The sequence below is a fragment of the Strongylocentrotus purpuratus genome, unplaced genomic scaffold (assembly GCF_000002235.5).
Source record: "Strongylocentrotus purpuratus isolate Spur 01 unplaced genomic scaffold, Spur_5.0 spur5_scaffold_7, whole genome shotgun sequence".
NCBI classification, from domain to species: Eukaryota; Metazoa; Echinodermata; class Echinoidea; order Camarodonta; family Strongylocentrotidae; genus Strongylocentrotus; species Strongylocentrotus purpuratus.
The window spans coordinates 18,342,466-18,403,705 of NW_022145613.1; the positions used below are offsets into that span (position 1 = coordinate 18,342,466).

The 61,240-nt window shown below is 37.7% G+C and overlaps 1 protein-coding gene across 1 annotated transcript; it reads right to left on the bottom strand.

The window, feature by feature from the left end:
* Positions 1-727: 727 nt before the first annotated feature.
* LOC579673 lies at positions 728-31,870 on the bottom strand. The gene is made up of 24 exons (XM_030974448.1): positions 31,792-31,870; positions 31,129-31,161; positions 29,238-29,266; positions 24,145-24,491; positions 23,363-23,430; positions 22,712-22,860; positions 21,772-21,894; positions 21,104-21,168; positions 20,435-20,631; positions 19,948-20,008; positions 19,468-19,540; positions 18,927-19,056; positions 18,107-18,280; positions 17,278-17,651; positions 15,296-16,929; positions 11,041-13,664; positions 10,405-10,583; positions 9,613-9,844; positions 7,444-7,763; positions 6,625-6,783; positions 5,607-5,743; positions 4,315-4,371; positions 2,091-2,371; positions 728-1,461 (listed from the first exon to the last, which is right to left on the bottom strand). The coding sequence occupies exons 1-24, from the start codon at positions 31,868-31,870 to the stop codon at positions 728-730; spliced, it is 8,259 nt and encodes a 2,752-aa protein (XP_030830308.1).
* Positions 31,871-61,240: the final 29,370 nt, after the last annotated feature.

Genomic DNA, 61,240 nt, shown 5'->3' on the forward strand with positions numbered 1-61,240 from the left:
GAGAGAGAGAGCAGGAGAGAAATAGAGAGAGAGAGAGAGAGTAGGAGAGAGAGAGAAAAGGAGAGAGAAAGGGAGAGAGAAAGAAAGAGAGAGAGAGAGAGAGAGAGAAACAGACAGAGATTCACAAGAGAGAGACAGAGAGACATCAATATTACATGCAGTTTCTGTGATCCAAAAGTGAATGCTGCCCCCTTTAGTTGCCAGCAAGATAATCACAGACATACAGCTAAGAGAATGCAGAATGGTAATCATGATTTCATGGACGTAGAAGGCAGTATTCTCCATCAGCTGTTCAAGGTTTAATTAATCAGTCGAAAGTAAAAATTGTAATCGGTCAGGCATTAGTAAAAAAAAAGATAACCTATTTCACCTAAAAATATACATAATTGATTTGGAATGAAAACATCAAAGACAAGACATGATCAATGTTTTTGACCAATACTTTCATGCTACAAACAATAAATTCTTGTCGCTTAGAATCAATAAAAAATTATCACTTTGCTTTTCCCTGATTGCTCTAATGCATGTACATCTTTAAATGTATTGATTACATTTATATGTCACTATATATGCAATTAAAATATAATTTAAAGCAATTACATGAAAAAGGAAACAATGGATCAACAAATATTTCATAATGTTTAGCTTTGAAAGAATCGACTCAGCATTGTGGAAAAGCATTTTTCAATTGCATTTTACAAAGAAAAAGTAGGAATGGAACATTGACTTACTTGCCAAGTGAAGACCTTTGTCTCTTGTTGTCATATATGGTCCTGTATCCTGCCCCACCGTTAGGTAGAGAGTCATCAGCAGGACCCTTAGCAGCCTTACGGTGTCTATCACTGAACGTCGGGTACTGCACCGGTGGTTTAGGCTGGTTGAGCAGGCGCTCGTTGGGTGTTGGCGATGGCTGCTCGGCGGGCGACACCGGTGCTTGTTCTGGTTGTGATGGTACGTCTTGTTGAACCTGTTGCTGGGTCAGCTGCTGCATTAGTGGTTCTTGTTGCTGCTGCTGCTGCTGTGGCTGAACTTGTGGCTGTTGCTGTTGCGGTTGCTGAGGGGTGTGCGATACGGGTATGCTCTCGGTGTGGGTGATCTCCCGCACCTCAATCCTCTGCTGAGTAATGGTAGATGACGTCTGGCCGGGGCTTGTCATCACTGCCCGCTGCGGAGTGCCCTGGACCGTTCCATAGGACAGCGGCGGTGAGACCTGCTGCACGGTGGAGTAAGACGAGGGTGCTGAGGCACGCGGGACTGTCTCGTAAGACATAGAGGAGGAGGGTGGGCTCTGGACAACACCATGGGAGACTTGAGGGGCAGAGCTGTTCATAACACCAAAACTAGGTGATGGAGGTCTGGCCATGACTGAACCATATGAGGGAGGGGTTGCCACACTCTCTTGGAGTTGTGTTGGTGGAGCCTGGTACTGTTGACTGTTGACTGGTGCCTGGACAGGTGCACCTGTGGATGAGGGGTAAAAAATTAATAGACAGCAGAAAACAATATAAATCCTCCTCCTCAGGGTACTAAGATACCTCATATTATAGACCATGCTGCACCCCATTGAGTATCAAAACAGTCCTATGACTCCATTGACAAATGCTACATGGTCAATTTCCTACAATTCATAACTTCACCTCTTGACCAAACACTATCATCATCATCAATAGTGATCTGTCAGTTTATGACAGCTCCAGTGGCCCAATCAGAATTCTACATCAAGTGTCTCTCCAAGTACCTTTGATTTGAGCCAATCGTTTCAGCATTTCATATGCTGCTGATCCACATTCTGCGATTAACTCATCTAGAAAGCCTTTACGAGGTCTTCCACTCTTCTTCTTTCCATGCCATTTCTTCTGTCTCTCTCTGATCATTTGAAGCAGCACCCGCTTTTCTTGAGCTCGATGCAACATCTCTTCAAACACTGTACCCAACCATTAACCCTAACCTTAAAACCAACCCTAAACCCAACCAAAAATCCAATTGCAACCTGAACCATAACCATAGAACCTTAATCCAGAGCAAATGCTGCTGTAGAAAATGTTGGGTAACTTTTTGAATATAGGGATTCTATCTAAGGTAATTTTTACCTTGCTGTGTGGTGTCTTGGACCGGGTATTGAACCTGCCTGTCAACCATGACCTGAGCCTCGATAGGGACCACCTGGATCGGACCAAGCTCCACGGGGTGGAGCCGCACCACTGTGATAGGGGGCTCCGGAGCCATGGGGCGGGGTGGCTGCTCCTGGTACTGTATCACCCTGGGCTGGGGTGGGGTACTGGCCATCTGGGGTAGGGGTGCCTGCTGGGAGGGTGGGGGAGCAGCATTGACTTCCCGCACATAGCGAGGGGTGAATCTTGCTTCAACAACCCTGGAAGATAATGGGAATAAAATGTTGATGAAAAAATAAGGACATGATTGAACATCAAGGTCTACAGATATTTTAATTTTTTTTTTAATAAGGCACCTCAAATTAAATCTCATTAAATTGAAAGGATGCAGCTGCAATAATTTACTGTCATGTTGAAAAAAATATATTACATAATAAATCTTAGAATTGACAATGAAGGCATAGAAGTTAAACAGATAGATAAATATCAGTTTCATTCCCAATATTGCTCTGGTATCAATGAGTAAAACAGAGTCAACTGAATGTCACAAACTAAATAAGCTTTATAATATCCTTGCGACAGTTGGCAATTTTTGACAATGCTGAAGATTTCTCTCTGGATCAAAAGCTCATCCCACTTCAGATATGATCATCAGTGAAAACATGAAATAAATATCTTCTAATCACTTTTAAAATCTACAGATCAAGAAAATTAGATATCAAATCAACAGTCACATAGCATGTTATTTTCAAAAAGTATAACATGACGATGTTAGGCAAATCATGCGAAAGCAACATTTAACATATTATCACCAAAAACAAAACAAAAATCCTTAGATGGAAATGACTTGTAGATGTACACAACTGCAGTTCCGTGGAAACAAAGTGAACAAACAAACAAAATAAATTATGTGAAAACATATCCTAATAGTTATAAGTTTTCTCTTTCCATCACATTTTCTCTACACCTTCCTCATCTTGTGAAAGATTTTGTTAGCTCAACAGTATAATTTTTTGACATGATTTTAAAACCTAAGACAGGACTATGAAAGATTCAATTTTTGTTGTTGGGTGGAAAAAAAAACACTATTTAACTTTATGAAGTACTCCTGATTGCAATTAAAATGATTATATGGAAATTAAATCAAATTTTTGAGCATTAAACCGTGTGTGAAAACTCTTTGTGATGCCAGGCCAATTGAATTATAGATTAATTGTGGCCTCTGAAAGGAAAATGATGGCATAAATACCTGCATAACCTAGCATAAGACTGCTTTGTATTAGTATTATAAATTGGAGATCTAGAATGTTTAATTTGATATGTATCTTCTGTAATGATCTAGAATGAGTAGATTGTTAACTACAATAACAAAATCACAAACATATTGGCAAAAATGCTTAGTAACACTAAAAGCTCAAAATCACAAACATATTAAAGTTAGTGCTGAGTCTTCAATAAAAACGGATAAATACAAAAATGCAATTTAGCTGTAGAAAGAAAATAAATTAGTAATCCGTTCTTCAGTTAAAATATTAACAATATACATAGATTGACAGAATATTTTAAGTAATAAAAGGATTCAGAGTTTAAAATAAAGAAAAATGTAAAATAAAGATAAAAACATTGTTTTGTTTATGATAGAAACTAGGATATTGTAGTTAATGGGTGGACTAGAATTTTTTTTTAAAATTCTTACAATTGTAAGTACCAAATTCTGAAGATTCTGGAAGAGCTTTGAGTGTGCATCAATACAAAAATAAAGTTGTATTCTTGGATTCTTAAAGACAATTTGTCAATTTCAAACAACAGTTTTATTCATACACACTGCATATAAACATGCAAAACGGACATTGATATTTTTTCTGGGGGAGGGTTAGGCTACAGTATTTCAGTATGATATGTTCTAGTTTATTTAAATAAATTGATTTGATTTGATTTTCATTACTTAGTTAGTGATAACAGTAGAGAGAGGGTAAGCTTCACTGCAAAGCACACAAGAAGTGTGGGGGCGGGGGGGGGGGGGGGGGGGGGAAGGGCAGATTTAAAGAGAGCGAGACATGGTCAATGTCAAATGGTACAAACAAACACAGCTTATGAAAAGGGTTCGAGGGAGGCTGTCGGGGGGAGGGGATTCTTAGCAAGGAATGGGGGGGGGGGGGGTCGGGGTCACACTTGAAATATGAATTTCTATGAGATGACCTACGGAGAGACTGTAGGCGGTTCGATCACATCTTCAACAAGACTTACAGGAGGTTCAAGACTGAGGATATAAATCAAGACATTTAAGCAAATGCAGTTTCTTGATATGTTATAATCAGGGTATTGCTGCATGTAGATGTAGTTTTCTTTCAAAGTAGCATAATGTCATCATGGTAGCTACCTTTTCCTGCCCTTATACCAACTTTCCCTTTTAAAAATTTGTGAGAAAGTGAAGTAACTAAGCACATAAAAAGTGTTTCGACAGTACAAAGGTAATTGTAAGATGCAAAAATTATTTATAAGAAGATAATAAAATTAAACACAGACAACCTCAATGCCCAATTAAGGGGCAACTGTTTGCCTGATTATGGGAATTCATTTTTTTTTAAGGGGCCACTGCAGCCCCAGCTCCCACCCCCTCTTTAACATGGGATCTTGCTGTTTTAAGGTAAGTGATTTCAACACTGAGCCACAGTGACTAATCTCACTCAAAGCAACAGTAAACATGTGCAAAACAATTCTTTTGTGAAGCGTGAATCAATTCAACAGTGAAAGATTGTATGATAATAAACAATTTAACAATGATACAATACATATATGAGTGAATACATTTAAACAGTAATCTTGAAGCGAGTGGCAGCAAATATACATATATTCTTTTATTTTTACTTTTGAAGGCTTGAAAGCACAAATGTAAGCAACAAGAATATAATAAAATGCTGCTTTAGGCATAGCTATAGCTATAAATGGTATGAAGCATAATGATTACTTTATGCATGTCACACAAAAATCACACACCATTTATTTTTCTGTTTACACAGCTATAAATTGCAGAATATTTGATGCTGCACGGCAAAACTCTAGGCCTATATATGAAGTCATGTTTAAAACGTATTTCCAGTTATCATTTTTATTTGAAAAATAATTAAATTCTGACAGAAATAATCATAAAACCAACCACAAGTTTGAACAGTCACATTTAGGTGTTCCTTAAAAGTTAACTTTGATATGTTGTGAAATATTCTTATACTAAATATAAAGGTCTATATAAGGCCCAATATTCCACTGAAATTCATACCAGACAGTGGGTTTAAGCTTGGTCTAAAATTGACGTTAACAAAAGAAGACAGTTGCGAGTCTAAATTTTTATTTTTGTTCGAAACAACTTACACCCAGTTTCAGGTTCAATTGAAAGAGAAGAGAATGTGAATTTCAGTTTCCAGGAATCAGATGTCAATTATGCAACAGGGAGATGACATGAGAGAAGTGGTTTAGAAGGAAAGGGTCATAACTCACTTCCTTGGTTTTCTGGCTTCCACTTCTTCTGCTACATCTCTAGTAATAGGAGTGATCTCTATGGGTTGTTGTTGATGGGTGATCTCCCGTCTCCACTGGGTGGTTGTAACCGTCTGAGGTACACCGTTGCTTACCGTCTGGGTTTAGAAAAGAGAAGTTAAAAATATAATTTAGCTGATTTCATGTGCAATGTGTATGTAATAGAGAAGAAGGTATACATAAATACATATATAATCACAAAAGGAAACATTATTTGCTCAAACAATAACAATGTAGCAGAATCAACATATTTTAGTGGGTATAACTAAAATGTGAAACTGGGCCCTGTTTGCAAGATACAATTAACTGTTATAAGCTACTGAAATTGTAGCATCCGATTGGCTGACAGCTATTTGTCGTAGAATTTTACATTTGTTATTGATAACAAGTTTTATGAAACAGCGCAGAGCCCAAATCTTGTTCAAGATTATTGTGAGGCTGATCAGATGGACCAGGAAAGCGTAGACAGGCTACTGATCTGTGGATCAGAAACATACCTGTTGCTTGTTTTGCTTTGTTTTACCTGACTGCTAAGAAAGCATGTGTGTGCTTGTAAGTATAAGCAAACCAGGGGACCAGCAGCTTAAAGTCCTCTCTGAGGTACATGGTAATGAGGATTAAAATGCCTTACCATAGGGCAATACCGCATCGACTTGGTTTCGAACCAGGGACCTCCCTGTTACAAGACCACTGCTCCACCACTGAGCTATCACACCTCATGTAACTATTGGCAAACTTCAAAACTACGAGATGGAATGAAAATGCTATTACAGTCAAGCCTGCTTTAGTGACCACCTGTCTACAAAGACCACATTTTGTGTTTCCCTTGAAAATGACTTCTCATTGAATCATGTACCAAAGGAACCTGTCTACAAAGACCACCTGCCTACAAAGACCACCTGTCTACAAAGACCACTTTTTTGTGTTTCCCTCGGGTGGTCGCTATAGACAGGTTTGACTGTACTTATGCAAAACTCACATGCATAGGACCGGTAGAAGACATGGTGTTGGTAACGACAGGTGGCGTCCAGGGCGTTACCTCGACTGGTGAGTTGGGACGATGAGGAGGAGAATGCAGGATTGGTTGACGGCCCATCCATGGCTCACTCTCCAGGTACTCCAGTTGCCTGAGTGGCTCCTGACATAACAACACAAAATGGTTAAGTGGAATTTCATCGGCTTTCAGGATGATCATTGGTAGAGTCTTGAATTGTATAAACAGGGGGCTAGAGTCAACAAAACAGGGGAGTGAAGGTAGTTTGGTGCATATTCAAAACAATTGGTCTCTATATACCCTAATACTATTGCTATGAAATGGAGATGAGTACATCATTGATGTCATAATATTGATAAATCATTACTGACATTACTATTATCATCATCATTTTCAGCATCATCCCTGTTTAATTCATAAATTACTTCCCTACGACTGACCGTTATTGTTATAAATGATTTCCTTAACATGCATTTTTTTAGAATGTTCCCTATTCAGATTATCATAACAATTCATCTTGAAATTGCAATGTTGTGGGGGTAAAAATAGCCCCTCCCCCCACATATAGTCCCTCTCTGTTACATAAGCTTTGCGTGCAGAAGCATGGTGATCACTATTCTATGCTTATCTCATTGCATACAACAATGACTGCTTCATTGAAATGTTAACAACATTAATTTGTGAATAGGCCTTATATCAAAAAAGGAAAACAAAACTATGGATAGAATCATAAATGGAGAAGAAACATGACATTATTTGGGGAATTATCATTCAAGAATCAAACTATTTCCTCCATATACTTACATCTCCCAGAGGAGTTTGCCTCGTGGCTGGTGGTGTGTAGTACCTATGCTCTGGACTAGGAGCCACTGGGGTAGGGGTCCACTCCTGGGGCTGTCTGTTAGGCTCCGTCCTGTGCTCCACGGTGATCACCCTCTTCTGCGAGTACATGGGCTGGGGGGTCTCCCTGGCGGGCTCCTGAACGGGGGCAGGAGGGGGTGGAGGGGGTGGGGAGTACACCTCGGCGGTGGGCGTGCGTCGTGGTGCAGACTCGGGCACGGGCGGGATCTCAAAGCTGTCCTGGCGATGCATGGTGCGCTGCAGAGGGAGCGGCTGATCAGGTCCTGTAAGGTGGAGGTAAAGGGAAAATTTAAAATGAAATACTGATGATGGTTTGTAAGTACTTCCTAAGTACTTTGTAAGAGACTTCCTACCCCAAACTAATATTGATATTTTCCCTTTCTTTTGTGTCTTAATAGCAACGAACAATAGTGGCAAATGTCAAAATACAGGTAACTAATAGACTGCAGTTGTTTTGTTTTTATACATTGTAAAGGAAAATTCTGATATGAAATGCCAGTGACAATCATAGACCTACACACTGACCAACCATATTCTTGTGCCTGAAAGTTGAAATCTTATCATCTTACCTCACTTGTAGCATGGTTTTTTCTCTGTAGTAATTAAAAAACTACACATTTAGAAACCATCAAAAATTGTGAAATATTGTAATGTATCTTGGCTATATATACTGTAAAATGAACATGCATGATGCATATAAGTATATATAATATGTACATTATGTATAGTATATGAATTATTATATCATCTGTTTGGACAAAGACGATATGAGGTAATAATAATAATAATATTGGATATTTATATAGCGCACATATCCTCCCTGCAGGGTGCTCAAATCGCTCTAATATTACCCCGGCTCTGCTAGGCTACCGATGTCGGTGCTCACAGCATTCAAGGAATTACTTCCTGCCGGTTTACTTCACCTGGGTGGAATGTGGCAAATGTAGATCAATGTCTTGCCAAAGGACATTATGCACTGGGAATACTGTTGTAATAACTCTACAAAAGAAATTGCTGTGTAAAATATCTGTATAAAGTGTATTTGATTTTGAGAAAATCTTTGATATCCACATTCTAATGTTCTCACCTAAAGCAATGGAATGTATTTTAATCAATTTTGATGAACATATGTTTTTCAGTTAGTAGTTCTTCTAGGCCCCGAAACCCCATTATCAAAGTCTTGTAAATAATTGTTTTTCCCTGTAGGCTGTAATATAAGTTTAACTTCTGATACAGATTTATAAATAGGATTTCCCCCGTTCTATTGATGACCCAATCATTAACCCTTTAAATCCCAAAATCAATCCACATATGATAGACACTTTTCCCCCATCCTTTCAAAACCTCCCAAAACATATGAAGCAAGACATAGCACGTGCAATACCAGTCAGGCTAAGATACAGATGCAGAATACAGCTCACTTCAAACAGGTTAAATAACTGAAAGAATAGAAACCTACATTTTCCAGGTGCAAACATGTAGTAAATTCCAACATAGCTTTCTAGAAACATACTAGATATCTTGTAAGTTTCATCTTTACTTATTTTATGTTTGATGTAGATTTCAGAGCTATTCTTTTCACCCTTAAAAATGTTGTAAATGACTGTCAATCTTAGTCCATTTCTTCCTGCATAACTTCCTGCCAATGTACATTTCTCATCTCTCATTGACATTGCAGGAATTTTAATTAAAAATGTAAATTACAAAAATTAATAACAACAACAATATCTCAAGAGTAATATAGGTCATTGTCCAAGCTACAGATGACCTGTCATGTTAGTTATTAAAATGAGTGGTCTGTACTAATGGTTTAGTATTATAACTGTTTTAGATAAAGTAATTGAGATTATGAAGATGCAACCATCATTACATGCCCACAAAATAAAATAGCAATGTAGCAGACATGCTTTTATTTTTCATTACAATCAAGGCTGTCTCATATCATTAACAAACCCCTCCCACAACCCCCACCACCCTGTTTTATTGTGAAATGAAAGAAAAAACTAAAACAAAAGTAAAATTTGAAGATCCCTTGCCTATGGTCTTTCATTGTTGATCTAACTGAATTTCCCTCACTACATCACTAAATGGAAAGAGTATATATGATTTTACCAGGGTGATAGCCGGCATGCAGTTGGGGCGGCAAGGCCTTTCCTATCTCACCATGCGGTGGCGCTCCAGTATTGACAATGAAGGTCTTGGTCATGTTGGCGTAAGCCCGGGGACCGACAGGGAACTTGGGTGTCTTGGGACCAGAGATGCTCTCGCTGGATGAACTCAGGTCATACTCCTTTGGAGGTTCTTTAGACTTCAGTCCATCCTTCCGGTTCCAATATTCAGTCTCCTGGGAGATTAAGGAAGATGGGGCATATTAAAAGTTCATTGCCACCTTGCATACAAGGAGTCTGTATTAATTAGGCATTACACAATGTATGGTTCTGACAGGAAGGACAGTGACTTTTCCTTACCTAAAATGTTCAATCTGAAGGGTATCAAAAGACCACAAGGCAAGCACAGAAAAAGAACAAGGAGTCAGAGGACTGACAGAGAGAGAGAGAGAGAGAGAGAGAGAGAGAGCGCGAGAGAAAGAGACAAAGAGAGAGAGAGAGAGAGAGAGAGAGAGAGCGAGAGAAAGAGACAAAGAGAGAGAGAGCGAGAGAGAGAGAGAGAGAGAAACAGAGAGAGAGGGAGTGAGTGAAAAATGATAGAAAAAGATACAGGGGGAGAAAAATAAGGACTAAGGCAAAGGGAAAGAGAATAGTTCAGGAATATGGCAGCACGGTAGAGAAAGAGAGAACAACAAAAAGAAAGGAAGAGAGAAAGAGAGAGAAAGAAAGAAAGAAGACAGAAAGTGACAAATAAATAAGAGTAAGAGAGCAATGAAGATAGAGCACACTGACAAACCTTCCTTGGGAGTCCACCGGGGTTTTGAAGCCAGACCTCTGCTCCAGGGTCAATAAAGTTGCGCCTACGAGGGGGGCGGTAGTACTGCTGGATACCAGTATCAGAGTCGTACCCGGACTGATTGTTGGTGCGACGAGGTGGGCGGGTCTGGGCAGCCGGGGGCGACCTGTCCATAAAATCTATCCCAACAGAAAAACAGAGACAAAATTGAAAACACCCATACACAAAAGAAGACATAAAATCCCCAAATCGTCCCAATTTTCATGAAGTGACGGTAGTGAGGAAAATCGCATAAAATTTGCGTGACGATTTACCGTCACTTCGTGAAAATAGCGACGAAATGAAGTGATAACAAATTATTTCCAAAGACACCCATCTATTATATTTAAGATGATAACTTCTTCAAAGCTCAAAAACTGATTTTTCATGAGAGAGAGAGACAGAGAGTCAGAGAGAAAGAGAAAGAGAAAGAGAAAGAGAAAGAGAAAGAGAAAGAGAGAGGGATAGAGAGTATACATTAAAGCAATTATTAAAAAAGTGATATCAACAGAAAAAAAGAGGAAGAGAAAAGAGAAAGAGAGTGAAGAGTGAAAGAAAGGTAAAGAAATAGACAACAGGAAAAATAAAACTACTCACTTGGAGATCTGTCCGCCACCAACCCTTTTGGTATGTTGTCTACCTCTGTTGGTTCATCAATGTGCAGATCCACCTCATCAAAGTTCTTTCTGGGCGTGGATGTAGCCTGAGGTCTGTGATTGGTCAATGTTTGAGATGAGTAATGGTACCCGCCGTTGGATTGGTGGGTTTGAAAGTGAGATGGGTTAATCCTGTCATCAGACTGGTTGTTGTTGTTGAGTTGATGATGAGAAAGGATGGCACTGTTGTCTAGTGAGGCATGCGTGTTATGGTTAGCGTCAATCGATGATGGTGATTTGTAAGGGGCGCTGAGTTTCTGGATTTCATTACTCCAGTGAGAGAGCATCTTGACAGCATCGTCAAGACTACTGAAGGCATCCTCTCCGCTGGAGTTGTTATTGTTAGTCTCAAGTTCATTAAGGCCAGAGTTGCTCACGCTACGGGTGAAGACTCGCTCCTGGGGAGGGGTGCTTCCATGCATGGAGGAAAGAGGGGGATGGGTAGTGTTAAAAGTCACACTTTGAGATGGGTTAGAGGACTCCACATGCAGGGTTTGTTTGTTTAACGTCCGCACTTTGCGCTCCGTTTGAGTCGGCTGCTGATCGGTTTGCTGCTCGTAAGGTTGATAATCTGGCAATCGTGATTCTGGAATATGATAATGACGTCCTACCGGACTCCTTTCGCCATCCATCTTCTGTTGTATAGGACTGGTTGGAACGAAGCTCTGTGATGCAGGAGTCGATCCTGGCAATGTTTGACCAGTCTCTTGCATAGAACTGTTGTCATAGCTATACCCGTAATTATTCCAGCGCTCTATCTCCTCTCTCCTGTTAGGAACATTATTGGAAACCATCTCGCGTAAATTATGGGTCTGGTGCTTTTGGGGCTCTTGTGGAGTCCTACTACGAGTGTTACCCTTAGGGGGTAAGGTTGCCAAATTTTCAAACTGAGGTCTTGCTGGGCGTTGAGGGATTGGCTGGACTACATTCGTCTTACTTTGATTTGTGACATGACCCCTCGGAGCGAGACTGCTGGATATCACCTCATTTCGCAAGTCAAAGTGAACCTTACTGCCAACCTTCTGGCTGCTATCCAACTTGCTTTCCCCAGCCCTGTCACTTGAATGTCCCCTGGAACTCACACCTTTGTTTTGGTTAACATTATTAGTGCCCCTTCTGAGCTCCCTGATCCGGTTCATGACCCAATCATAAGAGGGGAGAGTTGGAGGTACAGAGGAGGCCCTTGGTGGTTGTTCCACCTCAGGTGAAACGACCCTGTGGAAGCTACCTGTGGGCAATCCGGACCCATGCTCTTTGCTTTGGTCATGGAAACTGACTTTTGGTCGCTCACTTTGGATAGGGATGGGGATGGGTCTTGAAAGACTTGGTATACTTGATGGAGAGAGAAGAAAGTCTGCTTTTCGGAATGCTGACTTCAGCAAGTGTTGTGAAGGGGTAAGTTCTGCTTGGTTGGACACTTCCCTTGAGCTTGTATCAGATGCATGGGAGAAGGACTCGATTTCCCTGTCCCTAGACCCTACCTGGGAGGGGTGCATGGAGGAACCCTTTTGCGGGGTAGACTGGTATTGTTGTGAGTTCCAATCCCTAGATCCTACCTGGGAGGGGTGCATAGAGGAACCCTTTTGGGGGGTAGACTGGTATTGTTGTGAGTTCCAATCCCTAGACCCTACCTGGGAGGGGTGCATAGAGGAACCCTTTTGGGGGGTAGACTGGTATTGTTGTGAGTTGTTACTGGAAGACTGTTGTGTGTGGATGTACTGTTGTGATTGGTTACTATGAGGATGATACCCACTACCAGGATGATTACCACTACCAGGGTTACGTTGAGATTGGTGATGAGGATTATGATTGTTTCTATGGTGATGAGAATAGTAAGCGGTTGGTATGGATGAAGTAGAAGAAGAGGAAGAAGAGGAGTGTATGGAGGTATCATAGAGATGCTCTCCCATGGATGTTGAGACAGTGAGAGGTACAAAGGCAGATGTTGGAGAGCGCAAGTTTCCTGAGGATATGGTTGAAGACTGTCCATCGCTTTGCTTCTGAAGGCTTAAGGAAGTTTTTGAACTATCGCCTGGCCTTGGAAGAAAGCTATCAACCTCTTCATAAGGATTGACCTGGATGTTGACTCTAGGTTGATGCTGCGATGACGATGATTGTTCTATCGCTTTGCTACCAGAATCACCCTTCCACTGGGTAACGGGAATAGCGGGATAATGAAATGACCCGTCTTTGTTTTGAACCGCTTCAATTTGGACCGTCTTCTTCCTACGCTCTGTGGTGTTTCTAATCGTGGTCTCTGAGCCATCTTGTCCTATGTACTTTGTCACATCAGAACTAGTTTCCTGTGGCCTCATCCCCGACAGACTCGATGCCAACGTCTGGTACGACGAGGACTTGTACCCAGAATCAACGGAAGGCGTTAAAGAGTTGACATCGGATACCTGCGATGTGACTTTCACCGGTACGCTACTACTGTACAACATATCCGATTTCATTGCGGAACTGGCATGTACGGGAGTTTCTGTAAAAGGTACACTACCAACCCTTGAGGCAAGTTCTGTCCTCGACTGATACCGTCTCTCTTCTTGTGCGCAATTGCTATGGCTATGGTGGTAGTGAAGGTTTGGTAGATGTATGGATATATCGTAGGCAGACACACACCAAGAAAACACCAACAAACAGGAGTAAATATGGAGGAAGGCAGAGATTAAAAGGTAGAGGTTAGTGGATCATACCATGTTAAAAACACCATGTGAACAGACAAGAAATAAATCTGTTAATGAATAATCATGCTACTTGAGACTGTCATTATCATACTAATGAAGATCCCCTCATAGCAGAAATGGACTGATCATTTGTGATCCTATTGCATAAAGTTTGGAAAGATAATATTCTGTGTGATTATATTCATTATTTGCATGTGTCTTTTGCTTTCAGAAATGTAACGTTCCTTTTCCCTGAATTACTCTTTTTCTCAAACTAGAATAATTGTTATTTTTATTGTTGAATTCAATTCATTTATTTTCCATTTTAAAACAATGTGATCACACAAGGACAGAATAACAGCAATAGAGTCAAAATATGAAAGGGTGGCATACCCTTGATAGCAAAGTGCTTGTGGACAGGTTTCCAGTATTTACAAAATGATTTTTAATGTTTTTGAAGTAAGAAGCAGAGTCCCCAGATGTCATAATTTATTCAAAAACATATATCATTGCCTTTTCTTCCAAAACAAATGAGGGTGGAAAGCACTAATTTCTTTGGAATGTCCAGGATCTTCAGAATTTATCCTACCCCCAGGAGATAATGAATAAATACTATAGACACTTTGAGCAATATATAATATAATCCATCAGTCCCAAGTAGCATTATCATTAGAAAATACCTAACCGTCATGCTATGAATGTGTAACCATTATATCATATTTTCATGCAATGAGTTATTACAAACACACCCAATATGTAAATGTAAATACCCCATGATCTTAGTTGAACAGGTCAAAGGATAGAATGTAAAATGATCACCATCAGAGGACACAGAATTGGTATACATATCCTCTACATGGTGGAAAGAACATATATAACAGCTAAATATCTATAATACCAGTAGTTCAATACTTCTAACATAAATATATGATCTTTTTTTATGAGTAACAGATTTCAATGGGTCCAATTGAATGATTTGTCATTTTTTATAAATCAAGGAATGTAAGTCATTTCATTCACATCAAATATTGTCATTGGTGCAAAAATGCAGTGCAAACGCAATCAACAATCAACCCATTACATATGAAGAATGCATCGATCATGATGTTAATATTAATAAAACCATGAACATATTAAACCATGATGACTCTGAGAGAAAAAAAAACCTGTGGCACACATAACAGACATCAGTAATTAAATCTTTTTCCTTCACCAGTAAAACCAGTTAAAACCAAACATTGTGATCAGTATTGTGTTCTTCCATTTACGGAAAATGCAACACATGAAAATGTACCCCATCATGTAAAAAGGATAAAACTCCAATAGCAATTACACCTATAACATTGTCATCAAGAGTACACATTTGTATATGTTGATTTTCATGGTATATCATTAACAAATTGCAAGATTAATGTTTTCTCTTAAAGGGTCACAGATTACTTAGTTTTAAAATCTAGTCAATCAAACTATAGTTCTTTTTGATCATCAAGCTTTTAACTCCATGTCAAGATGGGTTTTGCCTTCACTTACCCATCGTTCCTCAGCTGTGCATTGGTAAGTATTGGAGGAACTGGATCATAAGGCGTTGATGGTGTAGCAGGGACCTTCGGTGACTGATCAACGGCAGGTCTCTGGAATACGGGGTCACGAAACCTGTCGTGGGTCAGATCGGAAAGCTGCCTGTTGAGCTGTCTCTCATGAGGTTCCCATTCATGGCTGGTCGTGGTGGTGATCGATCGCTGGACGTAGGACTGGGCCGGCTTGGCGCTGTTCATCTGCCCCAGCTCGCTGATGGATCGTTCCAAGTCAGTTGAGATAGAAAGAGGGGGTGGTGATATGCCCCTTCGTACAGACACGCCACCGTCCTTGGGTCCAGTCATCAGCAAGTGATCGTGAGCAGGATACATCGCATTCTGCACTGGTGTGGTTTCTGTGGCAACCACCGGAGCCTGGTTTAGTGGGGTGATGTTGTAACCTTGGCGATCTTGAAGCTTCTGCTGTTGCTGGGCAAGCCAAGATGGAGGCTCATCCTTCCTGGTGAACATTGGTGGGGACACTGCAGGTGGCGCCGACTGAAGATCACCCTCAAAGCGGACGCGCAACTTTGGTGATGCGTTGACAGGCATGGCCCTGATGGGTTCTGCAGTTGATGCATTGACGGGCATGGCCCTGATGGGTTCTGCCGGTGCTTCCCTTACGATGGGTCTCCCGTTCTCCCTCTCCCGCTTCTCACGAAGCCTGTCCTGCTGCCTCTTAAGCCAGCCAAGCCCACCATCCTCCTCCTCCCCAGTGGGGCTGACAGGGCTTACCTGGCTGGGGGATGGGGTGGAAGGCTGGTACTGCTGTTGTTGGGGTGCATTGGGGTCTTTCCTCAGGAGTTGGAACCTATCCTCTCTGGCTCTCAATGGGCGTGGCTCATAATTTTGGTGCACAGGCGATGTGGGGCCATTTTCTAATCTATTAAAATTGGGAGTCCTTTCTGTCACCCTACTGGCTGAGTTGGGTATGATAGGGGTCTCCACAGGCCCATTCATCTGTGCTATGTAAGGTTGGGCAGGACTTGGGTTACGAACCATCTGATTATAGGCCACAGGTGTTGGTCCATTCTGAACATTTATATGTCCTGGATTCATGTTCACCTGACCTGGGTTTAGATTCACTTGTCCGTTCTGGGCCACTTGTCCGTTCTGGACCACCTGTCCGTTCTGGGTCACATGACCATTCGGGGTCGCATGACCATTCTGCCTTGTCCCATGCTTTGATCCTTTGGGCGTGATGTCATAGGTCGGATTGTGCTGCTCAACGGATCTTGGCATATTGGTGCCTCCATTCATCATTGGTGGTGCTGAGTGCTCCTGGTTAGTCACTACCACCGGTGTGATCCTCTCCTGGTGTGGACCACTCTGGTTGGTGTTAGGGTTCTGCTGAAGCTTCTGCTGCATGGCATCTGTGATCTCTGCATAGGGGTTCTCAGCCTCACTGGACTCCTTCCTAGATACTGGTTTCTTGGATGGTGAAGAATTCTCCTGACCGGCAGACTCTTCCTTGATATCCTCCTGAAGTGTGGGCGGTGGCTTGGGCTTGGACTGGGAGACGGGAGCGTGGCGGAGATCCTCACTAACGCTTACAATACGTCTTGTGTGAACTGGCTCATGGTGGAGAACCTGAAGATGACAATTCAGAATGAGGAAACTGTATCAATGTAATAAAAATAATAATAATAGGCATTTGTATTGCGCCATCTATCGAGAACTTCAATTCCGAGGTGCACGATGAAAATTAGATAAGAAATAAGGGTCAAAATATGCAAATTGGCATCAAAGAACACAAAATTTCTTTTTGTCTAAAATAATAGCTATTCATATAGTGCTTATATCCATTATGTTGTGATGGTCATAATGTTCTCATGACATAATGTAATGTTTGCTCCAAAGGCTGCATCCCAAAACTATTTCTATCTTAGCCTCAGCTAGAAATTTGCAAAGTGTACTTCATGATGTCACTAAACTGACCGTGTTAATATCAGGTGATGGTGGTGCCTTCCACTGTGTGTTGTTATTGACCACAATGCCTCCGTCTGTGTCCTCTCCAGTGATGCCTTTGAGCAGTTCATCCAGAGCCATTCTCTCCCGGTAGTCCATGTTCCTCTTGCCTCCATCCCTCGAAGTGTTTACCTGAGGGGCTTTGTCTGGGGAAAGGACATATGGCAAGGGGGCCGTGTTGGTGTCTCCATTGGTCAGTCTCGGGATGACTGGTGACTGCTCGGGTGATGGGGACTTCTTGACCTGAGCGTAAAGGCTGCCATCGGGAGCCGAGCTGTGAGGGATGTCCAGGATCATGTTGTTGTTGTTGTTCCCAGATGTTTCATTGAGGTCAGGGCCTCCGTCTAGAGCAGAAAGTAAATAAAACCAACATTTTAATCCCTCCCAAGAAATCCCAGAATGAATTGGCCTATATCATCAATGGTACTGTTAAGTATGACCTCTCTTAAAAAGAGAAATTATAGCCTTTGTTGCAAATGCTAGTATGAAAGGTATCCCTAACAGCTGTTACTCTTAGACACTTAGGTGCATTTTCTACTAAAATTTAAAACCCAATGCAAGGTTTAGGCCTTTATTCAAAATTAGGTTAACAAAGGAAGTTAAATTGAGGTCTAAGTTTTCCTTTTATGAAATGTGAATTTAGACCCAGCTTCGGGTTCAACTGAATTAGGAGAATATGAACCCTTAAATGCTCAAATAAAAATGGACTTGCAACCTCACAAATTAATACCGTATCCTGACGCATATTGCACAACTACAAAAAGACGAGCAGACCAAATGAAAGGGGTGTGGCTTATACCTTCTGGTCCTTCGATGATGTCATTGAAGTGTTCGTAAGAATCCCATCTGATGAGGGGATCATCAATGTGTTCAGACGGGAAGCTGGCTCCTGAGACGTAGTCACTCCCGTGAAGGGCATCGGGGGTGGAAGAGAAGATTAGCTCCACCTTGGTGAATTCTGGGAATCTAGCATCTGTGGGATAAAAAAAACAATGACGATTAAATGCTGACTTTCTACCAGGTCTGAGATTTTTGAGCTAATATTTAATATAGCATTTCAATACAAAGTAAAACAGAGTTCTCTCGTTTTTCAAAAGCTGACTGCATAAAATTAGTGAATTGTGGGAATTCGATGTCCATATAAGTTAACTGGAGTTGAAAATCAGTTATTTAACAGTGATGACAGTGATATCTAAAATGGATAAGATGATGACCACAGGGAAATATTTATATTGTCAATGAATGGGATGTTTAAGATCCTATCATCTTTATCATCATCATCATCATGTAGAGGTGTTGTGGTCTAGTGGATAAGTCACCCGACTGCAGATAACAAGCTACGGGGTTCAAGTCCTGTCGCGTTAATGTACATTTGCCACTCTCCACCCAGGTGTAAATGGGTACCTGATATGTTGAGCGCTGGTTACTTTGGCAGCTCGGCTATAACCAGGGTAGTATGTGTAAAGCGCCATGAGCGTCAGTAGCCTGGCGAATACCGGCGCTATATAAATATCCATATTATTATTAATATTATCATCATCACCATTATCATAGACCATAGAAATCATCCCATACTTGTAATGATGTTGTACAATATATATATATTTTTCTTATCTTACCTGTACAAGCATCATCTAGTTCCTGCTTTTGGAAGACCAATCTATACTCCATGACTGCCGTTGTATGGAACTGACATCTGAACACTGTGTCTCGGGTCGTTGATCTGAACTTCTTATGGTAACACTTCAACTGTAAATTGTATGAGTAGAAGAGTCAAATAAACATGCCTTAATTAACTTAACAAGCTGTGCTTCAACCAAGGTCTCCTCGTCTTTCTTTATTCTACATTGTACTGTTATGATTATACTCTATTATATTTTGTTACATGTGATTTCTGGAGGACAATTAAACTTGATACTTGATGGTGGTAATGAGTCAAATCTGGTGATCCTTAAACACCATTTTGTGATATTTGTTCCTGGCTTAATTTGTCAAAGATGTAATACTAGGGTTAAGGTTGCGATTGGGTTTTAGGTTTGGTGTAGTGTTAGGGTTACATGGTGTTTAGTCCAATTAGCTTGAAGTCAGGGCTTTGGTACGGGAGGTGAATTGGAGGAGTTATCGTTGTAGCCTGTGTCTGTCTTAGCACCTCAAACTTACCAGAATGTCTCCTCGTAGAGGAATAGCACTGCGTGGTGTGATCACAAAGCGACTTGTTCCCTCTGGCACGGTGCTAGAATTAAAACGAGGGACAGACAAATACCATTCATAAATTCCCTCTTCCAAATATATTAATTTCTTCAAATTCATTATGAATTTAGTTTAATATAACTGGATTCACATTTCACTAAACAAAACATGGACAAAGAAAGGTGTATCACTTAGCTTACCGTAATATATGAAAGACGGGATATGGTAATGGTACAAAATTAATGTAATATTGAATAAAATAATTTGTGACATCACACACTTATAAATTAATTAAACATACTTTACAAATTAAACATACTTTAAGTCTGAAAAAAAAAAATATTAAAACTTATATTATTATAAATATTATAATCCTATAGGCCTACATTGTTGAGCACTACGTAGTGACCAGTGTGACCATCTTCATTAAATAATTAGCGGAATACTTACTAGACACCAGATGTGTATACAGGGCTCATGCCTTGGTATATCCTCAGGAAAGGACGGCAACCTGACGGAAAGAACAAGAAAACAGGTTGAATTTATTACCTATCCAGAAGAATATCATCGCAGGTACATCATGCCCACAGCCTAGGGGTGCGATCAAGCGACACTAAACACGTTTAATTTAAAACACTGTTGTGTTCAAGTGATTTCAAGCAATTTTTTCGTCGGTCGTAAAAATAAAGGTGTTTAAAAACGCAAACATGAAACGCTGCAAAAAGATGCGTTTTGTATCGTGATTCTGCAGATTCACGGTCGCTAAAAATCGCTTGAATGAATGGAGATCTCAATCATGATTCTATAACATCATTATCGTGGTCTGCTTCTGGTTGGGTCAACAGTAGATTGTTAACAAGTTGAGAAAGCACGCGACGAAGTTGACCTATACTTCCTCAGATTTTTACAGTAAACTGTGAATTCTTTTTCCCCTTACCTCCGTTAGAATCGTAGTTGGGCACACCATGGATGACGGCATGATGGAGAAAGAGGGGCGAGCTGTTGATCTGGATCGAGTTGGTGAGAAGTCCTGAGAAGTAATCGATGTAGCGCATCTGAGATGGATGCATGCCACTCCAACCCTTGGCATCCAGGAACCTCTTCATGGCGTGACGGTCCATCGTTGAGTCATTCCTGTATGTGTGTGAGAGAGAGAGAGAGAGAAACTTAATAATGATTGGAGTAAATATCATACATAGAGTAAGTATTAAGCATGTGATATTCATCAAAGAAGAAAATTCATAAAAGAAGAAAGAGATCACAAATAGAATAAGTATTATTGGGAGAGACAAAATGGCAAGATATTGAAATCAGGGTAGAGAAGGGAGAGAAAAGGAGAGAGGAGGTGAAAGAGAGAGAAACCAAAAGGAAGTTAAAAGGCAATATGAGGCACTATAGGGATATACTTACTCAAGAATGGAGGAAGGAAAATGTCCAAATAAATATTTAAACTCAGATATATGAGCTGCTACTGCCTATAAACTGATATTTATATGGTACATACTGATACTTTACTCTAGGAAAGCCCTTCAGCTTTGTGTAAACCTTATAGAATGCAACAAAACAATGTACAAGAAGAAAAAAAGGATAAAAAGATATTACTTACGCTGATGTGATGCTCAAATAGTTCATAAAGGCTGATACCACTACCCCTATGGGACCTCGGCCACCCTGAAAATAAGAAGAATGATACCTTGAGAGAATATGACAATGTATCTAAGTAAAACAAAAAATGACAGGTGTAATCATTCTTGAAATAAACATGAAGGGATGAAGCCAAAAGTACTTGAACAAAATGGTCCAAGACCTACACTGTCAATCAATGTAAACAGAATAGGATTGAAGAGAATGTAATGACATAACAGCTCAAGTATCCTTTTCCTTTTGTTCTGCCTACTTCTTATTCATTATTTCATTGAGGGCAAGCTAGAAGGGCTTTAATTCTGTGTTGAAGTCAATGAATTCTCACAGCTCTCATGGTCATCCCCTCCATTGAGTGTGGAAAAATTGTCTCTTCAGTCATAAGTCACTTGAAGAGCCAAACAATTTGTCACTAAACATTCACCTTTCCTATTTCAAGGGGGCGTTTCACAAAACCTGTCATCAGTGACAAACAACAGTCTTTGTTATAAGCTACTGAAATCCTTGCTACTGATTGGTTATCAGCAGATTTGTCACTGATTTGTTTTGTCATTTGTCATTGAAAAAAGGCTTTGTGGAAACGCCCCCACTCCAGCTCTGTAGTGATGTTGTAAATGGGAAAAATTCACTCACCTTACAATGTAGCACTACAACATTGTTGAGATTGCCCTTCATCCAGGTCTCCATCTGTTTGCAGATGCTGCAAAGCCTCTCTAGAGGAGGAGCCAGGACATTGGGCCAGCCCAAGTCACGCACCTGTTGAGGTAGCAAAATGAGGAAGAATTAAGAGATTACACTTCACGATTATTGTTTGATATGAACAGCCTTTTGAATGCTACTTATCACCACCTCTTCTATCACTGGCTTTATACCTAAATACACCATCATCATCAATATCATTATCATAATCATCACTGTCAGTATCATCATCATCATCATCATGACCCCCACCAGCACCATCATCATCATCAGCAGCAGCACCAGCAGCAGAAGCAGCAGTAACTTCACCAACACAATCATTATTATCATCAGTTTCACCATCCTCAATATCATCATCACCATCACCACCATCATTATCATCATCATCATCATCATCATCATCATCATCATCATCATCATCATCATCATCATCATCATCATCATCAGTAACACCAACACTACCACTATCATTATCACCTAGACACCACAATCACCATCACGATTTCCACTATCACCAACACCACCACTGCCATGACCACCATGACCACCACCACCACCACCACCATCATTATCATCATCATAATCAGGAACACCAACACTACCATCACCACCACCATCACAATCACCTTAACACCATCACCTCCACCACCACCTCCACCACCATCATTATCATCATCAGCATTATCATCATCATCACCATCAGGAACACCACCATTACTATTTGTACTACTACTACTACCACTACCACCACCACCACCACCACCACCACCACAACCTCCACCACCATCATTATCATCATCATCATCATCATCAGGAACACCAACACTACCATCACCACCACCATCACCACCACCACCACTACCATTATCCTCACCTCTTGGTTGAGCTTGGATACATCATGTCTCCTCCTTGATAGATTGAAGACCACATAGCTGTTGTTATGTTTGCTCTTCAGCATACGAACTACATCACGCAGGTTGCTACGGTACTGGTTCTCAAGCCCACCAGATGGGAAAGACACGGCTACGGGAAAGAACAAAATCAGATGTGATATCAACTGATGAAATTGTCTTGTAAAATGTTCTTACTGAATTCAAACTACAAACAGGCTTCTAAAAATAACATTAGAAGAATCAGAAGACATGATTATGAAAAGTCGTGAATAAATTGTTGGAATAGTTTAAGTAAGTAAATAAATGAAAAATAATGCAGGAACTAACCTACTATATAACTTTACAAAAATGAATAAATAACAAAATGAAATAATAATTAGATAGATAGATAAATAGGTATATGGAAATATAGATTGATAAATATAATAAGTACCGTAAATGAATAAATACATTTAAAAACAGTGAATTGAAGGGAAACATATCACAATACGTTTTAAAGATATATGTGGCCTTGTACTTAAACTTGATATAAGAGGGTATTCATGTACTTTAATTCTCATGCTAATGATGACCTGCCCACAAATTCATAAGGAAAAGGAAAATAGCAAAAGAAATGTAGTACATGTTCCTACCAATTAATCTCTCTGTAATGTAATCCACCTCTAGATCAAAGGAATATCTGACCAGTCCTTCTCCACTCCTAGAAAACGGACAAAAAAAATATTGTTATTAATTAATATCAAATGTCCACAGAAGGTACATGAAGAATAAAATTATACAGTATTTACTAAACGTGTTTGATTTGTAATACAATACCTGTCCTCAATTTATAAATTGGCCAAACAACATTTCTGTCTAAAACTTTCAAATCTTACAGCAACTTCAGCTGCTCCCTTTGGCTATGAAATGATTTGTTTTCAGCTTTTGTGCCTCTCTGATCGACCAAAGTGGCCTGCCTGATCCTCAAATTGGTGACAAATGAGCTTGAGGCCAGAAATAGCAATGTAAGAAGTGAATTAACCATGATGTTGGTGCACAATATTATAAACCTACAATTACAAGCCTTAACTATATTCAAGCATTATACCATAACTCGCTAAACAGGATTCTTTTTTTCATTCACTGAACTCCATTCCAATTAGGTTTGTGTCAACTTGGTATTTTAATCATTTGGTTCATTCTGAAATTTGGCATGATATTGCATGCATGTATAGAAACAACCTTCACAATGTATAAACCTATTTCAATAATAAGATGAAACAAATAGCCACTTTTAGATGAAAATCATTATAAAAAAAAAAAAAAATTCCTTGTGTGGGATTTGTCCACCATCGCACTGAAGAAGTTCATATAATATAATCTAAGTTAGATGTAAAGTTACTATATACATATCATTTTTTCTATTAATACTCACTTGATATTATTTATAGACTTTGTCTGTATGCTTTGGGGTTGTATTTGATGTTGAATCAGTGGTTGTGGTTGCTGCTGTTGGTGTTGTACTTGTTGCTGACGTTGTTGTTGCTGTGGTGGTGGTGCATGTTGTATCTGGGCTGTGGATTGTTGCATGATTGATGTAACAGGTTGCAGCTTGGGCGATTCATCTGGTTGCTGCATCTTGCGTGCTGTTGCCGGGGTGTGTGCTTGGCGGGGAGTGGATGGGGGTGTGGGCGTGGTGGGCGTCGACGGCGAGGAGGAGGGTTTCTTGCGCCGATTCTCAGACGGGGAGGATCCAAAGATGTACTTGCCTTCAGGAGAAACCTAATGCATTAATTTACATTTATGGAAATTAAACAGAAAACAAAAAAAGGTAAAGTAGACATTCAGGTTATATTTGTATTGATATTAATGGTAATGTTTTTTCTAAATAAATTTTTATTTGATAAAAACAAATTATAGGTACATCTGTGTGACAATCAGATATATAATTATCAATTCTTTCTTGAATAGGATATCCTGAGTACATTTATTTTTATTTGAAATAGTACTTTCAAAAAGGTATAAAATATAAAGATATTTAATGGATATAATGATAACCTGTTATCTTTAGAATGATGTAACATCTTCAAACTTTCAAACAATGTAGTCTACTTTAAGAATCTTTCTTCCTTTCTCTCCAATTCATTTGTTTTGAATTAATTATTAAAAAATGTCAGAATTCCAAGGATTATATAGAATACCCTATAATTATGAGTTAAATTAGAAACCATGATGTAAATGGTTTATTCCATGCTGATACATGTAAACGTTCCAATGTCAGTGTGATATTCACATGCAATTCCATGACATGTATCTATAAATTCATGGGCTGCATGAAGTAAAAAAATTCTTTGGAAACATATCTCCCCATCATACAGTGATCCAAATAAGGTAAAATGGTAATACCCCAGCTCCCCCTTTGTAAAGAAACTCCTCACACGTGCTGTGTGTTATGCTATGCTAATATCATGGACTACCATGTACTTTTCAAATTCTTGCCTCTCCCTTTTTAGACCATCATGGAATCGACTATGCTAATGAGTAAAATACTGTTTTTTTCACACCACGACAGAGATCAGTTTGGAAAAGGGACAATACTATTTAATTTTATCACTGATTTCATTTGTTAGATTTCATCATACATGTAAATTAACCACTTAGGGAACAAAGTTTCAATTTCCAGTACTTAAATATGACTTAAATATCATTTGAAACATGACTTATCCTTTGATTTAAAAATATTCAAGTTTACTCTTTTTCTTTCCTTATTTGTTTTAATTTTTAATCTATAATTAAAATCACAGCATCTGGGAAATCCATAGACCTCCCATATAATGCTTATAAAATTAATCTCCCCAATTTGCTTTCAATTTCTCTTACTCTGCTAATATAATGGAGCTAATATAATGAGGGCATCGCAGGAAACGAAAATTCTGGCTAACGTATCATGGAAATTCAGAAAGGAAAAGAAGGGATTAACATCTTGTGAACAACTTCCTTTCCCGTGATTGGATTAAGATGTTTCTAACCCTATCGCCCCCGTGAGGCGAGATCTTGCTAGACGAATCGTGTATGATGTACAGTAACGCTGAAGATTATTGCAAACTCTGAGTTGCTAATTATCTTCTTCTTTTTTTTGAAAAATGCTATTCAATCTTTTAAGAAATGTTATTTAAACCGGCAGCCTTAAACAATTTGCTGAAAAAAGAAGGCATAAGAAATGGGGAAACTGATTGATGACAACAGTTTTGGGGGTGAAACCTGAGAACAGTAATAAAACTTATGAGTTGGCAACATTGCCATGAGATTGTATGAGCTCGCTACTCACATTTCCCAGGTTGTTTTCTGAACTTTCAATTATTGCAACTTTATTCTTAAAGGGATCCATTTTTCCCAACCCAGTGCCAAATTCACTTATAGGCTGGTCTGTAATATTATCGAATACCAATGTACTTTTTAATAAAATGTCCAACACAAAATAAATGTTTGATGAGGAAATATTTGTAGTTTGTCTCCATTAGACTACAATCTGGATCTGAAATTATGAAACACTCATAAATTTCTTGTGATGTATCCAAATCCCTGAACCTTTCTTTGATCTGTTTCTCCAATTTTGTCTGCATTTAATTAAAACAACCACTTTGGGGACTTGACTCCCCCTCCATATATCTTCATTTGATGAAATAGTACACAGAAACTAAACAGCAAAACTGTATTCATGCTATTTCCACACATGGAGTTAATTGTGAAGATGTTTTCATTCAATGACTGAAATATAGAAGGAGAGACAGTTTCTACAAACAACTGGTAAACAAGTCTATCAAATGGAACAGGGGGGCAAAGTATCACCCATCACGTACCCCTCTACCAAAGTCTCCTGATTAATGGTAGACAGATGACAGAGATGAGCTTATCTTTGCTACAGGCAGGAGGAACATAATTTGACTTAAGTCCACAATGGCTCTATTCCATGCACTTAGGGAGTAGATTTTATCGTTTGGGAATATATTAGAACAATGTGTTTATCCCACCCCAACCCGAGGTGGCTTTCTCACTTTCGATTTCGATAATGTATGGTGACTTCAAACAAAATGTAGAGATGTAAAACGGAAAAGAATGGCATGAAATAAAAAGAAACATATACATGAATAGAGAGTAATAGAAAGAGAAAAAAGAATAGTAGAAAATGAGAAATTGAGGAGACATAGAAACTATAGCATCCCTTTCATTGATTTTCATTTAATAGTTGAGAGATTAGGGAGCTAGAAGGACATTAACCCATATACTTTTTCGTTGAGTTTATTCCTTTCTGAAGTCTGGCCCTCGACAAACAATATCTATTTCAACAAACAACACACAAAGATGAATACTGGCGAGGTTGCTAAAGCATCTCTTCTACATTTAAGCACATCTCTGTACAGATCTCCTTATTGTGCAATGCAGAGATACAAAAGTGGATATTAATGATCGTACCTTCTTCTTAAGATTTATGGATTACTAAAAGAGACAATAACGAGTAAGGAAGACATGCCTACGTGCAAACTCTGCTTACACAGACGTCAATTGGTAACCACAATTTATGGCCAATTTGAGGCGGTAGGTGAAATAACCCAGTAGATAGTGTAAGTGCTTTGGAATTGAAAAAGAGAAGTGCTCTCCGTCAGTTAATTGAGTAGAAATACTGTTGTTGGAAACCGTATCTAAGGATTCATCAGGACTTTGACACATTATTTGCAGGGGTGGACAGGGGACATCACACAGCATGGAATTTATAGGAAGGGGGAGGGGAAAAAGCCTGGGGGCAATGTGGGAGGGGGTGTCTACCCACTCAAAATTTCTTTCAGCATATTTTGATTTTGTTTTTGTTTACCCTTGTCTGCAAAAAAAAAAGTTTTTTTAAAATTTTTGCTTGTTGGAAATTGTTTGCCTAACATATCTGCAAAGTTTGGTCACACACCCCAAACAATTTTTTGGGCTCTAATGATGCCCTTAAGGGTGCCAGGAAGAGTGGTCCTTTTGTTGGGGGGGGGGGGTAGGGTTATCATTAATATTTCCTTTTTCTGGTAGTTTTTTTTCAGGAAAAAAAAGGAAATTGATGAAGGCAAGGGCAGTAAAGATTAGACTGGTTGTGTAAATGTCTGACTCAGTTTGTCAGTGTCATAAATTAATAATGGTTGCTGGCTTCAGAGAGAAGCTTACTATCTTGGCTTTGATAGGTGAAACAAATTTTATGTCAATTATCACAAATTCTGGGAAATTTAAAAGGGAGAGCAGATTTATTAACAACAGGTAACAAATCATTTTCTACTCAAGTACATGGGCAAAGATGAAATTGATATATATTCATGGGTAATAATGAAAATCATCATAATTCTTCCTAAGTGATAAATATGAGACATCTTCCAGTTTCCCCTTACAATAAAATTTCATCACATGCTTTTACACTGTGTGAACACAATACAATGGTATGTGAAGAGATGTCTTGGTGGATGATTTCAATTAAAGATAATTGGTTTGTGAATTGATTTATAGAGGGAAATGAGGATTTAAACAAAAAGTCAAATCTTTGCCAACATTCTTCGTTCTTCGTACAAGGTGTATCAAGCACCAATACCAATATATTGTAAATTATAAATATGATAAAACTTATCTATTCACTGATATCCATAGTAAAACACATTGAAATAAATAAATATGAAATTTTATTTGGAGTAAGCATCCATTTGTATTCTACAAAAATGTAAATGTAAAACAAAAAATGAATTTAAACAGTACGGAAGGAAACAATTTTAAATAATTTTTTTTTTAGAAGACATATATTACCACTCTCAAACTTAACCACAAAATACATCTCAGATTTGAAAAATATGTGGTTAAGATTTATGGGAAATGATTACCAAGAAAGGGAACACGCTGAAATTTCTCTTTCATTTCTATTTTTCTAAGTATCCTTCCAGAAACAACTTATAATTTTTTTGTCAAATGGTTTGAGGTTCACCATGAAGACGCAGACTGGTTGTCTGATATGAACAAGGGCTGCAATAAAGATTAGACAAATGGAATTAACCTGGCTTACAGGCAAAGTCAGATTTCTCATTCTCAATGAAACCATGCTGAACTTGAGCTTTATAGAGTAGACCAACCATACCCAGAGATAGGAGTTAGTCTACTAACATTAATCTTCAGACTCAACTACATGCATTATCATTGAGAAGGGGGAAATTCCTTTGTCTGAGAGGCAGGCTAAATACTGGCATGATGAAAACAATGTAGAAAGCGTGCCAAGTTCCAGTCTTAATAATTAAAAAAAAAGATGTCATTCTGAAATTCATTTTTCTTTATTTTGGTCAACTTTATTTGTTGTTTAAGCAGATGTATCTGTATAATAATACAAAGCAACATAGATGGAGTCATTATCAAATGACACACCATATGTATATATTTGTTATTACAATTAAAATATCTGTCCCCAAAATAAAGAAAATAAAATGTTTTTCAAAAAACCACCCCTTGTTCTAATTTTCTCACAGCAATATGACATGGTTCATTCCAGTAATCTAATGAAAGATGGGAATGAGATTAAGATTAAGATTAAGATAAAGAAGATGGGGCATAACATGATCATGAATGGGGGGAGGGGGGGGGTGCATGATGCAAGAGACCTACCCTGGGGGATCTCGGAGATTTAGGAGACCCGTGTTTAAACTTCTCATTCGTCTGTGGAGATTTTTAAAAGAAACATTTATACACCATATCATCCTTGTTTTCACGAAGTGACGGTAGCGAGGAAAATCATCACGCAAAGTGAATGCAATTTTTTTTCACTACCGTCACTTCGTGAAAACAGCAACGATATGTGTCATTCCCATATTATAGGAACACTGTCAAGGGTAAAACATGTACCGGTACTATGATTTATGGTAGAGAGACGGGGTGGATGGAGCATGAACCTAGATGAATGGAGGGGGAAAGAGAGAGAGAGAGAGAGAGAGAGAGAGAGAGAGAGAGAGAGAGAGAGAGAGAGAGAGAGAGAGAGAGAAATAGAGAGGATCAAGGCAATGATCAGAGAGAGAGAGAGAGAGAGAGAGAGAGAGAGAGAGAGAGAGGGGGGGGGGGATAGGAGAATGCTGAAGACAATTAAGATCCTACTTATATAACCCTTTCAGAAGAAAAAAAATCCTTCTTGTAAAAACAATAACAAATAAAAGCTTCTTGCTTGTCTTTAACCTTCAACAATATATCATTTTCAAAATAATAAAATGTCATAAAAGTCTTTTGGAAGCAAAAGTGATATTGGACAATAGTTTGTTGAAGTACTGTCAGATAGAGTGCCTGCAATATTTGTCCGCTTGACACCTTTGGTAGTAAAAAGAACAAATAAGGCAGCGAGGAGCGGTCAATGACATATCAATCAAGGTATACAAAGAAGCTGCTACAAATATATCAAGAAAATACAAAAAGGCATAAATCATACCCAATGCCTTTAGGAAAGAAAATAGAGACAGGTTAAAAATCCTTTTATTTCAACCTGAAACTATAAATGTCTGCCTGTCTGGCACAAATCAAATGCTTTAGGTTCAAATCTCTATGCTTTGAATATATATTTCTGCTTTCTTTTTCACTTTTAATGAGGATTGAACTTGTTTGTTTGGCAATAAAACTTAGGAATAAGATCAATCATATAAATATAAATAACTAATGCATGTTACCCTTCTTTAAAGATTATATAAAAACCTCTAAAACTAAAGGAAATGATGACAGGATAATTCAAACAAAGACAAATTAAATTTCTGTACTATAACCAAATTTCATTGAGAAGCCAAACAGTAGTTTGGAAATTCCCAAGATGGCATAAAGTTCTACGGAGATCTCCTAACAACTGCCAATCTCAATAAATGGTCCATAACGGGACATCTGTTCTCGGATGGAGACAGATGAAACTATAAAAAAAATGACCACATATAATATTGTCAGTTGAGAGCCAGAAGGGCATTACTTCTGTGCTAAAGCATATGAGTGAATGCCCCTTTGGCTCTAAACAGATGATGACCATGCTACATATTGGGGGTCAATAAGGTATCACTACCACTACCAGCAGATGTTCTAGACAGGGAGGTTGTATTTGTTTGAATACTAATAATATGTGATACTAAATATAGAGATATACTTTTAAGGTCAGGTGGTGCAATGATATGGTTACATTTGAGAGGTATACAGTCATGTAGAGCCTACAAAGACTGATACTTTAATATACATTAACTCTGGCTATAGAAGTAGAAATTACAAATGTTGCAACATAGAAGGATCACAGTAATTCATACATTTTCTTTGTACACATTTTGTGGATTCTAGGGATACAGGTTGAGAAGGGGAAAAATTGTTGAAATTAAAAAAATATATAAATATATAAAAGACTTACCGTGGGAGACTGAGGTAGACATGTTGTCATAACCTGTAAAATTAATAAGAGAAAGAAAAAAAAAAGTTGTTAATTAAGTACAAAACAAGAAAAAACAAGTAAAATAATGAACTTTCTCAAATGTAAGGAATCATTGCAATAAAATACATGTGATGTGTGATAGGTAATAAGTAACCATGCATATCAATTGGTAGTGACACTTCACGATCAATGCTAAATTTGAAGTAAATGCATTCATTAAGTTATCTTCTTTAACGAAAGAGCCAGAAAGTCCAAGCTTTAGCGCACCTTCCCCCTGCAGTACAGTACAAGTTTGATCCACCACAATTTCACTGTCCTCACTGTCAGAATTCTGAGCAGTTCTGCCCCAAACACTCCCAAATGAAGGGGTTTTGTACATGAGACAATTTTATTTCGTATCTGGTTGGATATCAGCCATATAGAAAGTGCATGAATGATGAATAACAAATCATTATGCCGATAGCCATAAATGCTCTCCTATATCCTTTGACATAAAGATAACCAGCTCTCATCCTTCTCTATAATTGAAATGTTCTTGAGCATTCTGCTATAGAATGCTTTTCATCCTCCAGATGGGTCCATCAGGCTCGTAAAATATATTTCATGAAAAAAGGTACACAAAATAAACTGGAAAACTCATACATGTGGGCAGTTGGATGGGCATACAACCAATCTCCGTCCAGCACGACTTTGGAAACAGACTCTCTTGGCTGAAAGGCATCGTTTAACAATGTTAAATCTGAGATGCACGGCCCTACGTGTTATCTGTGATATTGTGATATGGTGTAATATTGAAGCCCTAAAAAAATAATGCTTCAAAATGATCATGAAGTGCCTCAAAAAAAGTAAAAATCATTGAGTGACTGGTTTTACCCTACGCATTTTCCCCAATAGACTGTACTGTCATAAAAATTGTTAGGAAAACAAAATATGAAATTCAATTTCCGATAATTATTATCTTGATAATCAGACGGGCGATCGGCTTGTAAAAGTGATGTGATTCCTGACTGACCTAAAGGTTTATAATTATGATTGCAGCATGAGCTAAATCCAGGATTTTGTTTCAGAATCTGAGGCAATGTTACCAAGTCACTTTAGGTCTCAAAGTTATAACATTGATAATGGAACATTGATTTGATATAATCATAAAAGATAATATCATTTCTCTTGCATATGAAAACAGGAAGAGGAATGTCAGCCCACTTAAAGAGTTTTGCGTCATTAACCACACAACCTGGTCATTGTCATCATAAATAGGACTGGGACTATAGGATGGTCACAGGTCACTTGGAATAGATTTAAAGGGACATGTCAGCAGAAATAAAGAGAGGAATTAACATATATTTGCAGTGTAGATCATTATTCTAAATTCATATATTGCTTTGATTTCGTTGGAAATACTTGATAAAGTATATTGGACTACACCTTGAATTATTAATTTATTATTGGACTAGTGAAATGAATGTCTCCCAAAATATTAAAGTGTTTTAGTTATGAAAGTTTTCAATAATTTCAAACACCAACATTTTGTATGGGTTTTTCCATTAGTGTAAAATGGCATTGGGGCAGTGTCACATTCCCCTGAAGTGTACCATTGACCATACAACATAATTGACCTTCGAGAAGGAAAGTGAAATTCCTATGATGTCCTCATCAGCTGGGAATCCACTGGAATTATAAATAGCCATATTATGAGAAGCAAGAAATGCCTTTGTTATCGAGATACGTTGATGATCTAGCTTTAATTCTCCATGATGAAGAACTTCCTGACAACGTGAAATATTTCCTAATGTTTGTTAGAGGGGCAAAAGTTTGGGCTGTAACATCGAGGAAGTCATTCTAAAGTCCAGATTAGTTTCGGAGGTACCCAACATTTATTGCTTCTCCGTGCTTCCTTGAAGGCATTGTTTAACAGTTTTACAAATCTGAGATGCATGACCCTACGTGTTATCAGTGTCTGTGATATGGTGTAATATTAAAACCCTAAAAAAATTGCGCTTTAAAATAATCATGAAGTGCCTCAAAAAGTAAAATTCTTTGAGTGACCGGTTTTACCATACTCATATCCCCCAGTAGACTGTAGTGTTATAACACCGTTGGGAAAACGGTTTTTGAAATTTCAAATTCCAATCATGAGTCATGGGATTCCTGACTGACCTTAAGGTTTATAATTATGATTGCAGCATGAGCTAAATCCAGGATTTTGTTTAGAATCTGAGGCAAAGATACCCAATCTCTTAGAAGGACTAAATGAGTCGAGGAGGAAGCATGCTAGCCGATAATGAAATTTGTCAAGATTTTAATAAATCTTAAGATGATTTTGTTTGATCTTAAAGACTGGTACATTAATGCTACTACTTTGCTTACCAATTAAGTAACAAAATAAAAAGGAGTTTAGAATATCTTGAAAGACAAATTATGCAGGATTAAGATTAAAATCAAGGAGTATCAATTTGGTCCTTGGGGCAGATTGGTCCTGGGCTAAAGAAGTTGTCAAATTAAGTCCATTAATATTAGGGATGTTTTGAAAATATATATTCTGAAAAAAACTTGAAATACGGAGCCTCAAAGCATTGACTTTACTCGAATGTACACACTAGTAAAGGAAAGAAATATGAAAAATGTAAGCGAAGACAGAAAATATTAAAAGTTTGTGATGATTGATTTAGCGAAGATAAAAGGAGTAATGCTTCAAAAGAATTTAGCCCATTCATAAGAACTACTTATGGTACCAAAGTTGTCAACTTTCACTGCTATCAAAAAGTGTGCACATGCAGTCTGAATGGTGCAAACACAGAAGCATTAATAAATAATTGAAAGTACAATAAATTGGTAAAGTGTATATTATAGGTAGCTATTCTCCATCTCAAATTGTAAGCCATGCCATAAAGAATACCTAGAAGGGGATTTTGACAACTTTTGTTGTTGAAAAATTATTGTTCTGATATCAAACAAGACTGATAAATGCAAACAAGGGTATCTTTGGAAATGTATAGGGGAGAGGGGGCTGGTAAGCCACCCACCCCCACCCCAATGGAAAAGAGGCACCCTCACAAATCTTTGCTCACTCTTCAACGTACTGCTATATGTCAGGGCCAAGAGGATAGTTGTCCTGTCATTTCATATACTTAGAGCCACTCTCGGAGACGACATAAAGATGTCTGTTTGGTCTTGTGATAGATGAAGAAAGGGCACAGATTTGTGAGGGGCCTCTATAACTTGGGGCCTCTAAGCCCCCTCCCCTTCTCTTTTCTCTATCAATTATCATGCCACTCATACAGAGTAGCAGAGTTTACAAACTTTGGATACTTAGTTACTATGTTGGTAATACGCTTTGAATTAATTTATTATTCAAATCAGCTTTGAATTATTTATTATTCAAATCAGCTTCGAATTAATTTATTATTCAAATCAATAATACTGACTTTAAACCTTGAATGTCATCTGTTGTGAAACAAATGTATCTCTCCTGGTGCATAATGCCAATTATTCAAATCAAACATTTTCTGTTTCATGCAATGTGATACGGTATTTCCTGTTCGAAACTCTCCGCCAGAAGGTCGATCGGAAGCACATTAATGAAACCCAGGTTGTCTTTGGTACGTCCTTTTCTGTCATTACATCATGTACTTGCCAAGTGATTAATAAAGGATGATTTGCCAGTAAGGGCGTTGACTGTATATTAAAGGTATAGACCAGTTTTGGAAACGCCCCCCTCTCAAAAAATGAAATGGAAGCTCTTATTACCAATCATATGAAAGAATATGTTTTGACCAATATGTGATGATACAAATTTTGCCGTGAAACCACCTACTAATTGATATATTTGGTAAATTATCATATCGATATGGCCTGGATAGATAGACTTCAACATCGAACATTTGGGCATATATTTCTGCTTTTTTGCAAAGTTAGGTTGAAGTATTGTCTTCTAAACCTCTGAAGGCAATATTTTAACAATATTGAATGGATGTTTTGCACCCAAAACCCTTGAACCTCAATTTTTACAACTACCAGTCTATATATCTTTAAGTATACTAGTGCATTAACACCCTTCTCAATCTCAGCACCACATAAAATAGGCAATAAGTAACAAAAAGTTGGAACAGAGTGGAATTATCAACTGATCTAGTTGCAGTGAAGCATTCATGGAAAAATAAAGCCTTGGAAGGTTACACGTTGTATGAATCATTTTAATTCTTAATGCACATTTATCCAGTATGTACACATATGTGTAGGTAAGCAAAGTGGCGACAGACTGATACAAAGTACACTGACCTAAAAGCCATTTATCGTTTTCCCAAATGACAGTGCTTACATGTGTAGCCTAGAATGGGTTTCCTCCGTCTTTCTCACTGGTACAACTCCCAATTATTTGACATTAGTTTCCTTATTCCATCCTCTTACAATCCTACTCTTTCTCTCTCATATCTTACATAAATTATATTTTTATCTCACTTCAATCTCTATATTCTATATGCCTAGCTTTCTGTTAGTTGATTTTTATCGTTATTTCTCTCTCTCTCTCTCTCTCTCTCTCTCATTTTTTCTTCTTCTGCTTCTCCACCTCTCTCTTGTCTCCCCCTCTCCCTCTCCTTCTCTCTCACTTTTTCTTCTTCTTCATCTTCTTCTTCTGCTTCTCCACCTCTCTCTTGTCTCCCCCTCTCCCTCTCCCCCTCTCCCTCTCCCCCCCTCTCTCTCTCTCTCTATCTCTCTCCCCTTTTGCATGATATTTGCCTCTTCAAGAAGACAGACAATGTTGGCACCAATGAGAAAGGTTACAGAAAGTTGAATGACTTCCAGCACTAAGGCTGGGCACTCTCAACTCCTGCCCGCATTATCTAAGGACCTCGTTGAACTTTCTCTCAAAACACCATCATCCATATGGCATTATATTTAAAGTGCATTGCATAAGACACAGAGTGTACTTCATCTGTCTAGTTTTCAAGTACAAACCTTTGTCAGTGCCAAAACATAAAACGCAAGGTCTGGGGACCATACTAGCTTTAGACAAGCGCTTACATAGGCCCTGTACTGTAATCAGTCAGGGATGAATATCAACTTTGTTTTTTTTAACTGTCTAATTACTGTCCTTAGTGGTTTGTTACTCTTAGTCATGCATGGTCGATCATAGCACATTCACTCCTTCTATTGCGGCAATGTGAAAAATCACTCTTGTTTTAACAGAAATTCTTTGTTGGCAATGCTATGCATGACTAAATCGTTCAATGAAACAGACATCGTGAGCTCATCTATTCATCCTCATCATCTAGCGATGACACCCCTAAAAAGACTTTTTGTTTGATGACATGCCATTTTTGCTAATGGCAATTTGGCAACACACAATATGACAAATATGTAGGCACACCTATCATTAGTCCTAGGGAAATAAACAAAAACAAAAAACCAACATACAATATGCTTGGAGAAACTGGAAAAAACAAAGTAGGTGCCAGCTGGTAATGTAGCAATTAACTCTTTCCAATAACCATGAAGCTGATGTTGCCTTTGATCAAGACAAAGAATGATTTATTTCATGTCAACTCAGAGTCTGAGCTCACAGACTACTACTATTTGTCAACAACAAAAAACAAGAAGAATGTAAGAAACTTCACAGCTTGACAGATAGATCCTACACCAAGAAAATACCATCCTCTCACCTCCTACCCAAAATACATCACTACGACTTACCAAATTAGGCGAGCTCCTCGGCCAAAAATATTTCCTAGAAAAGATATTCATTCTAGCAAAGCCGTCCTATACCGGGCACAGCAGCCGAGTTATGGTTGGGAAATTCCAATAAAATAGTCGGTTTCCACAATTGCTCGCACCATGCTGGGTTTGGGCATGCTAAATATGAAAGCTTGCGGCAGCTCCCGGCGCTAAGCTGTCACAAGTTATTCCAGTGTCAGGGCAAAATATACATTACGGTCTGTTCAGCTTGAGCGCTACATAGCTGGATTGGTGTTTTACCCTTTTCACATGAGAAATTTAAGACACGTCTCTTGAGAAGACTGGCAGGGTCTTATCACTTGGAGGAGCTAATTAGGTCTGCGAGAGGTAGGACGGTGTTATCTTTATCTCAAGGATATGACATTTGATTTTACATTTTAACAATTTGTTATCTGAATTTTAATTTCCTGTCTTATACACAGAACATAGGCCTAAATCATGATTATATGCTATCTAATTCTGATCATTATAAAACTTTCACACATTCGATTTGAAGCCATAAATGATAAACTCATATAACCATAGAGCTTTCATTAAAAGAGAAGGAGTGACACACAATTCAAATGTTGTTTGCAGGTATTTTGTATGTAATATTATGCGATTGCAATTTCAAAACATTAGCCCCTAAAGGTACTAACAAAAAATTGTTGACAGCTGGTCCATACCAGCAGTCCCTGTAAGGAGGTCTCAAGTAGAGGCCACTCAAACTGGTTTGATGCTGTTCAAATTATGATATATATCACCATTCTATTCATAAACAAAAACAACACATGACACAAAAGGAATTCCTACATCACAATCTAATATTTTTTTTGGCGATATAGTTCTTTTAGTGACATCATCATATACTTGGAAAAAATATGAATAAGATTAAGTTAAAATGACAATGTCAGTTTTTTCCTATGAGGCAATATTTATGGCCACAAAAATGAGAGAGAGAGAGAGAGACACAGACAGAGAAATTGGATATGGAAAAAGTCTGAAACAACATTGTTAAATCACTTGTAGTTGTATATTCAAAGCTACAACTTCTAATGTTTCATACCATTACTACATTATGCTAATCCATAGACATCTTTTACAATAAACTTCAAAGCATGTGAGCAACTAGCGCCTTCCATATCAGAAACAAAATCAATATACAATTTCATGGGCGATGAAACACAAATCATCATTCAAAGTGGATTAAAGATTCAATGAAAAGAAACTTAATTCTTAACCCCTTTTATCCCCATTATGCTATTGTTATTTCAGCAAAGCGTGTTGATCTATTGAAATTGCTGTATTCAACAAATGTTTATATTTGGTATCAAACTTGTGATAAAATCTGTGTTTACATTACATTCATGTATATTATGTTCGCCATGATTGAAACTCCCTTTTGAGAAAAATCTCCCTTTTTATAACTTGCAAGATAAAATTTAATAAATGGGCTTCTCTTATAAATTCTAAGGGGCCAGAGAATACTAGCGAGGAAACAAATACAATTTATTTCACTTTTTTGTGGGACTTTGAATGAACATAACCATGACGTTAATTTCAAAGCACATATGATAACATGATTTCATGTTTCTTGTATTTTTTTGTAAATATGACAATATTTGTTTCCTGACTTTTTCCATGTTTTCTTTTTACAATAAAAACTTAATTGAATTGAATTAAAATCCTGCGTCTGGCTCATATTCCCTAATATACAGTCATTGATATTGTAAATACAAAGAGTGGAGCGATGAACCTAAGATGTAACAGTTGCTATTTTACAAAGAACAGATGATTTTATATTACCTGAATCTAAGACTACAAACATATAATTTAAAAATAACCAACAGTCTGCACCCATCCAATCTCACACACATATCTAGGACCCAAAAGGACCATGATTTTTGATAAATATAGGACTACATACCTTGCTTTTTATGACACATTTCAGAGAATGCAACCAGTACTAACAAGAAAACAACTGTTACACTACGCAAATAATAACCACAGTAGCGCTCTCCAGAACTTTAGACCACATCTGTAAAAGCAGCGACCTTTACTTTTCTAATTTGGTCTGACCCAGATTTCAGGGCAGCCCCCCCCCCCCTCTCTCTGCCCTTGGCATTGGTGTTACTTTCGACCCCCTACACAGGCTTCTTGGGGTCACGGGGTCAAATTCTCTGTCAAGAAAGTTTACAAGCCCTTCTTAGCCTGAAATGTGGTCACCATGGCAATACGGTTGCCAAGTTTTGATGGAGTTTTCATTTCAAGTTTCATAACATGGATTTAGTGGGATTACTACCAGCATAACGTGTGTTAACAGCTTGGACGCGTAATAATCGCTATTCTTTTGGATGTAGACCAATGCAAAGAATACATCTGATCATGAAACAGATACAATTCTTTTTAAAAAATTGTATTTGTTTGTCTGCATAATGAAAGTTTTCAAACTCTTATCCTCGTCTTGAACCTCACTTTCATTCTTTGACTCCTCTCTTTCAATCATACTTTTAATGCTTCAACTTAATTTTAGCTACTTAATTTCTAATTCACTGATGAGACTTTCTTTTCGCTCCTTTGTAGTAGTATTCATTAATCTTCTCTTCTTCCGAACATACGAGATAATGAAAATATGACCCATCATTTTCAAGAATGTAGGACAATTTTTCATTTTTTTTATTTTGTCTGTTCAGATGCAAAAGGGAGTTACTGCTATGGTTGAAGTTTATGAGTTAATACCCTTCTGGCTCCAAACAGACAATGTTAAAGGTAAAGACCAGTTATGGTCATGCGATTGCATTGTGAAAGAAACGTTGTGGAATCGATCAGAAAAGGTTGATCATCTAGCATATAAGTATTGGTGTGTACTGCAAGGTTCTGGAATCATCAAAATGATAAGAAATTTGGCAAAGTCTTCGTAAAGTTACAAGCACTGTACACAGAAAGATGTATATGGGACTATACACACACGTGCGCGACACGTGCATTTATCTCTCACAGACCATGTAGATAAACTAATTTACAAAATATATCAATTAGTAGGCGGTTTCCCGGCAAATTTTTTATCATCATGTATTAGTCAAAACATATTCTTTCACATGATTGGTAATAAGAGCTTCCATTTCATTTTTTGAAATTGGGGCGTTTCCAATACTGGTCTTTACCTTTAAGTCTTCATTCAAAAAGTAACTTGCAGGATCACAATTGCTTCTTAAACCAAACTGAATTTATCTCAATTAATACCTCAAACAAGAACACATTTTAAATATTTACCTTTTTATTTTTATAGCAGTTGAGGTACTGGACAAGGTGTTTGGCTTCTTTAGCCATGATAGCAGATTATTTAGTTGCTTTTTCTGAAGGTCCGATGAGGCAAAGACGAACCTCAAATTCATATATGCCTAGCGGTAATTGAAACAATTCGTCCTTGTTTTCACGAAGTGATGGTAGTGAGGAAAATCGTAACGCAAAGTGAATGCAATTTTTTTTCACTACCGTCACTTCGTGAAAACAGCGACGAATTATGTATGAACTACCGATTCTATTTTAAATGTGAGAGAGGGAGGGAGGGAGGGAGGGAGAGAGAGAGAGAGAGAGAGAGGGAGGGCAAATGAAGAAATTCTGTATAGAAAATTGAGAAATGCTGGAATAGAGAAAGAAAAATAGTGATTTGGTAGAGTGTATTAATATGGAGAAAAATAAGGAGAGTTGTGAAGGACAGAAATGGAGGGAGAGATTGGGAGATGGAGAGAGACTGAGATTTTGAGAGGACAGAGAGCAAGAGAATAGAAGAGACAAAAGCACAGAAAGAGAATAATTGATTTGCCTGTGTTTTCTCAGACTACAGTGTGATGTGAAATTGATTGCTGAAGTCATCGGAGAGACGAATTTTAAATGGAGTGAGATCCCTTTTATTCTGAAGAATCAATATCGGTGGTAGATTCAAAGTGCTCTGGTATAGGGCCGACGTCAAATGCAATAGATGGTGCTAAAACAATGTCTCGTCAGAGACAGATAATGCTCTCCAGTGACCACATTCCAATAAAAGAGCAGTTCCTCCATAAAATCATGAAATTCATGCGCAATATTCCGTCTGATAAATCCTCAATGTACATATCCAATGGCTCTATCACTAGTCTGTATGAAAACAGCTGAGGGCAAAATACCCATGCAAGTTCAACTGCAGTTCTTTTGTATTTATTCAAAATTTCACTCCTAAACAAGAGAAGCACCAACAAAATATGAACATCCTTTGCTTCATGCACAGTGGTTAAATTTTTTTTCTTCCTAGATGAAAACTTGATGATCTCAAAACAATGAAAGAGTAGTCACAAGTATCCTTCTACTGTGTAAATCTATACCCCTATCTCATAACTCGGCGGGATTAAATCAAAACAACTTCCCATACGGTTTCCTGTCTTACACAGTCCAATGATATTTGATAATGGCCGAAAACTGTGCCACTGTTTTTGCCTACTTTGTTGTTGTGTTGTGTTCTGGGTGTAACAAAAGAGAGAGAGAGAGAGAGAGAGAGAGAGAGAGAGAGAGAGAGAGAGAATACTGGTAGATGCTTGTAGGGTCGATCGTCCAGGTGCGAAGATTGACCGGGATGTCAATGGACATTGGCTAGATCCTGAACTGTTTTTTCCAAAGATTACTCCTACGTCACTTTTGGAGACAATCCTGCTTGATTAGCAGACAGTGAAGGATTCATGTAGGAGTTTTTATTTTATTTTTATGAACTCCCTTTTGTCACAAATATAAGATGCACCTTTTATTTCAGTTTACCAGTCAAACTCTGATAAGCCTTTCTTTTTAAAAACAAGGCAGAAACTCGGGGGGGGGGGGGGGGGGGGGGGGGGGGGGGGGGGGGGGGGGGGGGGGGGGGGGGGGGGGGGGGGGGGGGGACTCACATATCAAGACAAACGGGGGTTGTGCCGCTCTAATGGGTCACTTTTTCACAAAAAATCCCTAAATATGGGTCCCATTTTTAACAAAATACCCTTAAATATGGGTCTGTTTTATCAAAATGTACAAAATTTACAGTCTCTTGCCATGCATACACCCCAAAATTGGGCATTTATTTTGAGAAAAATCCCCCCAAATAAACCTTAAAAAAGGGTTGGGGTTTCGAGGCTTGAGTTGCACACCCTGTCCAAACCTAATCTGAGAAGCCCCCCCCCCCCCCCCCCCCCCCCCCCCACAGAAACATAACATGTCTGCTTTTTTAAAGCTTACAACTGTAAAAATCTTTCTCCCAAGGTGAATCCACTTGCCAGGTATTATCTCATTGACTGTACCTCGATTCAAGCTTAGTGCACAGAGACAGAAATAAACAAACAAACAATTTGTCGTCAATGCATCCATCACGACATGCATTAGTAGGCATGGGGTTTGTTTGTTCTAGATGATATGAATAGCTAGCTACATGCATGTCTATGATCAATGGCTCTAAGGCTGTCAATCCCATATTCTTCCTGTTTTCACAAATAAACATATTTTAAAAAATATATTTTTGCTTCAAGTTACCTGTCCCACGTTACTTTTTTTGGTATGATTTTAAAAATATTTTATTCTTCTTATTCAGACTTAAATTAATGTCATTCAGGTAAAATGTAAGAAGTTAAAATTATGTGTTTATTTGCCCAGTGTTAAATAACAAGAGTTCTGTTGTCAATTTGGTTGCCATGGTTATATTGCTGTTACAGTAGTTGGTAATTAGACAATATCTAAATATTCTTGATTCTCATTCCCCTCTTTGACTATTCTAATCTTGCCATTTGCAAAAAATAGCCACTAATCTTTGACTTGTAAATAACATGACATTATCTTCATAAATGTCTTTTGGTAAGTTTTCAATTTTTTTCTAATTCTCTGTATGTATATCCATCCATCTCCCCCTCTCTCTCTATATATATGAATTATGACTTAATGTATACTTGACTCCCACCACTTCCCCTACCTCTTCCACAATCAGACCTATCAATTTGACACTTTGTGCCACCCTAAACTTCCGTAGAAATGTATTAGGGCTGATCCAAAGGCTGATTTGTAACTTGGCTCTTGGCAAATAGGCTTACCAGTTGGTTAAGAGGATAATCTCAAAAGTCCAAATTGAGCTTAAATGTTAATCCCCTTGGCAATTTAATATTTAGGGCAATTTTCTATTTTCCTTCTACACATATGGGGATAGCTATCATGTTCATCTTATTTTCTGCTTCCACACAAATGAAGTTATTACAAGGGTTGGGTTGCCCTTTAAGCAAGCAAACATCACATGCATTATTGACAGTACAGGTGATTGAACTCATTTGATATTTGTAATTTTAAGTATTTATCTCTTCATCTGTTTTCTGCTTTCATATAAATGAACTATTTACAAGGGCTGGACTGCCCTTTAAGCAAGCAAACATCACATGCATTTATTGACAGGATTCAGGTGATCGAACTCATTTGATATTTTTAATTTTAAGTACTTGTAAGTTTAAGTGTTTGTAATTCTGTAAGTGCTCTCATACTTTGTGACTTAAAAAGGTTAGAGAATTTCTCTTTTTTCCTGATTATTACTATTATCATCATCAACAACATCCTCAACATCATTACATTACACTTTCAAAAGTAGCTTTAAATGTGTAAAAATAGATAAGAATAAACTTGATATTAAAGACTAATGATCCTCTAGTCTATAGAGGCTCAGACCCATCTCTTACCACTACCAGTCTACCTATGTAATACTACTCAACACTATATGCTCATGGGCCTGCTCCCAGACTACTAGTACATTATCACCACATAGTTCTACCACAAACATTCCTTTCATGTGCATATCATATGTATGTATACAATGTAACTACCCCTGCCCCATCACAGACCGACAATGACCTCTATTTTTAAAAACTCATTTTATTGGATAAAATCTGGACTAAAATGCCTGTGAATGTAGACTAGAGCTTGCATCAGACCAAGAGGACAATAAACATTGACATATAAGGGAGAGCCATGCACCCTGACCTAGCATTCCTACCATAACTACGGCTTCCACACAGGCCAGGCAATGGCTCCCTCATCTGTTCGGAACCATAGCACAGTGCCTATACATATGCTGCCTACCATTGTGACAGTTAATGATATAGAAATTTCTTTTTAAAAACTACTGGACTTTAAGTTTGGATATATGATAACAACATCAAGAGCAGTCTTAACCTGACTACTGAATAATCAACAAACAAATGATGTATTCAAAGTATTAGTCTATGAATAAATATCAGCCTGATACTGATAGTAAGAATAAAAATAAAGAATTGTGACACCTACAAACTGGAAGCTAAGAATTAGATTACATCGCTGTGGTTTTCAGCAATTCATTTGTACTTGGACTACAGCTGTACAAATCATTGAGTCAGTCATTCGACTATTGTTTATAGCCATGAACACAATTATCTTAATTAGATGTTGCCATTTTCTGTCTGTGCATTGGTTAACAGATACATGACATGACATAGATGCCATTTTCAGCTTCAAAACTGGCAAGAGCAATATTCATCGATCATACAAATTACAGAAATAATATATCATCTTCAATTTGCTCATGTCCCATATTCGCACAAAAATGAAGATTTAATCACTACATTGAGTGGTATAAAGCCATTTAAGTCTCAGTTTTTCATCAATCTCTGATCACAGTAATCAACAAGGAAAAACAAATTAGCATTAAAGGTCAAAACCTCACGTACAGGAGTTTCATCGTTTATGTAATGATTTTAAAAGGCTGATGAAAATGTCAACATCTTTATTTATGGAAAAAAAAAAGAAAAGAAAAGAGAATGTGAAAATTGATATCAAGTTAGTTAAGATATTGAAGAGAAATTTACTTATATTGTCAATGGTATTCATTATCATCTAAATCACATCTTAAGTCAAGAAAAGTGAAGGCTTTTTTAACATTTACATCAAGCAAGTTAGAAGTCATTAAAGAGAAACATAACTTCATTTTTCTTCTCAAATAAATGATATCAGTGATATATCTAGAACACGTATTAAGTCATTGGGTGGTCCAAATGATGGAGTACAAGTTCTCTCCATGTTGTCATTTCATTTCTTATCATAATTAGAATCATGATTCCTTCATTCATGGCATGTAACCAATTTGATTTCACCTATGGTATCTTTGAAATCCAAAGTTACATTAGTATTTGAGCACAAGACAAAAAGGGGTTTGGGGGCAATAACTTTGTAAGCCTCCATTCTACGGCAATTGCATGAAAAATGTTATCAATGTTATTGATTCATGTCTGTGAGGAACTAATCTGTGAGAAAAGAATACATATGAAGAGGAGAGTGAATTATCTCATAACATTTCAAAAAAGCTCTGGAAAAAAAATATTCTTGACTTACAAGAAATCTCACTTTTCAAAATAAATTTTACAAAAGGCTTCTGTGAACTAAATAGTATGCCTAAACTCAACAATCAGCTGTAATCAGTGTTAAATTTTGATCAGATATGGGTTTGAAATCTATATTTCAAAACAGGACACTTGCATATGACATGGGCTTTTACAAATCTGGTATTCTCATGAAATTGATGAAAAATTCTATGAAACGAAGGGAAAAAAAAAACCCATTAAGAGCATTCTCCATTAATGGTTGTAATCCAATACTGCCCATGATGCACGTGGAAGAGGGTTAGACCAAAGATATTGCTTCCGTATCCTACTCAAATTCTCTCAAAAACCGACGGATAAGAGCTCAGTAGTAGCTTAATACTACTTCAAATGTCATATTTCTACCCCTTTCAAGTAATTGCACATGTACTGTATGTACAAGTGTATTTTTGACAGGTACAACTTGGGGGTGTAAAAGAGAGCGCTGAGAAGAGTAAGCACGTGCCTAAGAAGATTTGATTTCTTTTGTTCAGACTAAGCCCCATTCAAGTTGGGCAATGACCCTGTTTTAAAGCATGCATGGAACTTGAAATAGAAGTAGAATCGGTATGGGGTAGCCCTAAAGCACTGGGTGACTGTATACAATGTAGTGAGAGTCGGTTCATTAGGGCAGAAGAAAGAAATACTACAAGTGCGAAGTAAAATTTCAGAAATTTTGCAAATGAGCAGTTCACACTGAAAGAGAATCAATCCTTTTGAATAGGAAAACAGTTTATATGCAAGTGAAGTGCATAGTAAAAGGGAAGCTGCAAAACATGAGCAAATATTTACAGAATTGTCAATCTGCAAACTTAGTTCCTCACCAAATGAATATTATCTGCCTAATTGTATTTAATAGTAATAATATGACATCACCAATGCCTGAATATATGATTGTATTCTTTTAAATGTATTTGATTGAAGTCTTACTTAACTACGTTATTGAGAGTGCTACAAAATAAACAAATTATTTCAAATCAATATGAAGCATCAAATGAAAAAGAGAAAATTTTGTCTACGATTACAGATGACTTTTTACCACTGAGCTACACTGCCTCCTGTTTTTTTTTTTATGGCAAAACCTTCAAGAAATTGTCTAGACAATGTGGTTAAGTTTTTATTTACACTGGGCTTGGTTTTGACCCTAGGACCTCCCAATCAAAAGAAACTACCAGTTACAAGACCACCTCTCTACCAACAAAGCTATACCATCAATCCATTTATCAATGGCAATCTCTTCAAGTTCAAGAAATTCTTCAAGGGAATAGGGAGGCAATGTTTAATCTGTAACCCAGAGCTTTCGAACCAGGGATCTCCCAATTACACACCATGCACCATACTATATCATTGATCCTAAATAGGCAAGCATGATTGAGTCTCTAGCCCAGTGTTTTATTCATACTCAGGGTTTTGAACTCAGGACCTCCCAGAACAAGAAAATCAAGGATCTCGTTTCTACCAACTGAGCCAGCATTATACCTCTATTATATATTTTTGAATTATGATGCCATTATCATGACAATTCCTCCAAGTTCAAGAAATTTTTCCAAGTGAGTATAAGTAAGCAGGAAATGTTTAGGCTACAACCCATAGTGTTCTGTTTACACGACCCAAGGTTTGAAGGTCACCCGCTCTTGGACTTGACCTTGTGCATCTTGTGACGTCAAAGTGACTCTGCGTTTTGGGAATTAGACCTGCGGAAGAACTTGACACGGCTCTCTCTCAGATGGGGCTGTTATGAAGAAAGCAGGTGGAGAAGGGAGACAAGCTCAGAGACAAGATCGGAGAAGACTTTTGATCGATAACTCACAGCTGATAGTAGAACCATTGAGCTGTCTTCTCGGAAGCAGGTCACTCTGACATTGCAGCCTGGTTTAGTCACTCAGTAAGGTCTTGACTATTACTACTAAACATTAGTAAATGTGTAAATATTTCAAATTGAATGATCAGTAACAAAAAATAGATTAACAATCAAACACCCGCCATCTATCCATTAGGCAGGGTACAGACAAGATAAACTGCAATTTAAGGCCCGGTCACACAGGGAGGACGCATGGGGAACGCACGGCCAGCGCATTGGAAATTTGCAATTTTGGCCAGTGCGTTGTCGTTCGCTAGGCGTGCGTCATCATTCGTTACTCGTTCGTCGAGCGCGCTGGACCAACGCTGGACCAGCGCTATGCATGCGTCGTCATTCGCTGTGTGCATGCGTCGGGATTTTTTGAGCGTGCTCAAAAACGTGCGCCGAGCTCGACGCATGAATATACACGCCAAAGGCACGCCAGACATGCGCCGGAGCGCGCTAGACCAGCGCCAGACATGCGTGGAGCGCGTTAGACCAGCGCCAGACAAACGCGGAGCACACGCCCTGTATACGCACAGCGCGCTAGCTACACGCCGTGCATTTTGTGTCAGCTCGCTAGCTTTTCCAAAATTATGACAAAAGTTAGGCACACGTTCTTTTCCGACTTCCAATGCGCTGGCCGTGCGTCGTAGAACGCGGTGCATGCGTGGACCATTCGTCCAGCGCGCTAGCAACACGCTGTGCATTCGTGGAAGTTGTTTTCATGTGCGCTCTGTGTGCGCCCTGTGTGCGCCCTGTATACGCCCTGTATGCGTCCAGCGCGCTATGCATTTGGTGTCAGCTAGCTGTATAGCTTCGACAAAAGTTGGGCGCACGACAACGCACTGGCCAAAATTGCAAATTTTCCATGCGCCGGCCGTGCGTCCCCCATGCGTCCCCTCTGTGTGACCGGGCCTTTACAGAATAATTACAAACAATCATTACATTTACAAACAACCAATCATGAATAATTTATAATTGTCTGCTTTATTTTCAAATTTTAATGTTTTTTCCCCTTCAATTTGTAAGATGTGCCTTGTGACAGGTTAGCTGATGTTGCTGCTACTACTCCAGTTAAACTGATTAAGACTTGAAACTTGATTTAAAAGTATAACATCATTTTGGAGCTGCATGAGTGTTTACTCAAACACTTCAACAGTTGAAAACAAAACAAAATGCCAAGTACAGTCTGGTAATCCAGACTAGCTCTATAAAAGAGCTGTTTCAGAATATCACACACTTTTCTAAAAAGTGGATATGACATAGTTTATCCTTGCTGATTAAGTCACCATATTCAAGAAAAAAATTGAAGTTGAATATTTCAGACAGCATAGTATCTCTAAAGGATATTTATGATAATATATTTTTTTGCCATACAAAATCTGAGTTTATTGATTGGCATGCATCCAAGTACACAATAATGAAATTCCACAGTTACAGATCAAGGGGGCTTGGGGTATGGGCCCCAACAAAAAATAGAAATCCTTATTTAACTGGCTTTAAATTTCTTTACAGACTCATTTGGAGAACACACTACCAATCTTTTTGTGGATCTGCCAATGCTGGCAATATATATACATGTATATATACCGGTAGGCATGACGAAAATGGTCTAGGAACGTGAGACGTAGCTGTAATTTACAATTTTACATGTATATATATTCTATGAGATGAACACCTCCTAGATTACAGGGAAATTTAAATAAAAGTGAAATAACAGTTGTCTGAACACTTTTCCCAGCATGGATACATTAAATCAGACACATTTAAAGTTATAAAGTTTCTGACTGTTGCCTTTTTTCTCCTGTAATATTCAACTCATGAAACAAAAATTACATCCATAAATTTGTATAAAATGCAATTTTAAGATATATTATTTCCCTTTAATCACTTAAATTAATGTACATACATGTATTGCTGTTTTAAAGCCATGTAGTTCATGAAAAGGCATCACATATTCATTTATGAGCAAACTACAAATCCAAGGAAATGCCAAGACACATGACTATTCACGCAAACTTTAAATAGAAAAAGTTCCTATACATCCCACAACAGTAAAATCTCTGAAATTCCTAAAGAGGGAAGAACATAGAAATGATAAAGAAGAGAGAGAGAGAGGCACAGGCCGGACTGAAAGTTCATTATGCATAAATCCGCAATTAGTCATACAATCTGCAATGGCAATCACGTCCCAGACTCTTAAAGGCAGCTGACAGCACGTGGGGCTTATTAGAACTAAATTTACATTTTTGCCTCAAGCATTTGACATTAATAGCTTCCCCACATTGTTCTGTCCAATCAGCAAATGAATAGAGAACATTCGGGTAGGTTCCGTACACATCTATAAGGGGATTAGGTAAAGACATATTTTGCACTGATATTTGATTCTCTGTACGCCCCATACAATGTTTGAAAAATATGAATTTACAAAAAATTACAGCCTAAACAAAGCCACAAAACAGAAAATATAACATTTTAAATGATACTAGAAATAATAACAGCAGTAGTAGTTGATGTAGTAGTAGTAGTAGTTGATGTAGTAGTAGTAGTAGTCGTAGTAGTTGATGTAGTAGTAGTAGTAGTAGTAGTCGTAGTAGTAGCAGCAGCAGCAGCAGCAGCAGCAGCAGTAGTAGTAGCAGTAGTAATAGTAGTAGTAGTAGTAGTAGTAGTAGTAGTAGTAGTAGTAGTAGTAGTAAGAGTAGTAGTAGTAGTAGTAGTAGTAGTAGTAGAAGTAGTAGTAGTAGTAGTAGTAGTAGTAGTAGTAGTAGTAGTAGTAGTATAAGTAGTAGTAGTAGTAGTAGTAGTAGTGGTAGTGGTAGTGGTAGTGGAAGTGGAAGTGGAAGTGGAAGTAGAAGTAGAAGTAGAAGTAGAAGTAGAATTAGAATTAGAAGTAGAAGTAGAAGTAGAAGTAGAAGTAGAAGTCGAAGACAAAGTCGAAGTCGAAGTAGAAGTAGAAGTAGAAATAGAAGTAGAAGTAGAAATAGTAGTAATAGAAGTAGTAGAAGTAGAAGTAGAAGTAGAAGTAGAAGAAGAAGTAGAAATAGTAGAAATAGTAGTTGTAGAAGTAGTAATAGTACTAGTAGTAACAGCAGCAGACGTAGCAGCACCAGCAGTACTTGGTAGAATAGAGTAAGTAGAACTAGTCAATAAAATATGTAACAGGAGCAGGGTCAGACTATCATTACAAATATAATGGTCATATCAATAATGATATGAATAAACATGGAATCAAATCTTATAAAAATGCATTTAGATATTGGTCAACACTAACAATGAATACAAGACCAAAAAACCTATATCAGTCTTTTTATTTCCAAACAAACTAATCAAAAATATGATTTTATAAATATGACACCTTAAAATTCAGTAAACATACTTCAGTCGACTTCAAAGCCAAATTTAGATCTCCCTCCTGATGTGCATAAGCACATAGGTACACAAAGAATAGATATTCATCATCAGAATAACCTAAAGCAAACTTGCACTGTATACTCAAGGTCATCAAACCATTCCAGAAATTTGTTGCAGTTCTTTGTATACATAGAAATGGTTACCCGACAAAGAGCATGAATTGAATGTAGACATGTATGTCATTGGCCCAGACAGTTGACTACCGTAGTATAGAAAAATTCATATCAGATAACATGCAAGACCATCAATAAAGTCACAAAGCCAGCAATAAGTCCAATAAATTGTTATCTCCAAAAATATCCATATACGACAATTGTTTTTCTTACCTTTGAATAAATATGTAATTAATCCATCACAACTGTACTACAACCGATCCAGACAAAAAGAAAACACAATCAAAACACAAGCAGACTTCTTTCCCTCAAAAAATATCCAGACTGGTAAATGATAGTTTCCCATCTGCACTCTCCCCCTGTGGTGACGTAGTAATGAGGGTCAAGAACCCTGATAGTTGTGATGATACACCACTCTCAGCAGCTAGATAAGCTCATCATCAAACTCGGCGGGGGTGAATAGCTTTCGACGTGACTCATTCACAAAATTAGCTCGCTTCTCCAAACTTTTGGAATTCTTCACACTTCGGCTAGCAAGTCACTGATTGGAGAACATGACTTTGAAGCTAACTGAACTTATAGAGAGATCTCTACTATCTTTGCAGCAGATTTTTTATGAAAAGCTCAAATACATCTGTTATAAACATGTTGTCTCTCAAATTTAATCCCTTCACGGAAGTTCACGCCTACTTAAACTTAATTAAATGAATGGAATAAATGAGCAGAAAATGATTAAGTAGAATAAAAGTTTATAGCTAAATATATTTGCTTTTTCTGGAAAAACTAAAAATAAGAGACACTCTAACCCTCCAATGTAAACAAAAATATTAAAAATGTGAGATTAAGTTTCATGGCAATACCGATCAACTCTTTCTGAGAATACTCATTAGTAATAAAGATACCAACCCATGTTTTTCAAAGTTTCATACGCATTGCAAAGGATAATGAAATTAACAAAACCATAATTGTAAATACCATACATCCTGATTTCAAAGTACAGAGTTCTATTTACATTGAATATCAATGTTGTTATTTTGAACAAACTTCATCAAAGTTTAGAGGGCTTAGAATACATTTACATTGAGATTACCTGAATCTACATTACATCAGGACAAAAAGGATATTCCTACTTCACCGATTCCTGTTTTGATAATTGTCACTTTTTTATATGACACCAGAAAAGTGGAAAGAACATCAGACAATCAAAAATTCTTCCCAGTAATTTTCTTTTGGGCCAATATAATAGCAATGCTGGTGACCTATTATCCTGTGATGAGTCATAGCATGGATTAAAAAAAGGGATCCGATTTGGAAAAAACGGGTGACACCTTTCTCTGAAATGATATTGACATCGTCCCTGCTGCCTGCTTTGTGTATATCAAATGATAAATGATAAAGCCTACACCGTTTACAATCTAGTAACAATCTCCTTATCGGCACACCTGCCACGGGCTTGACGTAGTCTCGATTTGAAAACCGAAATCTTCTCCGAAATCTGTGGGAGCTTTAGAGTCGGCAATATTCAATCAAAACTACGCAAAAGAAACCTTCAACAATAAAATATTATTAATGAGGGCTAGGTGAGAACTGAATGTATGTCAGAATTAAAAAGCAATAATAGAGGTCATAAGATTTTTTTATACCCAGTAATTTAAAAGAAAAAAAGAAAAAATCAGTATTGTACTCTTCTTACTTTATTACTTATCCACGTAGCATTGCCAGGTACCCATTCGATACACCTGGGTTGAGAGAGGCAAATGTGGGTGAAACAGCTTATCCTAGCATGTAATTAAGGACCTCCAGTATCAGAATCAAGAGCCTTTAAATGACACCCTGCTCTCATCGAGAACGGAAGGGGTGACCGAATGAAAGACTAGGAACCAGAGCCGAAATACTTGAATGAAACCGTGAAAACCTAGGTTTTTAATCACTCACTTGTTCAAATACACCTACTGAGTCTTAAAACATATTTGCTCATGAGCAAGGAAGGTGGATATGTCGAGGAAACATGTCTCACGCTTCCTCCTGAAGAACAAAGTCTAAAGTTGAGTTTTACATAGATACATAAGGGAGAAATAAAAGCCAAAAGAAATATCAAGTAAATATGAGATAATAATAACACGTCATAGACTGAGAAGTGGTTTTTAAAATATTAAGCAGAGAAATTGGAAGTTAAAGAGAAAAAAGGAAAAGGAAAAGTTAGATTGTGGAGAAAAGAAGAAAAAAGAGGAAAAGAAGGAGGTAAAGGAAAAGAAAGAAAGAAGAAGCAAAATGAGGAAAAGAAAAGAAGCTGTATGTGATAAAGGAGGAGGAGAAGAAGAGGAGGAGGAGGAAGGAGGAAAATGAAGAAGAGGAAGAAGAAGACATTCTCTTATAATGCCAAAATGCCTTCCTTTAGAATCAAAACACATTCAACAATATCACAATTATACATTGACTACACGATTGCACCTATTTTCCTAGTCTTACAACGGAGATCCCAAAAGTTTGAAGGGTTAGTAACTAGTAAGTGATCTGTTGATACCCCAACACTTAGGGCCAGTGACCTATGAACACCACAATGGAATCCCGGAGAGAACAACACTATCCTCAGGTATGATATTGTTGTCCTTAGGGTAAGGTGAGACCAAAGGCATTGGAGAGACCTTAACAAAGAGATGTCATGCTATACAGCCCTATTAGATACAACGTAGTATCATGGAAAGTATACCAACAAATTTCTAGGCAAGCTCAGCTGGCTTCTTGGTTTTACAATTACCTGGTTAGACGTTGTATGAGGGGGGCACTATGGTTAAGTAAAAACCATTTGTGAGCTTTTTTTAAATTGCTATGAATTACAAAAATAATAGCAAATTGATAGTTCATGAAATGGATTGCTCTTGAAATGTTCCTGTAGATGTAATTCAAATATGGCCATAAAATAATCTAGAAATGTGTAACGAATTTTTATGCAACATATTTGTGTAGTCCTCTATACCTATACCTGTGTGCATGCAGTGCTTTTAATCATGTATGACTTTGAGCAAAAGTTGGTAAATTCATTATTCCAAAACCTCATAATGTAATACACCTTTATTCTTGTAAACTACATTATCAGCCAGAATAATTTTGAAACACAACCTGAATATGGATAGGAAAGTTTTCTAGTTATTCTTAGCTATGACATCATTATTTCAGCCCTGACCCTTGCTTTCAAACCGCCCTCTAATGAGCAGTCTTTTGTTTCTACACTCTCTGGCCACCAACCACGGACTGGATAAAGGTTAGAGAAATATTAGTGGTGTATCAGCTACACTCTCCCAGCCAATCAGCAAGCGGAATGCTTCTTATAGCAATGACATCATCAGTCAATCATAACTACTATGACAGCAAGTTTTGCCGATGGTCGCTACCGCAGTTCCTTATAGTATGTATGCTTGATTCCGTTGCACTACATTTTAATACCCCATTCACAGCCAGGAAACTGATATAAGATCAGCAAAAGACTGAATAAAAAAATTGCATTACTTCTAATGGCTACAAATTGGTCAGTTCAGTTAGTTTGGCAGCAGCATTGAGGATTAATTATAATAATGACAGTTTACAACAAATTATTTTAAAAATCAATATCACACCCTCCTGATGAATAATCACATAAAGATTGAATTGATTACTCAGTGATTGCTGTTTCCTGGATTTGCAATTGATCAAAATGTTTTATGGCAAGAGGCCAAGGATATGTTCAAGCAATGAAAGAAATACTTTTTTAATATCACACAAGATCATGGAACTGCCATGTAATGAATCCCACCGTATATTAATGGCTGTAGCCAATTTCTGAAGAGCAGTATGAAAATATTACTGTTCTAAACTGTGAATGAAAATAATTTCATCAATACCAATGTATTTTATGTTTTGATGTGATTTTTGGAGACTTGATCTGGACAAAATTTGAACATTAAATTGCAAAAACTTGCATCAATATCAATAATATCTATTAGCATTGTAAGATTTTGTAGAGTTGATTTGAAAATTAATTAAGCATTATGCAGTATGATTTCTGTAGATTTGTTTTGAAAAAACCTTCAAAGGTAAATTGAAAATAATTGCATCAATATTCATAAATTTTGATGAGCCACATGTCGCAACAGACTGCAAAAACTGAGGAGGAGGGACACAAAAAAGGCAATGACAAACTCAAATTTAAATTCAAATAAAACAAACAGGTGATCATTTCATTAAAAAGTCATAGATGATAAAAATGATTTTCTTTGAAAACACTGACTACCATTTGGAGAGCAGGCATACCACACTTATGACCACTAAGATGTTTAGCAAATGTTTGGAATTAATACTGACATATGCACAGCTAAATAGAGCAAATGACCATTCATATTTAGACTATTTATTTTCAATGACACTCCGACTAAGATATCTGGAGCGAGAGCACTGATCTACTTTCATTATCGTTTCGGTTGGAACATGTCAGCAGCCAGAAACATCTGATAGCTGAGTCAAAATTGCAATGGTGGGTGTGTTTGTGTGTGTGCGTGGGAGTCTATGCACATTAGCAAAAGGGAGTCAATTTGTTATGTTGAGGGGGAAAAGGACCTAAGTCCTTCCTGAGTTCAACACATGCAATGATGTTTCAGACCTCAGTATATTTTGGATTGAGAATAGCAACTTGAATCTGGACTTTTGAGAGTAATGTTAACCAAATAACATCAACAATCAATATCATGTTTACATTTCAGTAAAGGAAACCAGGAATAAGTTGATGTCGTGTGGATAGTTTCTGCCCTTCTGTTTCTCAAAATGTTTCCCAAAGCTTCTTATTCTTAAAGCTGAGGAATATTTCATAAGGCTTTTTATATAATTATTTTTTACACATCATTCCAAAATATGACGAGATTTTTTTAAAAACACACTCCTTTGACAATACTCATGTTATTATGATATCTATCACCCTAATATATCTGGGTTTTAAGTCATTCATACCACAGTACCAATACACTTATCATTAAATATTAATGTTCAAAATAAAAATTCATTTTTCCCTCACCCTATTCATATTTTTTCGGAAGGTTTTTTGCACATATTTTCATTAATTCTTAGGCAAAGTAATACACAATTCAACGATTTACATGAAGACACTCCTGTATATACATGTTAAATAGTAAACTTTAAGGAACAGTATATTGATTTTAATCCATCCCTTTAAAGATGCATCATGGAGAAGAGTTGATTAAACGAGAACAACTGCTACACATTGATAGGTGATTAGTAGTAGAGTTTACAGCCCCCTCTAACCCTTGACTTTTATCAATTAATATGGGCTAATCACTATACCATCTGATCCCCTGACTCTATAGCCTTTGACACAAACTAACACTCCACTCTCGTTACAAAATATTGTCTCATTATTATTTTGTAATATCATTCCAATGCTCGCACCTCTCTTGTTGTATTTCTTTTTTCCTGCCTATTTCTCCCCTTTACTGTTGATTCTTGAAATAGTACAAGATTTATATTTGTAACTTTATAATATGCTTTTCTTAATATCATTCTCTGTCAGGGGTTTATAATGAAGCATCTTGTAACTGAAATTTAAAAAGCACCAATGACTATATGGCGAGATAGGTTAAAGATAGGTTAAAGATTCTTGACAAAAATATTCATAATTGACTAACAAGTGCCAAAAAGACTGCCCCTTCTCCTCCCCTAAGAACACTCTTGCACAAGTGACTGTGGTCAAGCTGATGCAGGCTTGGCTAAAGTTTTTTAAAGGAAACAGAACCTCTCTTTCTCTCTCTCTCTCTCTCTCTCTCTCTCTCTCTCCCTCCCCCCTCTCTCTCTCTGTCCCCTCTCCCCCCTCTCTCTCTCTCTCTCTCTGTCCCCCTCTCTCTTTCCCTTACAGGTTCAAATAAATATCAACAGAGTTATGCAAAATGACACTAAACAATACATTAACATATATGTATATGATTTTTCTTACTTGTTGCTTTGAAAAAATACTACTACTACTACTACTACTACTACCACTACTACTACTACTACTACTACTACTACTACTACTACTACTACTACCACTACCACTTCCACTACTACTGCTACTACTACTACTACTACTAATGATAATAATATTAACACCATCCACAACAATGATAACAACAGTAATAATAATTACCCTGATCACTGGATTCAAGTATGATGTTACATTATAGGATCAATATCAAGAAAAGCAATAAGTTCCATCACCTGATGATAAGGCTATCACCAGGCTGGCATCTCGAGCGAGGCCAAATTCAAGCAGGCTAAAAATAAATAAGAGGAGATCCTATCACACAGGTTTGGCATAGCTCACAATAAGATGTAAGGGCTATGGATCATATGGTGAAATCTAACTACCCGGTAGTTACACCTATCATGCGACAAACTGAAGAAGGTGATAACCTTCGGTAGCATATGGATTCCTTCCAAAACTATCACGTAATATTGGACCTAAGGTGTGGGGTACACAGTGACGATGCAAACACCAAGAAGTAAAATTTGATGTTGTTTTCTTTCTCGTCGTTAAACACTACCATATTATCATGTTATCATGAGAAAAGACAGTGTTGGGCCATAATTAGTAGCATTGGATAAGATATGAAAACATTTACTGACTCTATTTATCTCTCCTAGCTTATGACAGTGCAGACAAATAAATATCTTTATAATGATTATACATAAAATGCAAGTGTACCAAATAGAGTAAATATCACACTCAGGATTGAAACCTTTTACAAGACTTGCCATTGTGGGCGTTTGGCATAGAAGTCCTAGCAGTAAATCTAGAAGTAGCAGTAGGACAAGAGGAGAAAAACACTTTAATTTCTATAATGGCAATCACTTTGTAAAAATATCTTTCTCTTAATTGAGAATTTAAAAAAATTAAAACAAAACTAATATTGTTGATACCCTTATTACTTTTAGAGCACAGGACCCTTTTCTCATCATTAATCAACATAAAGTTTGAAAGGAAAGTAATTTCTCATACAAATATTTGTAGAGTGCCAGAAGGGCATTAACTCTGTCTTAATAAAATATATACGGTAATAAAATAATGCCCTTTTGGCTGTCGGCAGATGATATCATCTACATAAACATTTCTTGCTGATGAATCATGCAATTCTAAAAAAAATACTTGTAAGAGTTGTTCTGTAATTCCAACCACATTTCGACGAGAAAAATAGAGAAGGATTTTCTCAGATTACGTGGCGAGCACGGAATAAACATTGTGGAGAGGAGGTTGCTCACTCTTCCAAACAAAACAGGGAGTGTTGTTAGTTTCGATGCCCACCCACATACCATGTTCTACATGTTCAAGTTCACATGACAAATCAATGTACTTTCACCCGAGTACTCGGAATCTAATGGCATGTTCAGACTAAGGAAATTTATATAACACTTGTATGGAGAAAATGTATAGAGAAACTGGTATGGAGCAACTCGTATGGAGAAACTGGTATGGAGAAACTCGTATGGAACAACTTTTATGGAGAAACTTGTATGGTGAAATGTTGTATAGAGTCATCGTATAACGCAAGGAACGTACAACTAGAAAAACAACATCGTATAGAGAAATCAAATAAAGAAACTTTTTTTTTACAAGGTCAGTTGACCTTGTAATCATGAGTGTGCGCTCAAGATAAGCCCCACCCAGTTATACGATTTACATACGATACAACGTCCAGACTAGAGTGGGATCCTGATTCTTTACGCAGATTTCGTTCGAAACGATGCTCAAACAGGCATTTAGCTATACCACGTATCTTTATACGGCATTGAGAATAAGACAAATTCGATTAATTTAACTAAACGAAAAGCTGTACAAGATTCATATAGCTATACGGTGTATAGTGGTAGTCTGAATGCAGCGTATGTCTATTAATTGCTCTGTGGTATTCTACTTCATGAAGTTGTATGTTCAAATGCCAAACCCATAACTACACGTGAAACCTACATACAGGTTATCACAGGCATGTATATCATGGTTTTATGTGCATTTATGTCAGCATTCAGACTAAACAATGCTCTTACATTGTTTCCATTATAACAATAGTAGGCAATCACACGGTTGTGGTTTGCAAATGTTACTACCCTGAAAAATAATGTGAAAAATCAATGAGGAATGTCTGTGATGAATATTGGAATAGAACCTAAATAAATAAAAATTACAATAGAGAAATTTGAATGGTATCAAAAGGATCCTTATTTTGACGTCTAACGTACGTTAGACATGCTTATGTAGGGGCAATATGATGGCACTTTTAAAGTTCTAGAAGGTCTGTATTTTGGAGGTATGAAAGTACTTTATAATTGCCCCCTCCCCCCAAATTTCATGAATGAGACATATACGTAGTATACAAGACAATGTCAGAAGATCCATATTGTGAAATGCCATTTATAAAACTGTAAACTGAGTTACAGATAAAAACATTCAGATAAATCAAACAACAACAAACAAAAATGTGTGAAGTCACAAATAATGAAATTTTGTTTTTAAAGATGATGGAAAATTAAGGATTTTAATGGACAGGAGGAAGAGGAAATGAGTAGGAAATATATAAATAAAGTTTAAATCAAGAATACAAAATGTAAATAGTAAAGTAAGGAAATGAAATAACTCACCTGTCCTGAATAGAACAGCGACATTTTGATATCTTATCCTTAAAATTCACAAATATAAATGATCTCTCCGCTAAGCCTTGGTTTCAAGAAAGTCTACAAGTCTTGCTGATAACTATCCAAAACTCTAGACTACTTAAAGCTGCTCATCATGTTGGAAAGGTCAAAGTTCAAATCAGGTCATTCAAGTCAGTATGCATCTATTAAAAGTTGATATCAGACTGTGTGTTGTTCACATATGCTTCCTTTCATTACAAGCTGTTGCATTTGATGAAAAAGTAACACATGTGTTAACAGGGTGCAGAACTACTAGGGTTCAACAGTACACATTTATACACGTAGAAAACTGGTTTCAAATTCACTTCCCTGAATCACTCTTCACATCTCAAAAAGTTCAGTGCCAAACAGGTATTGACGTAAAATGTACAAACTCTTACAAATACACAAATGCTTAGATCAGCGTTGCTAGGGAAGCGATAACCATCTCCCTGCAATTGGCAACGTTCTCCGAGTTAGGCGAGGCTGCAAAAGATGAAAAGTGTACACAAGGTGGAGAGGTGAACAGCACAGAACCATAACAAGAGAGATAAACAGGAGTTCACAAACAGTTGCCAAACGCAGAAGAAAAAGAAAAGACAGACATGTAGGCGAAGCCAGCCCCCTGTTGTATGTACAGTGATGGGGTAGAGGCGGATGGGAACTGACGAGGCGATGTGGATCTGGGTCGTTGCATTGGGCAGAAGTCCTGGTGGAGAGATGGTGGTGGGGAGGGGGCGTCAGTAATTAGGGGGCCCTCTTTTGGAATCAGGGGGAGGGGCTGTTCTCGGATGACAGGTGAGTAAAGATGATACAGCATGGATGGTGGATCGATGGATGGATGTTATATGGTGTCATAATATGAGTCATGAGACCATACCACAGCTCACGATGGCACATCTTCCTAAGCATACTCATTTTCCAGCTGAGGCTTTATTGTTTTAAAACAAATATCTCACACCTCAATAGCTATGAATTGCAGACTATTCAAAATGATTCACCTCACTAAACTCTAAAAAACTCAATGTCTTGACAGAAATAAACAAAAAAAAACCTAGATAAAAAGCCAAATAGATTGGATACTAATGAACTCATGATGTAAATAAACTACCCAATACAGACAATATAGCTCAATGGTTATTGGAAATGAATCTATGGTATTAATCACAGATATCAAATCTCACAATAAAAAAGTAACAAGAATAATGTTTTATGAAGGTATCAAATGTTCTGCTTTACACAGGATTAATTTATGGATTAAACAAGGCTTCCAGTGGCAAGAGTAGAGAGGGATATAGAGGGGGGTATATGATAATCCATTGGTACCTAATCCCCCATTGACAAATCACACGGAAAAGTGTTTATGGGAAAGGGGGTAATAGCCTTACTTTTTGGAGGGGAGGGGGGAGTTTTTCCCCTTCCTCCCTCATCATCGATCTCCATATTGCGGTGACCATCATTAGATACATGATAAAGTTTCAGAGGTGTTGGATTAGATTTTAATGGGAGGTCGGAGAAAGTATCTGTCTTCCAGTGGTATGTGAAAAGGGGCAAGGGCCTTTTATAGGGGGGGGGGGGGCTTGTTCCTTTTTCTCCCCAGTCATCCTTCCCCTTGAAATTGATGTGTTGACCATCATAAGATACATGATAAGATTCTAATGAGGGGCAGAAGCGAGTATGTGTCCTCCGTCCATTGGTATGTGAAGAGGGGCAGGGGCCTTTTAATTGGGGGGGGGGGGGGTGTTCCCCTTTCGCCTCCTTCATCCTTCTCCTTAATGCGATGACCATCATAAATAAGATACATGATGAAGTGTCAGAGGCTGTTGGATTAGATTCTAATGGGAGGTAGAAGCAAGTATGTGTCATCCATTGGTATGTGAAATCAGAGCTAAGACTTGTCTTCAACT

Coding starts and splice junctions, on each gene's coding strand:
- LOC579673 (XM_030974448.1), bottom strand. CDS start 31,870: ATGCCTTTCAGCCAAGAGAGTCTGTTTCCAAAGTCGTGCTGGACGGAG. Junction 21,895..22,711: donor TATCCAAGCTCAACCAAGAG/GTGAGGATAATG, acceptor CTACCTCAACAG/GTGCGTGACTTGGGCTGGCC. Junction 5,744..6,624: donor CTTCTACCGGTCCTATGCAT/GTGAGTTTTGCA, acceptor TTCTAAACCCAG/ACGGTAAGCAACGGTGTACC.